The 72,089-nt window shown below is 40.5% G+C and overlaps 3 protein-coding genes across 5 annotated transcripts; all 3 read right to left on the reverse strand.

Annotated features, from left to right (window-relative positions):
- Nucleotides 1-20,152: 20,152 nt before the first annotated feature.
- On the reverse strand, nt 20,153-23,681 carry phlda1 (pleckstrin homology-like domain, family A, member 1). Its single transcript, XM_085437714.1, has 2 exons — nt 22,815-23,681; nt 20,153-21,661 (listed from the first exon to the last, which is right to left on the reverse strand). Exon 1 carries the CDS (start codon nt 23,304-23,306, stop codon nt 22,854-22,856), a length of 453 nt encoding a protein of 150 aa, XP_085293840.1. The 5' UTR covers nt 23,307-23,681; the 3' UTR covers nt 20,153-21,661; nt 22,815-22,853.
- A 1,883-nt stretch (nt 23,682-25,564) lies between these two features.
- Nucleotides 25,565-48,963, reverse strand: nap1l1 (nucleosome assembly protein 1-like 1). Of its 2 annotated transcripts, XM_085437712.1 has the most exons (16): nt 48,834-48,963; nt 44,827-44,865; nt 43,695-43,783; nt 40,853-40,955; nt 38,516-38,657; nt 36,107-36,187; nt 35,611-35,739; nt 35,385-35,456; nt 35,170-35,309; nt 34,559-34,704; nt 34,438-34,457; nt 33,829-33,951; nt 33,669-33,701; nt 33,532-33,582; nt 30,054-30,090; nt 25,565-27,393 (listed from the first exon to the last, which is right to left on the reverse strand). In XM_085437712.1, exons 2-15 carry the CDS (start codon nt 44,841-44,843, stop codon nt 30,085-30,087), a joined length of 1,152 nt encoding a protein of 383 aa, XP_085293838.1. In that variant the 5' UTR covers nt 44,844-44,865; nt 48,834-48,963; the 3' UTR covers nt 25,565-27,393; nt 30,054-30,084. The 2 variants fall into 2 exon arrangements, with proteins under 2 accessions (XP_085293838.1, XP_085293837.1); XM_085437711.1 differs by lacking the exon at nt 30,054-30,090 and having other exon boundaries at nt 48,834-48,962.
- Nucleotides 48,964-50,562: 1,599 nt separating this feature from the next.
- Nucleotides 50,563-58,073, reverse strand: LOC146688769 (uncharacterized). Of its 2 annotated transcripts, XM_085437184.1 has the most exons (8): nt 57,249-58,073; nt 56,345-56,433; nt 53,432-53,635; nt 52,121-53,163; nt 51,935-52,004; nt 51,352-51,526; nt 51,057-51,222; nt 50,563-50,906 (listed from the first exon to the last, which is right to left on the reverse strand). In XM_085437184.1, the coding sequence occupies exons 3-7, from the start codon at nt 53,631-53,633 to the stop codon at nt 51,057-51,059; spliced, it is 1,656 nt and encodes a 551-aa protein (XP_085293310.1). In that variant the 5' UTR covers nt 53,634-53,635; nt 56,345-56,433; nt 57,249-58,073; the 3' UTR covers nt 50,563-50,906. The 2 variants fall into 2 exon arrangements, with proteins under 2 accessions (XP_085293310.1, XP_085293311.1); XM_085437185.1 differs by lacking the exons at nt 50,563-50,906; nt 51,057-51,222 and having other exon boundaries at nt 51,423-51,526; nt 51,948-52,004.
- Between the last annotated feature and the right edge of the window lie 14,016 nt (nt 58,074-72,089).

Here is a 72,089-nt window from a genome sequence, read left to right on the forward strand (position 1 = left end):
GAATGGAATGACTCATTTTCAAAATGGTAGATCTCAAACTCTGGGGGATCACCAACTGGTCACCAATCTTGCTACGGCGATGTAACAAATCTCCCTTAACCACAAACACTTCCTGCCTTCCCTCAACTGTAGTTGACTCTGGAACACATTTAGAGAACAATGGTTTAAGTGTTAGATCCTCTTTCTGAAGCCTAGCAACCTGACTAGCACTGGGGAGAGACTCAGTCTTTAAAGGATCTAAAATGTGTTCAGCTACTCTTGTTCCCTTCACCTTTTCATGTCTTCTCTGTCTCTTGCTCTTTTTTGGTTTAGAACGAGTGCTAGACTCGTCCAATGGGGCATCCTCATTTGCAAAAGGTAATTCATCCCAACCCAAAGCATTAACCTGTAGCTCCTTAGCTTTTGACCTTGTGACCGCTAACAAACTTTCAACGGTTTCAGTCTGACAGGGATGCTTGGCTATTAGCTCTGAGTATTGGGAGATCACGGCCCAACACCACTTGATAAGGCAGCGTTTGCAGCACTCCCACTGAAAGAGTGTAACACTGGCCTTCTACTTCAATTGCAACTTCAGCAACTGGGTATGATACCTTATCACCATGAATACAGCACACATCCACTGTTGCTCCTGAAAAGATCACATCCCTGGGAAGACTGTCTTGTCTAACCAGAGAGCGATTACTTCCTGAATCTAACAGAGCTACACAGGGTTTGTCTTCAACAAATACCCCAATTGATGGCTCACGTTGCTGACATTCAATTTCATTTTTGTGATTCTCACTGACTTCAGTTTGTCTAGCAGAACACATGTAATTTTTACTAACAGACATCTTTGTACACTGAGCTTTAAGATGACCTATCTGACCACACAAATGACATGCTTTATTGGTTTTATTTTTTGTCTCAGATCTGGCAGGATCTGAGTTATACCAGTTCTGTCTTGTGTGCTTAACTTTCAAGTCAGGGCCACCACCTAACTTGTTGAATGGCACGTTGGAATTTGACTTAACTGGTGTGAAGTCTTTTGATGGTCGACGAGCTGCTAAGAAAGCTTCAGCCAGTTCTGCTGCTTCCTTGGAAGTCTTTGGGTTACGTTCCTTAACCCACGTCCGAAGATCAGGATTCAAAACCTTGAGAAACTGTTCCATGATGATGGCATCTCCGATTTGATCCTTTGTCTTTGTTTCAGGATTCATCCACTTGATGTACAACTCCTTTAGGCGGACCTGCAGCTCCCTTGGTGTTTCCTCTGCTCCAAAGGTACTAGAACGAAACCTCATTCGATAGGTGTCAACACTTATTTCATATTTCTGCAAGACAGCACACTTTACTTTTGCATAGTCCATAGTGTCATCAATATCCATGGCTACATAAGCGGAACGTGCTTTACCAGCTAGCAGTGGTGCTAGGTGAAGAGCCCACTCATCTCGCGGCCACTGGCAAGCATGAGCAATTCTTTCAAAGGTGATTAAATAATGTTCAATGTCCTCACCTTCATTGTAAGGTTGCATTTTTGGCCCCTTCCAGCCTGAATGTCTCACCAGTGTTGAAAGCTGTGCCTCACTGCGTTGATGTGCCGGCTCCAAGTCAAGCCTATTTGATTCTTGTGTGCTGGCAGATGGTTCTGGAGTAGGTGCTCTCGAAGAAGCCGATGTAGATGCTTGTACTTCAAGTAACTGATGCTCTAGATTGCCATGCTGCATCTGCTGTTGAAGCTGGGCAAACTGATGCCGGATTTGCCTCCATCTATCATCCTGGCGCTTGTGCTCTTGCTCCAGTTTAGCATCGCGTTCAGCCTGCTGTTGCATCAGAGTTTGCAAAAGTTTGGACAATTCAGCCACATTCTCTTGTCCAGAAATATGGCCACTTATTGCCCCTTGTTGGTCGCTGCCATCTTGTAAATCATCTGCTTCACATTCTGGAACATGCCCTCTCTTTGCTCAGGTAGACATCTTCTCCACTCCTTAATTGGCCTGGAATCCCACTGCTGCTGCCACCAAATGTGGTAAGACTCGACTTAAGCGGTCAAAGAAGTGCAGGAGACTGATGCTGTCCAGTGTAGCAAGTGATTTATTCACCATTCTGTGGCCCAAGAATATTTACAAAGAAACAAATAAGAAACTCAACTCTATAATTAACTCAATTCAAATAAACATAACTGAACTTAAATCAACGGAAATTAAGGTCAAACTGCACACAGCTACACTGACCTGAACCCTTCTTCTGAAACACCTGAGTTCGTCTGCCCTTGGGCGATCTTCAAAATTTACACCCTTTTAAGTTCCTCGGGACCCAAAATGGTCCCCATCCAAAAGGTGATATAGGAATGAATTTTATGAAATTTTTTTTCAGTTTTTTTCACATCAGATCTTTTAAACAACTTCAGACCTATCCACTGATATAAAGTTTTTCATAATTTTTTTAATATTTTTTAGGTTTCTATGGCTTTATTGTCATAAAAACCCCTGTTTTTTGGGGGGTAAAAAACCATAATATGCAATATTTTCAAAAAATGAGTTGCAAATGGAACTACTTGGCATGAGGTTATTAGAGCCTTGGATAGGTAAAGAATTCATAACAGAATTGATTTGGCTGCATTATTATTTTTGGAGCAATAAGAGTTTTTACAATTTACACCCTTTTAAGTTCCTCGGGACCCAAAATGGTCCCCATCCAAAAGGTGATATAGGAATGAATTTTATGAATTTTTTTTCCAGTTTTTTTCACATCAGATCTTTTAAACAACTTCAGACCTATCCACTGATATAAAGTTTTTCATAATTTTTTTAATATTTCTTAGGTTTCTATGGCTTTATTGTCATAAAAACCCCTGTTTTTTGGGGGGTAAAAAACCATAATATGCAATATTTTCAAAAAATGAGTTGCAAATGGAACTACTTGGCATGAGGTTATTAGAGCCTTGGATAGGTAAAGAATTCAGAACAGAATTGATTTGGACCCATTATTATTTTTGGAGCAATAAGAGTTTTTACAATTTACACCCTTTTAAGTTCCTCGGGACCCAAAATGGTCCCCATCCAAAAGGTGATATAGGAATGAATTTTATGAATTTTTTTTTCAGTTTTTTTCACATCAGATCTTTTAAACAACTTCAGACCTATCCACTGATATAAAGTTTTTCATAATTTTTTAAATATTTTTTAGGTTTCTATGGCTTTATTGTCATAAAAACCCCTGTTTTTTGGGGGGTAAAAAAACATAATATGCAATATTTTCAAAAAATGAGTTGCAAATGGAACTACTTGGCATGAGGTTATTAGAGCCTTGGATAGGTAAAGAATTCAGAACAGAATTGATTTGGACCCATTATTATTTTTGGAGCAATAAGAGTTTTTACAATTTACACCCTTTTAAGTTCCTCGGGACCCAAAATGGTCCCCATCCAAAAGGTGATATAGGAATGAATTTTATGATTTTTTTTTTCAGTTTTTTTCACATCAGATCTTTTAAACAACTTCAGACCTATCCACTGATATAAAGTTTTTCATAATTTTTTTAATATTTTTTAGGTTTCTATGGCTTTATTGTCATAAAAACCCCTGTTTTTTGGGGGGTAAAAAACCATAATATGCAATATTTTCAAAAAATGAGTTGCAAATGGAACTACTTGGCATGAGGTTATTAGAGCCTTGGATAGGTAAAGAATTCAGAATAGAATTGATTTGGATGCATTATTATTTTTGGAGCAATAAGAGTTTTTGCATTATACATCCATTGGTATCCCTCGGGACCCAAAAAGGTCCCCATCCAAAAGGTGATATAGCAATGAATTTTATGAATTTTTTTTTCAGTTTTTTTCACATCAGATCTTTTAAACAACTTCAGACCTATCCACTGATATAAAGTTTTTCATAATTTTGTAAATATTTTTTATGTTTTTATGGCTTTATTGTCATAAAGACCTCTGTTTATTTTCTTTGGGGGGTAAAAAACCACAATATGCAATATTTTCAAAAAATGAGTTGCAAATGGAACTACTTGGCATGAGGTTATTAGATCCTTGGATGGGTAAAGAATTCATAACAGAATTGATTTGGCTGCATTATTATTTTTGGAGCAATAAGAGTTTTTGCATTATACATCCATTGGTATCCCTCGGGACCCAAAATGGTCCCCATCCAAAAGGTGATATAGCAATGAATTTTATGAATTTTTTTTTCAGTTTTTTTCACATCAGATCTTTTAAACAACTTCAGACCTATCCACTGATATAAAGTTTTTCATAATTTTCTTAATATTTTTTATGTTTTTATGGCTTTATTGTCATAAAGACCTCTGTTTATTTTCTTTGGGGGGTAAAAAACCATAATATGCAATATTTTCAAAAAATGAGTTGCAAATGGAACTACTTGGCATGAGGTTATTAGAGCCTTGGATAGGTAAAGAATTCAGAATAGAATTGATTTGGATGCATTATTATTTTTGGAGCAATAAGAGTTTTTGCATTATACATCCATTGGTATCCCTCGGGACCCAAAAAGGTCCCCATCCAAAAGGTGATATAGCAATGAATTTTATGAATTTTTTTTTCAGTTTTTTTCACATCAGATCTTTTAAACAACTTCAGACCTATCCACTGATATAAAGTTTTTCATAATTTTGTAAATATTTTTTATGTTTTTATGGCTTTATTGTCATAAAGACCTCTGTTTATTTTCTTTGGGGGGTAAAAAACCATAATATGCAATATTTTCAAAAAATGAGTTGCAAATGGAACTACTTGGCATGAGGTTATTAGAGCCTTGGATGGGTAAAGAATTCATAACAGAATTGATTTGGCTGCATTATTATTTTTGGAGCAATAAGAGTTTTTGCATTATACATCCATTGGTATCCCTCGGGACCCAAAATGGTCCCCATCCAAAAGGTGATATAGCAATGAATTTTATGAATTGTTTTTTCATTTTTTTTCACATCAGATCTTTTAAACAACTTCAGACCTAACCACAGATATAAAGTTTTTCATAATTTTGTAAATATTTTTTATGTTTTTATAGCTTTATTGTCATAAAGACCCCTGTTTATTTTTTTTTTTTTTTTTTGGGGGGAACCCATAATATATATTATAAATATATATATAAAATATAAATATATTCTCAATCACATTCACACCACTCTCTTATATCAGTTCCACTACATCGAGACTATTTTATGGTGGTCAGCTGTTTTATTGTCATGTATTTTGCATAATAAGATAACCATATCCTGCATTCAAAAACACTGAAAATGTCTATGGTGGTGCTGTACCTAATATTGTGCTCATTGGATCCAAAACCTATTTTTCCTTTATTTTGAAGGCTGAGGCTTAGATCCATTAGGTATTCACGAGAAAAAAATTATCACATGTCAGGATTACAGTATATCGAAAATATGTGATTATAAAGGGAGTCAATGGGACCCAAAAGGGTACGAGGGATGCGAAGGGTAACACTTATGTGAATCTCCTTTACTATACACCACACCATAGAGGGGATCAATGAATTTTAAAAATAATCCTAAAATGCACATCATAAGTCAGTTTCATGCAACTAGTCTTTAAAATGACTGATATATTGAAAATCAAAAATCCAAAGTTACCCAAAAGGGTAACTTTTTTGACGAGGAACGCCTAAGGGTTAAATAGTCCCCTTAATCAAACACTTTCTCCTCTGGACTATTCCATTCAGTAGGTAGGTGAGATGAACATGATTATATTCATCCTCTACTACTCCTCTTGACTGGCAACATAAACTCTGGTGTAATCAATACATATCACAACATTAAATCTATTTCTTTATAAACCCTTTAAAATCAACTTTATTAAATTATAAGAATTCTTCCCCTCCTGCCCTTGGTCTCTTCCTGTGACCTCAGATGAACCCAGAAGGTATAAAGCAGGAAGTAGAACTATATTTCCTCCTTTTGCTTCTGGAAGACAGGTAGGTAAAGGTAAGTTCAAACAATACAAATTAACAGTTGAAATAAATAACATGTTAACTTAACAAACTTGTATGAATTGATTTAAACCAAGATGTTATATTATATAATCTGTAAAAGTGCAGAACATAAACCCGGGATAGTAGATGTTTGCCTATTGCAGATTACATGTGAAATATGGTTAAATCAAAACAAGAATGTTAACTAAGAATGTAGACAAATGGTCTTCTCACCCACTTTGTCACAGATCTCCAGTGGTGGACGGTCAAATTAAAAGTGACTGTAGCTCAAATTTATTGGTAAACAGGACAAGCTGACATTTCCAACATAGAATTTGTTGTAAAACATTCCTTCACATTTTACATTCCCACTCAAACAATACAACTCAGCGCAATAAGTGCAATTAATATAAGTTGGTGACAAGACTCTATACCATGTTATAACGTGCTTTAATAAGACTCTAAGACTTAAAAGATTACATCAACTTCAGTAAGGTACTGTTTGTGTTGTATCAGCTTATTCTTATTCATATGAAAATATCAGTATTCATTACCATCATATTTTTTTATTAGAGAATCCATAACAAAAGACAACAAACAGTCACTGGAACAAAAGGAAACTTTGTCCTGGGGCTGTTTTCTTTCACCACATTGTTTAGCCTTGAAATATACACAAGGTAGTATCAAAAGCATCCGTCTCATTACACACACACACATACACACACATTACAAGCCTACCTGTGTGCTGTGAAAAGCCACAGTCAGACTACTTTTGTATCAGCTTGGGTGCTGATTCACAGTGTGCGTCACCGCTTATTCGCATTCCTGGAGACTGAACAATGTCTGTGTTTATCATGACGATATGTAACACACAGGGGGGCCTCCTGCCAGGAAAAGCAATAAAGATTAGCTGTAATTGGAGAGGATTGAGTGGAAAATGTTGTTGCTTTTTAAGGACAAACGGTTGGGTATTCATACAGATTTGGCAAATGTCAAGTCGACTACTGTTGGTACACCCTAAAATTACCCCTAATCTCCTGTGTCTTGTTCTGTGTTTACATCTTTGAAAAACAAAAAACTCACAGTCCCACCAGGAGTCACAAAAAATAAGATGCGATTTAAGCTAACATTAAAATCTCCACAGATTTAACAAAGCTTTACGGTGACATACAGGTCTGAACCACTTTTTGTATCCAAAGTACACTTCTAGCTGCCAACTTTACTAACAAACCTTCCAAGCACAGTACAAAAAGAACATTTGCTTTCCAACAAGGTGACATCTCAGGGAGCACTTGCAAACAGGCTATGTATCGCTGCAAAAAAGTATTTTCAGCGTGTTAGTGGAGCACCACCGCACGGTAGCAAATACTAATGTTACCTGATAGACTCAAGTAGAAGCAGACTGTTTATATTATGATGCAGACCTGGCCAGTGCATGTGCACGCACTTTCTTTACGAAAACTAACTGATAAGGTAGATTATAGACTGATGAAGGTGGACAACTATGGGTATCTGTAATCATATTACGTTTCTCAGTCATGCTATATTGTAATGTATAACTGTATTCAATTTGACAGGTACTTTACTACTTGTCTTGCAAAGTTTCTTCAGTTATCCGCACACCAGGTGGATAAAAAGGAAAAAAAATCAACAAATATGTTTTTTTTCTTCCTGTTGCACCACAGTCAGCTGATTTAAGTTAATGTGCAGATGGAGGAACATGATGGAGCGGTCACAGCTTTGTGGAGTGGCGATACGGGCACGCTTATTTTTATTGCACAAAAGGGTAAGAATGTGATGGTGAAACTGTGTCCAGGATGTAAAAAACATAAACCTGCTATTACAACTTCAGCTCTTTTCAAGCATCTGCATAGATCCCATGCTAAGGCAAAGCTAGATGAGAACCCAGAATCATGCAGGTCTGTACATTTTTCTACAGCAGAGTCATTGTGGTGATTTAGTGTCAGCTTTGTGTGAAAATGTGTGAAAAATAAAAGATTGTACACGTGTCCTTATTAGGATAGGGATTGTGTTGGTGTGGGGGACTGTAGCCTATTTATATTGCTAACTGCTACTTATGTGACAGTGCGTTTCAGGTCATTTTGCACTGTAACAAGAAAGTAATGTAACAAGTAGTGTAACAAATTCCTAATTTACTGCACTAGATAAGGTCTAATACATTACTTTTTTCCTGTAATAACCCAACACTGGTTGTGACCTACTGTTTTCTGACTTAGGATTTGTTGTTGTTTGTGAAGTAAAGCTAAGGTAATATTGCCCAAGCCTTCTACTTTTGAGCCTACTTTAAAAACATGTCTGAATTTAAAAAATAAACACAAAAATAAACAGACAGTTTTGAAAATTAACAGAAATCTCGCTGCAACACAGCCAAGCTAGTAGCCCCCGAAAGACGATGGTGAATTAACCGGTGCACCATTATGAGGACAGTCAAAAGTCATTTCAGTTTGATGGTTGGTTGCATTCATTAAAAACGGGGCTAAATCAAATAGAAAATGAGGCTCAGAGGCACACATAAGACGGGCTGATCTGAAAGATGGTGCATGTTGGCTCTGTGCTCACTGCTCTGCTGCAAAGAAGGAGACCTGCTGATGCCAGACTTATCAAATAATATGAATGAGAGTAATCCCGGTTATGGATGCCTGACGACTACGCTACATGGACTAGTTGGTATCTAACATCAGTGCTCATCTTAGAGCTTTTTCTTCATAACATAGGAGTGTTGTGGCATTTATTGATGACAGCATAGCATGCAGCATAACGCGCACACACACCTTTAACATCTGTTAAAACTGGCACAGATAACGGTATGAGGGGGGTTAAGCAGATTAAAGTGTCTTTTAATCCCATGGTTGGATGCTCACATCTTGCGCACTTTTTGCGAGTGGGAATTCCTCCCACTGAAGTAAACAGCATCACAGCACTCGCACATTTCCTCCTTAGATCTACCACGAGCCACTATTAGTGCTCAAGGTGAAGATATGAAAGTCATATTAGGGAAATCATACCAACTGCTGTGTGTTAGAATAAGATTCTATATAACCAATGCATTAAAGTGCATCTCAAGCACTGAGAGGGATTTTAATGAAGGCAGGACATTGATGGGGCCCAGCTTCACCTTCTTCTTTACCTGATCGTATAGTGTTTGAAACAGAAACATGTCTGTTCACTTGTCTCCAGTTTTGTTTAGAGCAATTTCATGGTTCTTCACGGTGCATGAACCGCAAAAAGTATTTGATTATTTGATTAACAGCTACTGCCAATATCTATAAAAATAAATCCTGCCGTTGTAATCATGAAAACGTTGTATCTTTAGTTGCCAAACTGGTTCTGGCCAACATATATTCCCAGATTAATTTACCTGCAAAGTGCTTTGGGGTCTCAGTTTACATTATTCAGAAACTGCCATTTGGCTACTGGCAGAAGATAATCCCAGTATAACAACAACATTATCTCATGCAAAAAAGGAACTGTGCTTTTCACACAAACAAAGGAGGTACGTCATTGGCTGAGACACAGCTGTGCCTGCTGTTGCAGGCCTATCGCTGACCTTGATGGTGCAAGGAAGGTTGAGTCAGCTCAGCTGCTGGACTGCTGTTATCATAGGCAGACACACCTGTGTGTGTGTGTGTGTGTGTGTGTGTGTGTGTGTGTGTGTGTGTGTGTGTGTGTGTGTGTGTGTGTGTGTGTGTGTTTTTCCCTGTCAAACAGACTGTTGGTGTATATTTGCATACATGAGTCTAAAGCTTACACCAGCTGCATATTCATTCTGATAAAGGAATGGATACTGTCTGTGTGTGTGTGTGTGTGTGTGTGTGTGTGTGTGTGTGCGCACCCAACTGGCCTCCTGCCTACATTAGAGGACATAAATGTCACATAGATACATTTGATCGCTGTTTTGTAGACCTCGTGTTTTCGTTACCACTCAGCTAAAAGGGAAGAAAAACACTATAATTTTCAGAAGGATTTACTTCATTCTTCTCACCCATGTACGCACAGTACTGGACAAAACACACACAAAGACGATGCAAAAAACATATTTTGAGAGTTTTGCTATACTATTAAAAATAAAAGAGCACACTCTATAATATGACACTTGCTGTTCAGCTCTACTCCATTCTACTTCTATCAGTTCAATTCAGTTCTCCTATATAAGCAGCCATTTGCAATAACAGTCACCTCAAGGTGCTTTAGGTAAACCTCAACAGTCAAAGCCCTATAAGTAGTCACTGGGAAACAGTGGGAAGGAAAAACTACCTTTTAACAGGATGAAACCTCCAGCAGAGCCAGGTTCAGGGACAAGAGAGGGAGTGTCATGGCCCCGGGTCTTGAACCCCGAGTTTAAAGTTGTATGGGTTTGTGATTTCTTTTGGGTTTTGTGTGTATCGTGTTTTTCTCTTGCTCTCTGTTATTTGTGCTCTTTTCACTATGTTCCTCCAGTCCTCTCCTCTCAGTGTAAGCTGCTTCTAGTTTTATTTTGATCATCTCTGATCTTGTGTGCCTTGTATTGCATTTAATTTGTTTTCCACTAGTCTTATTACCTTGTGTTTATGTTGTCTGAGTGCCCCCTGCCCTTTGCCCTTCCTCAGTGCTGTGTGTCTACTTATGACGGTTTTTTGTTGTTCAGATCTGCAAACATTTTGGACTTTCTATATTTCAATATGTCAAAAACCTGCCTGTGTGAAAAAAGCAGCCAACAAAAGAAGAAGAGACAGACAAGACCAAACATGTACCAAGTGATTGTATTTTCTTTATTACTGCAATAGTCCTGAAATGACATGATTTCATATCAGTGTGGTTCAATAAATCTTCATTCATGCAGATTTAGGGATGAAAAGTTTTGTAACGCTCTTTTATTTAAACCAGTCTGTATGACGCAGCGCTTACAAAGGATTTAAATATGTGTGGGGAGAAGGTCAACAGGCTAGTTAACTTCAGTTCATTTGATAAATATCACCATGAGACTCTGGTAAGTCAGTGTGTTGACCTAGATGTGTCAGTAAAAATATCTCACTATGTTTCTCGTTTTTTTTTCCCTTCCCCTAACATCCACTCAGTCATGGCCAAGGAGCAGCCCAGGAGCCGAAAAATAAAGCCAGCACCAAAGTGACAAAAGCTGCAGTTCCTCTAGTCACAGCCCATGGCCTCAGCAGCACTTACACGCATATCAGAATCAGAATCAGAAACTTTATTGTCATTGTCATGAGAACAACGAAATTAAGAATGGTCCCCGATCATTGCATCATCCCTAGCAATATCAAAATATAAATAAAACAATAAAATTCAATAAATAAAATAGATAGAATACTTAAAATACTAATAAGATATAACAGTAAAACATTCACATACATTCCCACACACATGCTTCAGGCCGTGCATAGATTAACACAAGAGTGGTGTGATGGACATTTTTTTGTAGTATTCAGATGTGTTATTGCAGTTGGATAACAGCTGTGTTTGAGTCTATTAGTCCTTCACAGTTTTGCTTTCTGTGGATAGTTTCCTTCTTCACATTTTGATTGGGGTGATTATTCTGTACTTTTTCCCCCTTAATTGCATAAGGGCCACACTGATTAACCTAATTCAGGAGCCGGTTGGAATCTGCTTTTTCAACTCACTAAACTGAAATACTGATTTTGTAGCCCTCTTACAAAATGGCTTTGATGAGACAGATCTGTGCTGAAGCTAAACTGCAAGTTCTGTGATTTCTGTAACTCCCAAAGGTCGGTTGGTCATAAAAAATTTGATCTCATAAAGTTCGGTTTTACAGCCAACACATCTCTGTGTCTGTAAACCCTCACTCAGGATTTTATGGAGTTTTTTAGCAGGAAGAAGGACCAAGGTGACATTTCTACTCTTATCACCAACTTTCTTCTCTAATCACTGAGAAAGGAGAGCTGAGCCAGCTGACCAGCTCTGCCTCTGCTGGGTGGTTTGGCAACAGGTGCTGCTGTGTGTGGGAGGTCATGTAGGACTAAAGCCAGCAAGTACGGAGAGGGTTGAAGTGCAGAGACAGGTAGCAAAGCCAAATCTACAGACGCTCCAGACTCAACACATACACAGAGTAAAGAACAGTTTGAATTACACCAACACCACCCAGGGCTGGAGCAAAAAAACACCATCTTTTCCTATTTAAGGACACAGTATTTACTTTTTTTAGAGGGCATGTCAACATCTAACAAGGTGCAATGACTGAAAATGCATTTTGAACAGGCTTGAAAACAGAGCAGCACGAGTTTGAATAGAAAAAGACCCACAGGTGCATTAACGGTCACCTGACTGTGTTGAATTTTAGAAATTACATTTGTCTGAGTCGATAAAGAAAATCTACTTCCTTCTGGCTTTAATTAGTCAATGTGCCGTGTCATTATTCAATTCTAATCTAAAATTCATGCTTTTTTTATTGATCGCATGAAAGGCCACTAAACTGTTGCAAAGCAGCGTGGCTTTTGGGAGTTCCTTTTTGCGACACAGAGAAAAGGTGTATTTGAGTAGCAAACATAAAAGCAGAGATAAAGGCACGGTGTTAAATATTAAAAAATAATAACTCCTTTACACCCTCTGGATTTCCAAAACACTTTGATTTTCAAAAGAAATATTTGGCACCATCACATGCAAGTTACAAAAAAGTGAATCAACAAGAGAATCAAGCTGATGACAGCAACCCAAAAACACCCGCAAAATTAAAAGATGCATTTACTCCATTGTTGTCCTAGCACTTACTTGGCTCGCTCGCCTCAACTTGACTCAGTTTTTAGGGTTTTCCATTAGGTAGTAGTTTTTAGTACTCGGCAGGAGTAGGTACTAGTGGAAAAGGGCTTCAAGTGTTCCTAGTTGAAATTCAAAGAAAGCCATACAGTTTAGAACAAGCTTGGCAGAGGTAGGAAAGGAAAGACTTCAAAGACTCTGGAAGGAAAACTAGTGAGAGAAGTCTCTAAAGACCCCGGAATAACTGCCAAGACAGTAGTGAGTGACTTTGTAGTGTCACAAAGATGTTCACCAGAACCCAGCACGGGAATGGACTGCCAAAAAATCCATTTCTCCAGATGAGACACCTTTGGGGGAGGCTGAAGTATGCCAAGGACAACCTGGAGAGTCCCGTGACGTCCTGTGGGGTGGATCATTTTGTTTCTTTCCGCAAAATAAAATAAAAGTAAAATATAAGCATGTGAAATAAAATCAAGATGTTTGGAAAAGCAGAGCTCAAAACGTCCTGCTCTGTTGAACAGCACTTTTTAAATGAATTTCACATTTTACACGGAAAGCAGGCTAATGATTCTGTCCTCATCTGTAACCAGCTCACAGTTCTAGTTTGGAGCAATCAATGAAACACTGTATTGAGATGTAAAAGCAAAATAATAAATATTCATTTTGTTGCCGCACATATTTTTCACAGCCTGAATATCACAACTCAAACTGGCAGCACTGAAAAGGCAAATATTGCAAAACTGCAGTTTGTCTGAAAATGCTGGACTCAGCTGTTTCCTCTGCTTTGATGAAACTTGCCTTGATAAGTCACATTTTGAAGTTTGGGCATTGAAGAAATATATCTTGGCCATGGTGCATGCTTCTTTTCAGTTTAGCAACTTTGTGAAGCCTCTGTGTTCTGTCCATGGCTTTCTGACGATGCACAGGTTGACCAGGTTGCTGTTCACTGCTGTAATTATGAGGGACAAAGTACACTGCAAAAGCTGAAGTGCTAGTACCGTATATGGGACGTTAAAATAATGCATAGATGCAAAAACTGTTTGTTTGTTTTGGATCAGGAGGTAACCGTGCGACGTTTTAACGGGGATTGATTGCTTTTGGAGCCAACCTCAAGTAGCCACTAGAGCAACAGCTATTTCAAACACTTCAATGTTGGCTTCACTTCTCAGCCCCAAAGGTTGCTGCTTATTTCTCTTTTATCTTAACCTAACATTCTCTAACAGGAAAATCTGTGATATAACTCAAGCAAAGAGGCTATAAGGAATACAAAGCTGTAGCTATCTGATAAAAACCAACTAAACCCCAAACACGTCACAGTGTCTATGAATCACAGAGAAGCCCAGCGATGATTTTATATTCCACGGCACTTTTGCCTGGAGACATGTTTGCATAACTGAAACTCCAGTCTGTGCCCACACATACACACATGGAATGAAATGGGCAAACTGACAAGCTGAAATACTTTCTCAAAGAGCCAGCTTGCCTTGCTCATTATAATTATTTTTTTTTTCTTTCCATTTGGGTCATTTACATAGAAATTATAAAACACACAGTTTATGTACTACTAAACAGATGGTTCAGTATTCCTGGATTCTTTATATGGCTTTACCACACTGCACAGCCGGCTAATAGCTAATCACATGAAGCATAATGGTTTAAAAATGCTCAATAGTTCAAATGAAGGTCTAAAATATGGCAGCATTTATTTTGCGTTCCGACTACAGAATAATGAAACTTAGATTAAACCAACAAAAAAAACAGCAACTTGAGTGGAGCACTCGCTGGTGTGCAGTCCATCAGGAATACAGACAAAAGCTCAAACAAGTTGGCTCTGATTGTAACGTGCAGCATGAACAAAGCACCGTATAGCAGTCTTACACCTATCTATCTTCCACCCACACAGCAGGGAGAAAATAAAACAGCTACTGTGTGAACAATCTGCACTCCGTTCTCTCCGCTGATGAGCTGTTTCCCCGTCTGACGAAGCCCGTGGAGTCGGGCTGACGCCAGATGTCCCAGAATAATGGGCCTTTCTTTGTGTACCTGTTATCGCTTCGCCACTTTGAATAACGAAGCAATCTGAGCGGCTGCTACACGAGCCGTGATACGACGTTGATGTAGCACAATAAGAGTGGCAGCTGAGGATGATTATGGCTTTTAGACAGCGGTTAACAACACTTGTGGACCAAACCTTTTTCTATGATCAAGCAAACAAATATCAGAATAAAAGCAAAACAAACCAGGAAATGTTCAGAGCAAGCGTAAAGCAGTAGAGCATTTGACTCTCAGACTGCTTATGAAGAAAAGCACAATACTGCTCGTGAAATGCTGTCACTTGTAAAAACCATGCCATATTTCTGCACACTGTATAAACAGTGAGTTAAAGTATGCTGTGTGCGTCAGATAACAGAGGCACATTAGCAAAATCAAAATGTTATATGAAGGCGGGGCATAGTTACTACATGAGGAAGAAAACTGGTTTGCTGGTCCAGTGGCAGGATGTGTGGCTCATAAATATTTAATCAGAGGTTGCCTGGTCTGCTGACCTCACCTTTTCATAACTGCTGAGCATAAAGAAAAAAAATCCTTAAAAACTAACAATCGAAGGGAAAAATATACTCTATGTATTAAAGTATGAAGGTGTCAGAGGTGTTTCAGACGCCTGCTGTGCAAAGTCTAACAAACATGATGACTGCATGCAAATCCACACTCCTCAATTTGCAAATGAAATGAGATTATTGTATCCATGTTGCATATCTTTGTATAGCTGCAGCATATCATTTAGCTGAACATTATAGTAACCCCAAGATGGACAGTTCCAGTCTGGCCTGTTAATCTGTTCAGGAAGTTGAGCCAAAATCGGGGAGCAGTCCCAGCAGGCGACAGGGTGCACCCTCGTTTCCCCTGGGAAGAGTGGGCTCAAGGAGCTGGGGCAGCAGAAGCCTCGGATGAGCACAGGCACGGAAACTCCAACAAGCTGCACAGCATCCTAGGCCATCGCGGGCAAGAAAACCCAGAAACTAAAACAAAAAAAGAAGAAGAATGAAAAAAAGAGTCTATTCATAATCCTTTTTTCATCACCGAGGACCCCTCATTTTTGGACGGGGCACAAGAGGCAGCGGTGGAGGTGAGCTGGCACTTAGGCAACTTTTCAGAAGTACTTAAGGTTTTGTGAGGGTACAAAACCCTGTTTACTCTTTCCCTCCTAGGCTCCTGGACGTCTGATTGGCCAACATTTTGTTTTTAGCGTTTACATGTGTTTGAATTTAACATGTACATATGAAAGTTACTGTTGTCTCAGACCCTGAAAGGCAGTGTTAGGCTGAGCCAGTGGAATAGTTAAATTTTGCCGTTTCACTCAAAACTACAGAATTAAAACTGTGCTCCTCCGAGTACAGTCGGAGAATAAAAAAAGCCCACAAAAGAGTATTTCCTGTGTCCTGTCTCATTCCCCATGACCGGGCCACACATGGGAACGGAGATATTTTTTCAAAACTGCACGTGTGGACGGGATATTTTTTTAAAACGAAAAGGGAAAATCTCAGTTTTCAAAAATACCCGTGTACGTGTGAATGTAGCCTCAGTGACTTGTAGCAAAAACAGGTTACATAATCGTTCGCGACACAAACTAAACAGGTACTGAGTCAAACTACCTTCAGCTAGGAACTGCGATTGAAGCCACAACCAATGGGAGTAAAGAAAACCACTGACTGGCATATATTGATTGGCAACCCTCTAAAAGAATCGGAAGAGTGTGTGACAAGTGACTTACTCTTTTTGTGGACAGGAACCAGTGCCACCACTTCCAGTAAGATAATAGCAAATACAGCTAAAGAACATTATGGAGGAAACAAGTTTACTAATAGACGCAAATTCATCTGGTGGTCAGAAACACAGCTCCACAGCTTTTACTCTCCTGGAACTGTGTTTCCTTACAGAGTTGGTGGCAGGAGCAGACAACGCCCGACTGTCTGCTAAAGTAAAACACAGACAATGTAGCAAATTTGTAACAACTTAAGTGGTCACACCAGTTTAGAATACTAAGTTATACTAAGCTAACCTGAACTATAGCTTAGGTTAAATTAAATCGACTTTCTCAACAAGCGTATAAGCTACTGTACATGAGTGATATGCAGTCTGAGGATCAACGACTGCCCGAGGCACTCATATACTGCAGTTCTCACAAAGTCATTTAGCCTAATCATATAATAGTGGATCCAGGGAAGGTTGCTGGTTACCCGGAATATTCTGCAATTTATGGACACATGAATTCACTACTATAAAATCAACAAGGCCTGACAATTTTTATGCACCATTTGAGTGCCAGTATTGTGGCATACATACAAATGGTCTGCTTAAAGATCCCGGGCCAGAGTGTACCTGCTCCAAATGCAATATATAAGACTCAGCTTTGGAAGGGATCTCGTAAAGAATGTACTTTTAAGACTTGAAGCGTTGTAGGCAGAAAATCCACCACAAACTAAATGCAACAGATAAGGACACACAGACACACTAAGTGATGAGTTTATGCTCTTTTTACATGTTTATACTATAGAAGGGAAGGGGATAAAGACTTCTAGGCATGTCTGCCAGCTGAACTTCATCACAGCATCACCTGAAGCAAGCAGGCTCCATTCAAATGTAACATACAAAATCCTGCACTGTCTTCATCCATCTTAACCTGTGCAGGTGGTCGGACATGAAACCAACCTTTAAACATATATATATTTGTCTGTGAACTTCAAGTCTGGGAAATAGACCTGAATATCTTAGACTTGCTGGCTTAGTTTCTACCTTTAAATCCTATTAGCTGTTCTTTTTTTAACATATAAAGACTTTCAACGAGCTAGTTTAGTGTCTTACTCTCTTCATTCTTAAATTGTTATGCTGCATTGTTTATTGCATTGCTTGTGCAACACCTTAAAACTTGTATTATTCATCCAAAAGGGTCTTATGAAATTGCTCACTGTGGAATTAACTTCCATCAGCACCAAAGATGAGCTTCAAGTTTCAGTACAATGTGTGTGATTTTGTTCTGTTTCGTGCCCTTTTGTCACAACTGAAATTATTCATTATTCCCAAATTTGTCTGTGCGGGATACCTGTAGGAAAATACAGAATACAGAGAACTCTGGTGAAGGTATTAAAATGTGACACTGATATACTGATTCAATTTATATCACAGTCAACTTTTAACTTCTGGACTTGACATATAAAGGATAAGCCAGAATCCAGTCGCCCAAAATAGTCTTGTTTTGAATCAGCTTCTTGTTTGGAGATATTGAGTGAGCATCTTGATAAATAGGCTGGATACAGAAGAAACCTTTTTTTTTTTTTTAATTGTCCTTTCCTGTGAGTAGCCCGGTGGTGGAACAATGGCAGCGGAGTATCCCGAAGGGACCCCACAAGTTTGGATTAGATGCTCTTCCTAAATCACTCGCAGCCACATGCACCTATATGTGGCACGATATTCCTCCATCGTGAAAACCAAGTCCCCCACATCATACTCCAGATCAAAGAGAGCTGCTGATGGTGAGGAATGAGTTAGCGCTCATCCTACATGCCAAGACGGAACTACAGAGGCTTCTTAAGTAATGTTTGAAGAGCAGCTGCCGCGGCTAGTTCAGAGGGGCCGGCTGCCATGTTGGACGGTCTCCAACAACAGCAAGAACTGTAATCGTATCCTTGTTGATCCTTTCTCTGCTTTGTAGGACAGTCTGAACACAGAGCTACAAATGAACACAGAAGCTAACCACTTTTGTTAGGTTAAGAAGAAAACATTGACTGTGATGCACTTATTGTTAGCAGTAAAACTCTGGAATTAACGTGTTACTGGATGGAAATGAACAATGCGATCTCTTTAACTAGAAAGATCATTCTGGATACTTGTTAAACTTTATTCTTTCCTTCAGCAAACTGAGTATTTTCAAAACTGTATCCATAAGTAGTGCCAAACACTGAGTTTGTTACCCTTTTCTATCTCTTCTTGTTCAAAGTTGGTGTTCAGAATAATGTGTAAATTGCCAAAAACAACAACGAAAGTACAAGTTCGGCTCAGAAGCAACAGAACCTTTTAACTTAAGTATTTTTGCTGTTCCAAACTTGTCCTGGTATGACCAGTGGGCTAATGTCACAAACTTACTGATAATTACGCAACCATTCTGCCTGTACTGCTGTTGTCACAGCTTGTAGCACTGATCATCAAGGAAATAAAAACATACTTAGCCTTCACCTTAGAGCCTCTGCTCTGTTTGATAAGAACATTAAGTAGAACAGGTAATGAAGGACATGGTTCACACAGAGTAGTCCAGCATTCCTGTGTTGGAGAGAGTGCTGCCTGTCACATGCACCATGTTTAATGAAATTAACTCTGCTTTGAACAGAGGAGGAGCTGGAGCCACGTGCGCTTTTGACATTACACGCTCAGTTTATCTGAGCAACGACAACTGCCAGTGAAACCCAATTCTCTCTGTGGTTTCTACTTTTAGAGCAGGAAACATGGGGTGAGAGGTTCAGGGGTTGTAAAGCACTGAAAGGCTGGAGACGGACAGAGCAGCAGCTAGTTAAACAGGTCACGGAGAAGTCCCTGCAGGGCTGACATTCATCTGCCGCTACAGGAGAAGAAAGCACAGGAGACAACAGACTGAGTTTGGTTTGGTTTTTTCTTGCTTTTTTGTTTTTTTTAATGGAATGTATCTTGTATCGAGGTATGAAAATAGATCTCACGTTGAAATAAGAAATTGAACAGTGGCTACAAAGGGCACAGCTATAACTGTGTGTAATGATGGCAACAGGAAGGAATGTCAGAGAAGCATCACACCAGTTGCATTAGATAAAGGGCAAAGCTGTGACCCTGTGTGGGAGATGACAACAACACGGAGACATGTGCTGGTCTGCCGGTGATACGCTGGCAAGTGGGGATAGCAGAGGGAAACTGCCAGCTAACAGGAAACGACATGAGCCACAGTGAGATAAAATGTTTCCTGACAGCACGATATTCCTCCATCGTGAAAACCAATCAAGGACATTTCTGAGCCCATTACCCAGCATGTCCCTGTAAATGTTGCCATGTACCACACCGTTTCAAAGTATTATCGGTCTGTTTGCTTTCACATGAAAAGTATGTCATGCCTATTAAAACTTTGCAAACGAGTGTTGTGGTTTTACAAACATTTCTCAGAGGCAGAGCTGCTACAGAGACAGAAAGAATCTCAGTGGTCATGATAAATGTCTGTTAGCACAGCGAATGACGGTGCTTTAGCTTTACTTGGATGGCTGGCTAGCTTAAATTCACAAACTCCTATCAAAATACAGCTAACTGGGAAAACAAAACCTATCAGGTCTAAATGCCACAATATTTTGTTGTGCAACATGGACATTAGAGAAACATTTGTACAACTACAATGCTTGTTGATACATTACTTACTGATAGTAAGTATCACAGTGAACAACTCAAAATCTGGACCTGCAGCACTTTTTTCAATTTCTCCGTCTTTAGCAGTGATTTGAACAAATGGTAAAATGGTAAATGGTCTGTATTTGTATAGCGCTTTACTAGTTTTTACTAGTTGATTCTTTCAGTTACAAAGTTTCTAAAAGAATCAAATTCTGATGACCATTAAGTTTTACACGGGCCAAGTAGGTTTAACGTGACACATGAAACCAATTGCAAGTGGAGAAGGTAACATTGCATTTGGGGAGACTATGAATATGGAAATCAAAAGAGCTGGCATTTAAAATAGGTCTTTTTTTATGTATAAATGTCAATAATCTCTGTATGAGTGTCTGTGCAAAGTTTCGTTCAGATCGGCCCGCCCCTGAAGGAGGAGGTAGGGTCCATACAGACATACTACAATCACTATAGTAATACTGTTAACCCAATCATGCTTATGTAGTCACTTAATACGCCAAGTAATAAGGACTTGGATTTCCTATGAACCTGAAATTTCAGAAGTTGGTAAGAAACTTAATATAACTTAAAAGCCACATGAGCTCTCTGCAAAGACTCGCTTGGCCCCTAACAGGACAGTAAAACTCAAAAACAGAAGCTTTACAATCTCTGATTCCACACAACTCTGAGAACGTTGGCACTGTCTGCTGTTTCTTTAAGTTTTCCTTCTCTGTTTCAGCCATGCCAGAAAAGATTTAGCACAACCACTGAACCTGTCTCAGATTGCAGCTCAGATTCTGCAAACTAGTGTTGTAACTCACACACATCCACTTTACTTTGCACTAATAATCTTCTGCTGTTACTAAGCTCTGCTCTGTAACCACTGAAAACCAGCTGAGTGTGATAAGCTAGCATCTTCTTTAGTTTTAAGACTCACATAAAGCAAAGATATCAGACAACTTCTGTATCTATGAATGCAGCAAAAAAACAAAAACAAAATTACGATCGATTTACACCGTAAAACACTCCCATATACTGCCGCTATACAAATGAAGAGCGGAAAATAATGTTTGTATATACTGAGCAGGTATATCAGCTTATAGACTCCCTACAGATCTTCAGTATTGTGAGTTATAACACTGCACAAGCGAAAAAAAATTGTTTTGAAATGAGTCTTTGGTTCAGTTGAAAAATAAAACAATGGACAGTGACACATTCTACTAATAGTGAACTGGTTTGGCTAACCTACGATATCCATCCTAATACATATGCAAGCTTATTTCCAATGGCCTTGTAGGCTATGAACCGCAAAGCCACTCCTTCCTCTTCCATTTATCAACAATGTAACATTTTTATAGAAAATATATATATACACTTCTAATAAATAAGAGATAAACCCATCGCATGGTAGAACACAGCTCTTTTTTTCTCACATGCTTTTTGTCCATGAGTCTTTTGTGAAACAAGTCTCTGTACTGAAAAAGGGCGAGGCGCAGGTCTGTGGAAACCACCGCATGGAAGAGGGGTTCTCCTGGAGAATGGAGGCTCGGTGGGGAAGCGGCAGGGAGAGATGCACCTCGGGTTCAGATTCATCCACCAGCTGAGTTAACCTGCAGATGCAATCAGTTAGTCAGGCTATTGCGCGTGTATGCATTATTTATATCATTATGCTTTTGCATGGAAAAGAAAGAAATAAACACAAATAGCAAAATATACAAAAAGTCATATTTCTGCTGAGTTTTTCTGCTGTCACATAGTCTAACAGTATTAGCATCAGCAAATGCTATAATCTCCAAATAATGTCCTCAGTCTCCTCCTCTGCAGTGCACTTAATTAAGACCACAGAACAGCAAAATCCTGATCTATGGACATTTACTGTGGGGGAAGGATCGCTTTTGAAATCTATTCCTCTTACAAAACCAGTGAATGTGTTTTAACAGCGGTTTGGGTTTAAACTAAAGATAATGCACTCTAATGACTCTTCAGTAAGAGGGTTTGTGCCATATTTGTAATTGATGCGGATTATTTTTCACCGTGAATTGGGAAAAACAAACATCTGTGTTGGTTCAGGCTGGCTTTGAGTGTTTGACTGGACCAAAAGCTGCACGTGCTCCGTCCAGCTGCTCCTACAGAACACTTTAAGACGCATTTGTGGGCTTCACGTCATGTGCGCGCGCACCTTCACGAATACGCCTGCAAAGTCTGCGCATATCTACGCGTAATTTGGCACGCGATGTTTCACTTCAGCTTTACTTAAACTTTAGTGCATGAATCTTTACACCAGTTTAAAGTTAGCTTAAATTTAGATTTAGACAGATGGACTACTATTTTAAATCGCACACGAGTCTTTCGGTTATGTATGGATGAAGTGAATTGTCGGAATTACTTAACTGTAAGTGATTATGTCAGGGGCATCATTTCATTTTACGGTTATCAGAGCGAAAGGTAGGTTTTGGTGAGAAACCCTTTTATAAAATGTCAAACCTGCCGTCGAAGTCTCTTTTCTTGCGAGCGAATTCACCTCCACGAGGGGGGGTACAAGGAGGCCTAAAGCGCGCGGGGGGCTCCTAAACTTTTTTTTTTGTTTCACCAAAATAAATCCTGGTTTCGTGGGATTAGTTGGACCACTGACAGTAAAACACGCGTCCCTGCTCTTGGTTCAAACATCCAGAAGATAAACGCTTTTTAATTTAAAGGGTACCCCCGGGTGGTCCGCGGACCCGGGGGAGCCCCCTCCACCGCTTTCTCCTGTAGCTGTCTTACCGCAAATCGTGCACCAGTGTCTGCGGGACTCGCCGCAGGTCACGCTACGTTCGGAGAGCTGCGCACGGTCTTTTGTCCGGGCATCTGCACCACGAGCAGCTGCTGCTTCTGCCGGGTGGACTTGACGGCCAGGATCGCCTGCCGGTTCTTGTACTGGACCATCTGCAGAGTGATCTCCGCGTTCCAGCCCTCGTCTTGCGGGCACCTGAAGTCGATCTCCTTCCCCTCCGTCATGACCACCGTGAAGTACACGTATTTACCCTTCCGCTCCACGCAGTCCACCGTCTTCATGTTGGCGAAGTGGAGCTCCTTGACTTTGCCCGCGTCCCCGCCGCCGCCGTGATGCTGCTGGTGGTCGTGTTGCTTGGGCGGCAGCAGCAGCACGCCGTCCTCGGTCAGGACGCAGTGTTTCTTCTTCCAGAGCTGCAGCAGCCCGTCGCTCCGTTTCTCCAGCAGACCCTCCTTGAACACTTTCCTCCCGTTTTCCAGCATGTTTACCCGGACGCCTCGGTGCTCCTGCCCTTCGTGGCTGCTTCACGGACTGGACGCGTGTTTTACTCCCAAGCAGGTGAAAGGCATGGGATGCTGCTTGTGACTGCGGCTCCAAGAAGCGCTGGCTGTAGTGAGAAGGCTGCCAGCCTGCCTGTCTGCTTGCGGTGTTTGTGTGTTGTGTGTGTATGAGAGAGAGAGAAGTGGGTTGGGGGCGGGAGGGGTCTGAAGAGGTGCACCGCCCCCCTGAGTAACATCCAGCCTCCTGGGATGAGCACAAAGCAGAGTACTGATAACGTCAGTATTTTCAGTTTAGTATGGAAGAAGAGATTGAAAGTCTGCCAGTATGTGCAGACGCATCAGAGGTGCTTTAAGTTGCACTGCGCAGAGCTGAGATTTCGCCTTCATGCATAAACACTGTAACACCGCCTAGACTGAAACGCAGGCAAATTATTGTAGTCAGTCATTCAGATTCACTGCCCTCCAAGTGAATCACAGTGACAATAAGCACCTGCAGCCTGCTTTACATGCACTCAGTTTTCATTTGCATCACTACTGCTGCCCTTCACTCTCCATTCAATTGACCTTTTGGTTCTTGTGTGGGGTTCTGTGTGCTCATGTTCAGTTTCTATTACAAACCGCACTCCCCGGGGGACATGGTTTCAAATGTTGCACAACTGCGCCATCTGCTGGAACAAGCACTTCATAGGCCACATTCCCAGTGTAGTTTGAAAAGTAATTTCTGGGGCTTGTGTTTTTTTTTTTAATTCAGTGTGTTTTGTTGGTAATCATAATGAGTGGGTTATTTATAACACAAAGAAATCACCTGCTTTTCAAGTATGATGGCTTCATTATAACCAGTCCAGTTCTTTTTTGGTCCCTTAAATGACATTTATAAAACTGCTGTGATATTTGTTATTCAGAATTTCTGACACTCTTGGCCAAATCTGTTTTGACAAAAGACATTTTTTCATGTCAATGAGACTTTAACAGGATAAATGAAGGAAATACAAGTCCCTTTCCCAAAGAACAGGTATATTCAAGGCAGTAAATGAAGCCGACATTAAAGCTTGGTTGGCTCGAAACTTTTTAAATTTTAATAAAAAGAAAACAGAAGTGTTGGTGTTTGGACCCAGTGGTCCCTGTGAGTCCTCCTCTGTTGTTTTAGGATCCCTGGAAGTCTATTTTAAATCTGTTGTTACTGACCTTGGTTTTAAGTTGGACAGTGATTTTAAATTGGACAACCAAATCAGAGCAGTGGTGAAGTCCAGTTTTTATCATTTAAGGCGACTGGCAAGACTAAAATCTTTTCTTTCGAGGCAGCACCTTGAAACAGTGATCCATGCTTTTATTTCTTCCCGCCTGGACTACTGTAACTCACTTTATGTGGGGGTCAGTCAGTCATTGCTCTCACGTCTGCAGCTGGTTCAAAATGCGGCTGCACGACTCCTAACAGGAACTCGAAAGAGAGAGCATATAACCCCTGTGCTGGCCTCTCTGCACTGGCTGCCTGTGTCTTTTAGAGTTAATTTTAAAATTCTTATGTTTGTTTTTAAATGTCTACACAGTCTTGCCCCGCCTTACCTCTCTGAGCTTCTTCATCCCCACATACCCTGTCGGTCTCTCAGGTCAGCTGACCAGCTGCTCCTGGAGGTACCGAGATCCAGGAGGAAGCTCAGAGGGGACAGGGCCTTCTCTATTGTGGCTCCAAAATTATGGAATAATTTGCCCATGCATGTTAGAGAGGCCCCTTCACTGTCCACTTTTAAATCACGTCTTAAAACCCACTTTTATTCCTTGGCTTTTAACCTCAGTGAGACTTAGTTTCTTTTTTAATGCAGTAGTTATTTAATTAATGATTTCACTCTTCTTTTATTTGTTTTTTATTTATATCTCATGTAATTTTATTTTACAGTTCCAATGTACAGCACTTTGTGTCAGCTGTGGTTGTTTTAAAGTGCTTTATAAATAAAGTTGATGATGATGATGATGATGACTCACGTGCATAAGACAGTTTAAATTGGAACGCTTATTTTAAACACAACACTTTGTCAGGACCATTTGTGATATTTTATGATGCACGACTAACAAGTTTAAAAATAAGTGTCAGGGCATGCAAATATACTTTGATGGCAACCTAATAACCATGCTGTAGTTTCCGGGTGATAACAAGCAAAGCATTGTGTTGATGTGACAGATTGAAATATTCTACAAAAAAAAAACTTGATGGGGAGGAGAGAGAGAAAAAGTCAGCCATCACATACATGTTTAACCAATTTATTCATGAACATACACGTACAGTTATTGAGTACATTAGTATTTTGTAGCATAGCATTTTGCCTTGACAACAGCTGCTCAGAAGGACGCCCCCACAGAAATCCAGTCAGTCCATTTCCAATGAACATGATCTGGACACTCCCTGCAAAATGCCAAGTACCCTGGATCTCCACAGTGGACATGATGATGCCCCAATGACAACCAACAGATGGCTGTTCTCACAACCGAGGGGAGAGAAAGGGGGGGAACGCTAAAGGACTGGGGGGAGCAAGGCTGCTGTTACATTTCAGTTCCTCTCCTGGCTTTAAGTATTGCTCCGACAACCTTTTCCAAGGCATTCTGGGTAACAAAGGAAGCAGGTTTGGGTGGGCAGGGTGGTGGGTCATGAGCCAACACAATGGCCTTATCACACTCCCCCATTTCTTTCACAGTGATAAAAATGAACCGTGACCTCAGCTACTGGGCTCAGGTTCACATGCGACATGAATTGGTTACATGATGGGGGTGAACAAACCGAAGAGGGAAAAAGTGAGGTGAGCCCAATCTTGACACTCCACCCCTCCCCTTGTCATCCACCGTGCTACATCTGCCCAACACTGTTCCTATAAAGCTTCCCTGAATGGGACTAGTGTGCCTCCCTCGACAACAACGGTAATGCACTTTAAACCAAATAGCACAACTTGAACTCTGCAGAGCGGGGCTACAGCACCCCCTCTCACATCCCCCCAGGTATGGGGTGGGAGGAGTCAAAGGGCTGCTCACATTGAATAATTGGACAGGACACCACTGGTACACCACACAAGTAACAAAGTGCTATAGAAAAAGACGACAGCCACACTACTGCGAGCCTTCGAGGAGCCTGAAGCGTGAGGTTACTACGCCATCCTGACAAACTGTCTCACCCCACCTTCCAGAGTTTTCTTAAGATAAGGAATGTTCGAGAGTCGGCTGTAGAGAGCCACAGGAGCGAAGAAGTCACTGCAAACGTCAGTTTTGATATCATTTTAACAGTCCGTCCGGAGGAAGAATGGCAGACTCTTTAAGAGGTTCACTAATGGGGCCAGCCAGTCCGTTTACCGGAATGTTTAAGCGGAAAGCAGTGGAGCACAGGTGGCACAGGAATTCCCAAAGAAATTGTGGAGGAGTGGGAAAAAGAAAAGTCAGGTGAGGGGGTGGCAACTGTGGATCCCACAGAATAAACTGGACTGGACACTCAGGTGCAGCTAACACATCCATCCTGTCTGGAAATGCTACAGTGCTTTGTGAGTTCTCTTTTAAGTGCTCAAGTCCCCGCTAAGAGTTTAGAAAACAAAAGCTAAAATAAATCACTGGGACAACCTGGAATTTAGCTTGGAGGAGAGGATATATAGATTGGTGTCGCCGCAATGCCAGTCTAAACCACAGCTGTTGTCTAAGAGCAAATACAACAAAAGACTTCACAAGAACCCAAACTAGTTTAGCAGTGAAGAAACAAGTTCATGCTTTTTGAGGGAGGTTATCTTCCTGCAGTCTAACTATTGTACAGAGAAGGAAGAGAGGGGAAAACAGGTCTAGTAAAATACTATGTATATCGAGCCACACTGCTCCCAGTATATTACCATGAGTTTTTGTAACAAAAATCTTGAAACCTTTTTTTCTCCAAGTTCTCTACCAAGAAAAATACAAAACATTATAAGGCGGTAAGTAACTATTTTTTTATTTTTTTTATTTATATATTTCTTCTTTTGAGAAGCTGTTACAGTGCAGTTGATCCTCGAGGCAGCCGGGTCAGGCTTCACTGCTGCTTGCACTCAGCTGGGGGGGCTGCATCCTTCTGTAAGAAACAGGATGGTGGGTGTTAAGATGAAGGTCGCTCCATACAGACTCATTCAAACGGCACGTACGCAGTCACGCCACTCCACCACTCAAGCAGCTACAAACTCAAACTTCTCACCTCAGCTATTTTTAAATGCAACAGAAATGACAAGGATGTGATGACTGACACATTCACATTAGACAGACAGCAGTATGAAAATACTTTTTGTTAAACAGTATTGATGCAAATAAACATCAGGCCAGGGATTCTTTAGGGTGCTGGTGAGACCATTTGAAAGTGACATGACTTTCAGAGGATCGAGTGCACTCCCGTGGGAAGCTCCAGCAGCAGGTTAGCTTAGCAGTAGGCTGGCTCTGCTAAGCTAACATTTTTTTTCTAATTATCATATGCAACTTGTGACCTTTAAGTGCTTCATATAAATCTTTCCCCATATGTCTTTGTATCAGCATGAGGCAAAATAGTGACAAACCTTAGATGGCCATTTCAAGTTTTTCTTCTGGAGTGTAAGTGTAAGAGCACTCATGATGAAAGCTAAGCTGACCACAGGTGTGAGGGAGATAAAGTGCTTAAATGGATAAAATAAAGCCCGATGTGGATGGCTTGGAGTTTTATAGTGCCCTGAGCGAGCTGTAGGTATTGCAAGTTTCTTTTACACAGCTAGGAGGTTCCTGTCATTTTTACTTTACTGCAGTCGTGACTGGGAAACTTCAGGGGGCTGTGCGCTCATGTCTGAGTAAGGACCACTTCCCCACCCACCAGCCTCTACTGCACAAAAACCATCAGCTGCCAGCATCCCCAACATGCCAGCCTAACATGCTAGTTTCAGCAATATTACGGTTCCTGCTTTAACGCACATTAGTTGGCATCTACCAGGAGCATGTCAATCTTATGCAACTCTTAAAGCACCCTCAGACATCTTTCAGCACTCGCATGTTACTAAGCACTTCAGAAATCAGTGTGAAGGGTTTCCAACATCATAGAATACACTTTGATTCTCTTATTGTCAGCTGTGCCAAAGGATTAAAGGATTATTCTGTTCCATTTATCAGCACATTCATCCAGTAAACACATTTCTACTCGTCTACTTGATGCATTCTGAGCAACCAGGAATGACAGGTAAAGGTAATTCCTCATGAGATAAACAGTTTGCTCATTTTTCTGAGACTTAAATGTTGCCGTTTGAGAACGCCGAAATGTATCTTGGTGCCTTAGGAAATGACAACTTTCAGATCTCTCTGAAACATTAACGACATGATAGATCTCATTTTAAGACGAGCTGGTGGATCTTCTTGATGGGGTGTGTCAACAGGACAATCTGCTGTCCTCAGTTTGACTTATGGTGAGGAAAGAAACTCGCTCAGTAATCTTCAACAAATGCAGACAAATACTGGAGTTTCGAGGCCTCCATCACTGTATGAGATAATCTCATAATGAGTCCTGTGGAGGACAAAATAATAATGATTGTTCACTAAAACAAAAAAAAGAAATCAGACATTTCTGTGTAACTTGTTGATTAGAGGCTGATATACCAACATCCAACCAGCTAACTGCCAGAGATTCAGTGACTGAAAATTTAGCTTCAGAATCTCCGCTGGTTAATTAAATTAACAATGGCTGGGGTATATTTTTTTTAAACCAGCAAAGTTGAATAATGGGACTCCGTATCCACAGTACAAACTTGGGAGAGACCCAAACATCTGCCATAGGAGCCCATTTTCCATTAGCCCTTTCAAAATAACAAATGTCGACACTTTAAACATAAACTCAAGGACTTCAGATCAAATCAATTAGCTGCCAAATAAATGAAACACTGGGGCAACTTAAGGTTTAAAACCACACAGAGGATCATTAAGCCCCCGGCACACTCAGGGTGGGACATCCTTGGACATTACACACTTGCAGAGGTGATGATGGCACGCTGCAGCTGTTCAAGGCTGCTCTTCATGGCCTGATGCCACACATTACTACAGAGTGAGGTCGTTGCTGCCACCGTTCAACACATGTGGCTTTTAATGAGCGACTCAAAGTACACATTCAAAAAACGAATGCCCTGTCTGTAACCAACACCACTGCTGCAGCATCTGAGCTTCTTTCTCCATATACTACCAGAACTCCAGTTTCTAATGGATCGTAACAGGCCCTTTAGAATTAAAAGCACTTTTGGGGACATTTGAGAGCCATTTAACCAGACATTAAGACATCACAGCAGCCCTGTATTGGGGGCATGTAGATGAACAGAGGTCATGAAGGAAAACAAAGGACGTTCATGGACGAACAGACCAATGACATTTAAATGGGAACTCGCACATAAACAAAAAGGACATTTTTGCCAAACAAATCATCACCCTGATGAACTAGCCTGTGTTTGTGCATGGGAAGAGTTCAACATGGTGGGGACAAAACAAAGAAGGTTGGGCTCGCTTCAACATACAGAAATGATACAGGTGCAAATGCAGAGCTCTAATATGGGTTAAACTTCATGAAAGAAAAAATAAAAAAGCCAAACCAGTGAGTTAGGATAGTGTTAACACAGCAGCCGAGGAAGGGTGGAGAGAGACAAAGATGGAAAAGCCATAACCCAAAATCAAAAGGTGTGGGGGTGGAGGGTGGTGGGGGTGTGATGGTGGAAAAGCTGACAATTAATGAGCTGTACCTACCAGGATAGGGTTATTTTTCTACAGTCACCACTTAAACCTAGTGAGGAAAAATTTAAAGAGTAGCTGACAAAATATGCCAAAGTGACAGGTGATGAAGACACATCAATGAATAGGAGGAAAAAAAGAAAAAGCCAAACTCGCAGAATACAGAATGTCAGATGTTTTAGTTGAGCAAAGCAGCAGCAGAGCTCATGCTTGTTTACATGCTGTGGTGTCAAACTCAGCTTCTTCAGTTTGGTGTAATTCAAAGTTACTAGTCTCAGGCCAAATGAGTCAACACGCAAGGTCATGCAGGTAACCCCTCAAAAACCCAACCGTACAAATATGACTACCTACAAAAGGACACTTTGAGTCCATTGATCACAGACGTTCATGCATCTTGCTGCCGTTTCCAGTGCTTTTGTTTACTCAGTTTTTTCCAGCTGCATTACCTTCATCAAGAAGGATGCAGAGAATCTCAGTGAACAAAGAGCCCCGCAGGAGACAACCTGTTATTTTGTGTCTCGGGGGGACTAGGCCAAATCTCATCAGATTTGCACTTCATTTGGTGTGTGCATGCCCACTTCTATTCAAATGGTTAAAGATGGGCACAGAATTTCTGGCCCATTAAAAGCTGCTGACCATGACGGGTGGTTCAAGCAATGTTAAACTGATAAATACTGTATAATGTTGTCTTTACATTCCATGCATTTTCAAGTTTATTTCTAATGCAGTGAATGTTTGCTGACAGGTGATGAAGGACCCCTGGCTCTCAGTCACAATACTTTACAAAGTGGTCTGGCTCATTGAGTAACCTGCTGAGTAACCATAATGTAGTAAAGATACATAGTAGTAATTGGACTGTCACAATAAACACAGCTGGTGTGTTCAGGTTACAGTAAATTTGGAATCCTGGGACGTAGGCAGCCTCGGCAGCTCTGGGTGAGGGGGGAGAAAAGCACCTACTTTAACTTGATTGATGACTTTAATATTGCAGTCATTTGTGACTTAAATTAATGTTTTATATCCAGTCTAAGGTTTAGACCAGGGGTCGGCAACCTTTCTGATGGCGAGTGCCATTTAAAAATTCCTCAGAAGTCAGTGTGCCATATGATTGCATTAAGAATAAATTTAATAACACTCTATGAAGTTACACAATAAAAACAAAAAAAGACACTTTTTATCCATAACAGCAAATGAACTGTACAACAGAAAATACAAACGCTATTTATGGTCTCCTCACAACAACAAGAAAAATAAACTGGGCCAATTTGGCATGTTTGTTAATACAGAGACATGTTAATGTGATCTCTGGTCTCCCACTCAGACACACAGGTCTCCGGGTGTCCAGCGGACAGCTACCTGAGGACACTCATGTGAGAGAAAATCTGCTCACACAGATATGTAGAGCCAAATACTGTCAATAAGGCCTCTGCAATGTTCTGAAGACAGTTAAGCTTGTCAGGTAGTGATGTCCAGCAGGTGAACATGCAGCTCCATGAACACGCACAGCTGTGGATTCCAGCTGCTTCGATGTTGCATTAACTGGCATTACCTCAGCCAGTTAATGCGAGACAAATCCAGCTGCTCATTAAAGATTTCTGGTTTGTTCAGAAAAGAAAACATTGGTCCAAACGCCTGAAAGTCCCAAAAATGCATTGTGTCTCGAGTCTACGGATGTATCCGTGTATCTCCGTGGTGCTGATGCTGTGCTGAGCGGACAGCTCCTGAAGCTTTTGAAGTGTCGGAATGTGGAAAGCTAACAACGTCCCTCTAAGTTATTTTTAGCCAAATACAAGTTGAATCTGGTAGTTGGGGTTGTTAGCTAAGATACCGTCATTAAGAAGCGACACAACTAATGTGTCTATGCGAGCTAATTTGCGATGTGCCCCGCTGGCCCAGCCATTTATTTTTTGATGCACCTTCTCAGATTAATTCACTGCGTGTCGTGCTCAGGGCTGGACTGGGACAAAAACACAGCCCAGGGTTGACTAAAGACCGGCCCACCAGGTATTAAAGCCATAAAGCCTTTGAATGAAAACAAATGCTGCTGTGACAGTGATGTACAGTCTTGTTGGTATATGTATGATTTCTATACATTTTACATCAGATAAACACTTTGGTTGTAAGCTTCAGATAATTATTTAATAACAGCGAGACATTTTAAATGAGAATAAGAAAGTATTTCTTTGTGCCCCCCTTTCCCTGTTAATGCCCTACCTGCCCCCTGGCAAAACTTTCCTAGATCCGCCCCTGCACAGTTACCAGCTGTCAGCTACTTAGAAAAGGATCCTGGTGTTATTTATCTCTCAGAAACAGCTCATAACTTCAACTCATTCATGAGAGAGAATGAGAGAAGAAGCAGCTGAAGCGTAACGACAGAATAAATCCAGCTTTGTGTCTTTTTCATTGTAGCTGAAGTCCGGGACAAACTGCGTCTCTTCTCAGCTCAACACGAAACGCGTAATAATTTCTCTGAATGCAGGACGATTCTGTCTTTTTACGGGACGGTTGGCAACTCTACTAACTAACCTTATGAATAAAATAAAGTTCACTATCAGTAACATCACAGCACCCACCCAGCTGTATAGAAACTCCATCATGCTAGCTAGCATGATGGAGTACGAGTACGAGTTATTGTAACTGACTGTAAAAAGTCAGCACAACAAAAATAAACTGCACCTAAACTTGGTTTATATCCGGCGGCCGCCTCGGGTCTCTCCTCCTCCTGCCTCTCCTTCCCTCATCCACCTGCTGGCCTCCACCAAAAATCTGGCCAGTCCAGCTATGGTCGTGCCATCAGTAAACCCTTCGCGTGCCGTGCCTAGGGTTGCCGACCCCTGGTTTAGACTAAGATTGACGTGGTTTCCAGATGAATTTGTTCATTAGGTGATGAAGTAAAGATAAATGAATGAAGATAAATTGCTTACTGGCAGATAGATTTTGATACGTTTCTGGGCAGTTACCATAAAATGAGGTAAAATCGTGTCCAAATGTGGCAGAAAGCCTATTGGCTAAAATTCTGTACAAACTTGAAGGACTTTTTTTTTCCTTGTGTCCTTTTGTTTCTGGCATACTGTATCTGTGTTACTTTAGCTTTAACAACAACAACATGCAGCATTCAAATTTCAACAACTTGTAAAAGTCAAGCGGAAAATGGAGCGCTGAAAAGACAAAATATCAACTGGATGCATTTTCTGTCTTAACCAGAGAACCAAACCAAGGTCACAACAGAACAGAAGCTGAAGCAAATTAAAGCTGGTGTAAAATGAGATGCATTTGTTGACAGTATGTATTCTGTATGTTGAAATCAGCTGTTCTCCACCTGCAGCTCAGGATCCTCAGGTGACAGAAAATTATGCAGAAAGATTCTGAACGCAGTGACTCGTGAAGCTATCCATCGCCTTAAGTAAGAAAATCCTGAGCCATCAAAGTTGAGAACTGCTGAGTAAGGTCTTTTCTCACAGCACCAGAGATCTTTACAGACATGTTCTCTCACCTTGGGATCATAGTCGGGGTCGTTCTCCTCGTCAGCCTCCTCTTCACCTTCCTGAACACACAGCACAGGGCAACTTCAGTCTACAACTTCCAAAATGTAAGCTTTAGTGGCTTGTGGTAGTTTTTTGGTGGTTTTACCTCATCATCTGCCTCCTCTCCCTCTTCATCATACTGTAAAAGAAAAACATTTGTTAAGAGCCAGGATCATGCCAAATTAAAATGCTTATCTAAGTTGAATTAATTCTTACAACTCAATCACTTTGTAACCCCACCCAAGATATCAAATGCCCACACTCACATCATCGTCATCATCCTCTATGGCCTCTCCTGTGAAATACAGCACCGCTCGGGGTACGATACGTTCGCGGATGAAGTGGCCAATTTCAAAGTCAGCAGCCAGAATGGCTTCCGAATCCTCATCCTGAAATCAGACAGTTTATTCATGCATTTCCTGAACAAAGTGAGAAAGCAACCAGAGCTGCCCCTGATTCAGCATTTCTATACAAATGGCATCTGAAGTGCGTTTCCTCCTTGGAGGGAAGAATGGGTACAAAACTGATTACAAATCCTCTGGCCTGTCAGGCACTAAGGTTTGCCTTTAAGATGTGCCAAGATGCAGCTGGAGTTAGTGTGTGATAAAATTTGAATTTTGTCAAAATCAAAAGTTGAGAAAACAGTTTGTTGCCAAACTGTAGTGGCTTTGCTTCTAGTATTACTCAATATTAAGATTCACAGACCAGCCCCTCTGGCAACCTTGACTGTAGTTACTTATCTGGGTCACCAAATCATGTTTTTAAGTCACTACATGATGTTTGAGGTTAATGGAAGTGTGCGTCTCATATAAAGAAGTTCAAGTTAATATCAAAAGACATCCCAGGTGAAATGGTGTGTAAAAGCACCAACTTACCAACTCGCCATTTTCTGGGACTGCAAAGAAAGCACAGATCAAAATGAAACAATGCAAACAAACTCAGACTGGAGCAAACTCTGTATAGCAACGGTCAACTTCTCTGCCATGTCACTCTTACCCTCTGGTGGGGTGAAGAAGTTGAAAAAGGAGTCGTTGGGGACCGTTTTGGTGACCGTCCTGACCGTGCCACGGCCCTTGTGCTTTTGTTTCTTTTTGATTGTTTTCAATGTGACGTTCTTGCCCTTTGTCCATTCAATCGTGCAGCTGTTGTCAAAAACAAGGAGCAATGGAAACAAGGTCAGGAGGCAGCATTTGAAGTGTCAAATCTAAAAAACATCTGGGATGTACGAATTATCCAGTAAGGACTTTCAATTATCCTCTGCCTCTCTGGTTGGAGAGCAATACTGGTGGCCACCAGTGCTCACCCACAACCTCCAAGTTAATACGAGTTTGGTATACATTTGATTTATAAATTGTGACCTCGAGGTCACAGAGTTCAGACTCATCTCAGATATTTGGTCGGTGCACCTATGGTATGACTTTCAAAGTCCTATGTCAGTTCACAAGCTGCCACGTTGCCCACTCAACAGCACCACTCCATCAGCCTGTGACAGCTGAGGTGCAAAACTGAAGAAATGATAAGCTCTTTGGCAGCATTTCATTATGTGCATCAAAAGTTGCTTAGAAAACAAAAACCTGAAAAGAAAAAAAAGAATCGCCGACACTCACCCTGTGCAGCTCATGATCTCTGGCCCATCGAAGGAGAAGGGGTCGTTCTCATCGGGCTCTGACCTCATCTTGTAGGTTTTTGTCAACACTGTGTTTGTGAAGAAGTCGTTTGGCTCAAACTGGAACTCTAATGTGAAGCTCTGGTGAACACAAGAGGCTGATGAGCAAACAGTCAGACTGGTTTTAGCCATTTAAAGTATGAGAAGCACACTTACCATTGGCTGTCCTGGATCTGAGAATTTTACTTTAATGTCTTGTAAATGCTTAAGGATGGGTTCATCATGTTCCTGAGGGGAGGGAAGAAGTGGTTTAGAAGCAAACACAGAAAACCACACGAGCCAGCCTATACAGCTATTGGCCAGGAGGTGGAAGCAAACCCTGATTATTGAATTAGAGAAGTAGTCGCTGTCTGTGACCCATTTTCTGTGTGCGTAAACATACCTGCAGCATGTCACTGAGCAGATCCACATTTTTGAAAACCGTTAACCAGAATTCAGGAATGCCTTTGGGGTCTTCTTTTTCCTCATCCTTCTTCTCTTCCTCCAACTTGGCCTTCTCCTTCATCTCATCCTGGTTAAAAGAGGTTTTCTTTTAAGTATTTGTATGTGTGTTTGGTGAATAAACAAACCAAAACATTTTATGCCCCGTCCACATATACAACCACACAGCACTGAACAGTAATGACCAAAAGGGGATGTTAAAAAAAAAAAAAAAACAAAAAAAAAAAAAAACCTAGCTTCACATGCAGCACCATAGTACAGATTTAATCCACTCTGAAAAGCAGTTGTCTGAAATCAGTGATGGTTGGATGCTGTGCTGTCACTTTGGGAAGACAATTTGGTCCACGTATGAAATGTGAAAGCAGAAAAATGCAGAAAGCCAAGTATTTGTACAGTAAGCATGCAGGTGTATTTGTCATTTGTCCCTGCTTACGTACCGTCAGCTCTTCCTCTTCATCCGCTTTCCATTCACATTCCTCATCTGTGGGCTCATAAGCTGCTTTCACTATGTCACTTCTCTGTGAGGAAACGAGAGAACCATCTGAATTACATATTTACACATGCATTTATTTTATACTGCAAGTTATACCACAGCAAATCAGTTCTTACAAAATAAACAAATCCTGCATTCTGTGAGTTGTATGAGAACAAGCGATCTCTGGATTCAAATGGCAAAGTAGTCATTTCAAACAGTGTTACTTTACAGGAAAAGGTGCCTTTAACACTGCATTAGTGACATCAGAAACACCCAGAACAGCAGCTTGAAAGCAGTCCTCACTGCAAAGGTGAAGGATCGTGCTAGGGCTGCCCAATTAATCGAATTTTAATCACGATTACGATCTGGGCTTTTAACGATCATTAAAAATGACTGAGCCGATTATTAGCCCCTCCCTCATTTATCCGCGACACCTTAAAGGCCGGTCCGTGAAAATATTGTCGGGCATAAACCGTCCGTGGCGCAAAAAAGGTTGGAGACCGCTGATTAAGAGGACCCGAGGGAAGCTCGGAAAGCTAAGCAGAAGTTATTTGGAGAGTGACTGCCGTTGGTTGAAAAGAGTTAAAAAAAAAAAAAAAAAAAAAATCTTCAGTGGTGTTGCACACTATTTTATATATTTTTTTAAAGTCATTGTTAACCCTTTAAAGCTGGTCAGAGCAGCACGCTCCGTTTTGCGTAACTATTTTTAAATCCCTGTAGAATCTGAACCGTGTAAGCTAGCGCAATAATTTGTTTTGCATATGAAACCGGAGGAGTTGTACTTGCATCTGATGCCATCAGCTTGTCCTCGGTCACAGTTTCGTTCCACATATAGCTTTGCAAAAATTGCATAAAAAGCTCTTGCAGGAACAAAAACATAATATTCCAGAAACACGCTTTGCCGTTCCTATCAGCTGTTCGTAACACTTCCCACAGTGAAATGATGCACCTGCTGTTTTCTTTGCAAATTTGCATCATAGGATTGTTTTTTGTTTTTCCTGCAGTATATAAAAATTGCTGTATCTCCAAAATAAAACTATGAAGACACTCAAAGTAAATTTCCCGTGGTGGGAAACTATTTTTTGCAACTTTATTGTATTTAAAGTTTTGAGGGATAAACCTCTTAAATTTCTCCAAGTAGAAATATATGTAAACAAAACAAAAGCGATTTTCAATTTTTTTGTAGTTTATTGCACTTTTTTGCAATTTATGTAATTACTATGGACTTAATGAATACATATTATTAAAATATGGGCTATAACAGTTGTATTGATGTATAGCAACTTGAAATGCTCCCACAAATGGCACTACAGCATGTAAAAAAAATAAATAAAAATAATATAAGCTCTGGTGGACTTGGTTCTATAGTAGGTCTTAAAGGGTTAAATAAATATCGTCAAATAATCGTGATCTCAATTTCAGTGAAAATAATCGTGATTATCATTTTTGCCATAATCGAGCAGCCCTAGATCGTGCACTTATGTTACACGCAGTACAACAGTGTGATCCAAATCCATAAAGGGGCTTTTTACAACCTCTTCTTTCATCACCTTCTGATGCAACACAAAGCAAACCTTTCAACACAAGTCAGCTTAAAGCATTTACTTGACTATCAGTTAACATTTAAGAGGAACTATTTTTATAGTTGAGAAAACAACTCATTTCATTTCCCAGAAAAATTCTGGTCCCAGATTATCAAAGGTTTGCAGCATATCTGAGAAAAGCTGCTTTCTTGGCTCCACCACAGATGGAAGAATGATGAAAGAGCTATGGTTACTATAGATACACTGACACACATGGAGTGTGCTCAAACAGCAGACCAGAGCCATACGTTTTCTATGCAAGCTCCAAGTTCCCTGAGCTGCTTCTAAATCCTGATGTAGCTTCACAGATTCAAGAAAGTGTGCACTCGAGACAAATGATGCTCAAGGAGAAAGCGTCAAACACATCAGTATCAATGCAGGTCTAAACCTACTCATGTCCAGTTACAACGTGAGAGCTGCAAGTCTTGTTCAAATCGAGCGCTTTGGCCCTCAGGAAGCGCTCAGCAGATTCTTGTATTTAATCAATGTTTAGGTAAATGTATATGCAACCTGTAGGCTTATGAGAGTTTCTTCTGAAGAGCAGAATTTGTGATTCAACCGTTCTTCAAAAAAACAAAAATAAATAAATACATTCTAAAAAGAGTTTTTAAATTGTCATTTATGTCCTAAGTCTCTGTAAAGGAAAGAGCCATACAAAATTAGGCTTCTTACTGTGAGTGACTAAAGAGTGGCTGCATCACACTGGAACACATAATACGCAGTAAGTTTTACTTTGTGGTGACAAACCATGACTTCTTTACAAAGTATACACAAGACCAAAAACATACTTTGTCGAAGAGGGGCTGGTAGAGGGCAGCATACTTTCTTTCCAGCTCATGTACTTCCTCGTAGAACTTCGCTTCAATGTGGGCACATTTGACCTGCAGGTTCTTGAGAGCATTGACACGTCTCTTTACGACCTTTGGTAAACTGAGGGAGGACACATGAACAGAAGACATGAGGACAATCCTGGTTATTGAAAAGTAATATTTAAACTCCAAATAAAAAATGTAAGTATAAATATATATATACTTGATTGTCATTCGTTTTCTAGCCCTTACAAAAAAAATTTAAGTCACAGGGGGGAAAAAGTGATTGAGGCAAAGAGCGGCCCCCTCTTCAGAAGTTAATCTGCAGAGAGCTTTAGAGAATGGCAACAAAGTGCAGACATACTCTCCCCAGAGGATCCATAGTGAGTCAGGATGGCCTTTCAAGAAAACATTTTAAAAACAGTAAAAAAAAACTATGCTGAGAACTGCTTTTATTCAGATTTGCTTCATTTAACACCAGCGTCGGTTTCTTTTGCAGATTTACTTGGTGGACACTTGGGGAACTTGTGGCCTGGGTCTTGCTGTAGATGAGAGAGGGGTTCCTCCTCATGTCTTACAAGGTCACTTCCATGTTTGCTTTTAATGACAGACAGTTTATATTTTTAAAACGCAAACTGAAATGAATATGAAACCATTTCATCACATCCATGCTTCTCATTTCCAACTCATCGCAGACTTATTTTGTAGGATGCTACCGATTCCATTCAGCTAGCTTTCAATATAGTGCATTTATCTGATGGTGGAATAAATTCTCCTGTAATGCAAATCTGCTCTTTCTGCTTGTTCTTTCACATCAGACCCCATGTTTCTGCTTTTGAAGGTGCACATCTCTGCGGTCCCATTTGGACACCCTGCAACTTTAACATCCTAATTACATCTTTAGAATCTGTTGAATGATCAGTTAACCAGACTCAGAAGTGCAGAGAGACTGCACCCAGTCAAGTTTCTCTGCAGTGTGGTAAATTAGAGATGCCTGCACTAGTCTGGCAGGGGAATGCGTGTTTGAGTCCCAAGTGCTGGGATGCAACCGGTGAGTTTGGTGGTGACTGCCAAACACTTGACATGTTGATTAAAGAGCTGCTTGCTGATGGTTTTGCTGAAGAGAGGAGCAGTGGGTGGCTCAGCCCTGTAGCCAAGATGCACAGCGACGCCCACAACCTAGCATCTCAGAAGCCCCAACCACTGACTGAACTGTCGCTGTTTCAGCAAGCATCCTTCAGTGTGGTTTTTGTTAAAAGTATCTCCTCCACTTGGATTGTTTTCGTTTTAACTATGACTCACGTCAGCTGCGATTACATTTCCTGGACTCAGGCAACAAATTGATCCATGTTAACTCAAGTGACTACACAAAATAAAGTCTTTGTGCAGCTATTCGCCCACTAAAGCAGCCCTCATTATTTACAACTGATGCCAGTACTATGCCCTGAAATGCGGTGCCCCACTGTCCTTTTTCCACAACATCATTGTATGCATTTATTTTAAAGGCTCTCTGGTATGCTGTTTTATGAAGGACACCAGGTGCTCACAGCCACTTACACTGAGAAAGCAGAGCTAGACTTTGGATTTTGCATTTTAAAACGAACAGACAATTTTGTCTTGTTTGAACTTCTGTTTAATGTTTCACTGCCTACAGTCTGGAAGTGGTCTGTAAGACATTAAATAGGTTTTCCTATTACCATACATCTCACCTTTATGTGCCTCAGCATACCCAATTTAAAACCAGCTGTCCTTACAAAGTGATGTTTGAAACTCAACATGCGTTCTTCCTTCATCGCATCCGAGACGATAATAGCTGACCTCGCCAGGGGCTGAGGCTTCCCACTTCAATGTAAGAAGCCCACCTGCTTCACACTGAAACCCGGTTGTATTTCTTGAGCCATGTAGTGTCACACCGGTAGATGCTCATCAACTCATGACTCGCTGGTTTTGACTGCACCGTTGGTGTTGACCTCAACTTCAAAGTCATTTGCATTTCTACTCAACAAGGTGTCGTCACCATTTCAGATACTCATCAGTATGCTGAAGCATGTAGATTGTAGGTGGATGTTTTTGATTGTCTATTTGCAAGGAAGTGATTGCTGTAACTGATGGAAAGCCCACAGCAACAGTTGCCAACAGCCAGACTTTAAAAAAAAAAAAAAAAAAAAAAAAAAGCAGGATCTACTGAACAAAATTTAGTGAATACCACTCTTGCATAAAAACCTTAATATAAAAACAAAAACAAAGTCTGTACATTATTCTCAATTCAGAGCTGCCTGTGTGCTGCTCAGGCAAGACAAATGAGCCATCCCTCACCTCTCCATGTACCCTGATGGTGAGCCATTCAAACCATCCAGCCTCTCCTGCAGCGCAGCCAGGATCTGTGGATTCTGCATCATCTGGACAGTCAGCTGACGAGCTGAAGAGAAACATACAGTGAAAAGAAATCTATGAGCAGAACTTGAGCATCATCTCAGAACTGATGTTGAGCGGGATTCACTTAAAACTACACTCAAATATACTGATTTATAATTGAAACCCAAATCAGGAGCTGCACAATAACAATTTCACGATTGTTTTTGTAACCATTCCATCACTGCTCGGTGGAGTGCTCTTAAGTACTTTGCTTGTTGTATGCTTTAAAGTGTGGAAACAGAGGTTGATGTCTGGTTATGTGCATTATGAATGTTGCATATACATATATGCTCAGCAGTCAAAGAGTGCTCTTTGTGCAGCCAGACAGGTGACAGATGGTACAACCCAAGTGTCCGACACATTGCTCACACCTATCAAAGCTCAGTCAGATTGCTGCTGGCAGGTGAGAAGATTAAAAAGACTGGAAGTCACTTTTCTCTGCTGGCACATCCTGGACATTTTCCTTGTGTTACAAGCCAAAAATCAGCGAGCTGTCTGGGATGCTGCACCGAGTCAAATAAATAAGCTTCTCTGAATTTAGACAAAATCAGCTCCTTAAGCAGATGCTTTAATGTAGAATTCTGTAGTAGACCAAAAACACAAGAAGGGGGCTGTTATGAAGTGACAAAACAAATGTTGCTCCCCTTGTGACAAGGGGTCACCACAGCAGGCAGCGCCACATGTTTTTATTTGGTATAGTTTAACCCTGGATAACCTTTCTGAAGAAACCTGAAAGTGGATTTGTGTCTCTGACTGAAACTGAACCACTGAGCTGTGTGTAAACCACCACATTAGATTGTTTTAGAGAAGCATCACTACACCTTTACAAACTGATCCCCCTGTAGTCTTCAACTGTTACATTTGAGGTTTTAAAGCTATACACACTTAAACCGGGTCACTGAGGGGGATTTGAATTATGTTAAAACCCATTTGCAGCACTGTCAGAATTAAGTTAACTAGCAGCTGTAGCACATTCCTCAAGTTATGTAAATGCAGGGGCAAGTTGAGCAACTATAACTGCCCATGTTGTTAAACTGACACCAAAAAAAAACAAAAAACAAAACCTCAAGTCAAAGTCTATCGGCTCAGCTTACTGGAACGACTGTAGGTAGGGCTGCTCGATATAACGATATATATCGGATGACGATATAAAAACATCTATCGTTTCATTTTACGCTATCGTTTGTTTCGTGGTGTTGCAAAATAAACTGTTTACGGTAATGTTTTTTCATGGTTCTGATGTCCCTGTAGTGGCTATATTCATTTCTTAAAGTTCTCTCTTTCTCTTATATTTAATATAACCACACTACAGACGGACAAGCGCCTGTTTTTATGCATCGCCGATGCAACAACGACGGTAACACCATCGCGTGTCCGCTTGTTTATTTTCCACATAAACCTTTCACAATAAAGCTCAAGATCCTGTTGAGACTTTTCAAAATAAACTGAATCACGTGAAAGATGCAGAATGTTTACGGATGAGAAGTAAAAAAGAGCCGCCAGGTGCTAAAAAATAAACCTTAGACTCAAACGTTAGAACAGGCTTCTCCCCGCAGTACGCCGTGTAATAAATACTCAAAGAAAACGGCGTCGTTACAACTCATGTCTAAAAATGTATCGTTTCATGCATCGGCTAAAACACTCGACTCCAGCTACGCGCAGCTGGAAACACTTCACGCAAGTCGAGCTGCCCGAGATTCACAGAATTTACAGAAAATGTTACATTTGTGTGATTTATATCGTTATCGGACGACAGATGTTTTATATCGGGAGATGAGATTTTGGTCATATCGCACAACTGTAGTAGTAATTGAATTTCAACCAAGGTGCCGCTACTACACAACCAGCAATAAAAACTTGTTTTTAATCATTACCAAATCTACCAACCACAGGAACTGCTCTATAGTGCATCCACACACTACAGAAACTGTACTACACCACAGTACCTGTGCAACTGAAGCTACAGCATTACTGAAACCCTACAATAAAGCAGAGGAGTATCTGCAGGGCGTGGGGTGCTTCATGTAATTAATAGATTTACATTCAGCTCAAACATCAGTTAAAAATCTCAAATGTTCAGAGCTTGTGATTCCCAAGTTACAGGTGTTCCACAACAGCCCTCATGTGTGAAATCTCAAAAGATTTCTTAATGAGGGTCTACACTGCATGTTAACGCCAGCAGGCTGCAACCATGTATTACTCATGCATTTATAATCCTCCCCCAGCTTCTAGGTCTTGTGTACAGACTTCCTTAAAGTGTGGCCGCTGTGACAGATCAGACGTAGGCAGCCAGAATCAGTCTTCTTTCAAGTCTGGCTTTTAAAACACTGCTCAAACTAGCTATAAAAAGATAGGCCCAAGCAGCAATCTATATCTAGCCACAATAAGCCGGGAGTAGGCCAATATGTGAGGAGTCGTCAGAACCATTGAGGATCAAAGAATACATAAACAGCATCGAGATCCCAAAATAAAACGGATCAGTGCTCCCAGCTCTCAACTGTTAAGTCTATTATGCTGTATTCAAGTTTATGTGCCACTTTGTTCACCCACTGATACTGAGTGTTTGAATTGCCATCTTCTCAATGTTATCACTTGGCTATTGATATTCCTTTGGCACTGGCTAAATAGCTTTTTTTGAGGGGGGGCACATGTGACCCCACATTCCCCCACTTCTACATTTCACCTAAACCACAGAATATGCGCAATTCAACTCTAGACTGTAAGTATACTGAGACTGCCTTACCTTTGCTGTTTTCATCTTCTCCCGTCTCCTCCTCTTCCACTTCCTCAACATCCTCCATATCTGCTGGGTCCATCTCAGCCTGATCTTTGCTGCTCAAGGAGAGAGGGGAAGGACAGAGGGTGGAAATGTTAGCCAAAACAAAGCAGTACTTATGAAGGAACATTTAAGATTGGCCAAACACTCCTGCCATCTTTTGGCTGATCACTGACCACTATGCCAGCCACATGTGGCAGTAATAGCATGACTAACAATGAAGAGCCAACTGCCATGCTGACACACCTTGCCCAAGATCATCCTGATACTGAGTGAGGGCCAGCAGTGATGCGGTGCAGCTCGAAAAATTCACTAGTAAACAAAACTGGAGTCTGCCTTTACCCATGATGCTGCTCAAAGCAGTGAAACATGATGCCCAACTTCAAGATGCAGCACTATCACAGTACAATACCGAACATAACACAGCTTCACTAGCCCGTCTCATCCTTCCATCAGGCTGCAGACTATTGTGAAAAATCAATGCCCAAGAGTGGAAGAATTTAAGAGTCAAAGAGACAGCTTCCATCCGATTGGGCCATTGTTACAGAGCCATACATGTTTTAAAGGTGGCCTGTAAAACACTCATTTAAAGGGGGAAAAAAAGTAACCCTAGGTGTTGGAGAGGTGTGTGGAGGAGCTCCTACTGCACTGCACCCTTAGATTTAACCTGAGGGGCACTTTCTGAATCTGAAAACTCAGTACCAGAAACTGCAGTTCCTCCAATGACCACATGAAGCTGGCTCCAAAAACAAGTCCAACTACTGTAGGCTTCATGTTAAAAAGTCCCATTTCATATCATAATGAGTGTGCAACTATAAATCACTGCCTCTTTTGCAACAACGACACAGGAATTTTAGAATAAAAGGCTGGGGTGTGGATGCTTTGACAGGTGTCCCACCTGCAGCAAACCCTTTGTCAGGCTTTACCGCAACTAATCTGGACCTCTCCATGGTTCTGCTTTTGGTATATTCAAGGTTTACCTTATAAGCACAAAAAATGTCACCTTCAACTTAGAAAAGAAAAACAAAAAAACAAAAAACGAGTTGACAGAGAGGCCCAATGTTTAATTTTAGTTATCAACACCACATAATGTACTTACTTGTCGATGTCTGCCATATTAACCGAGTCTCAAGTGATGCTAGAAAGAAAGAACAGAACCAGTTAGCTTAGAAATCCTGGATTACATGTTATTGTTACCAGAGGGGTGCACTACACAGGCTTTTTGCAAAATTGTTCAGCCTAAAGGCAAAGCTGCATCTATCCTAACCAGGTTAGGAGATGGCAACTTATTAACACAACCTGCTCAAAATGACTAGTTTCAGTTTAAAAACTGGCTGCAAGAGCCAGAGTAAATCATTTAATGACAATAGAAATTTCATACGCACAAAGGTGTAGTGCAATTTGTATAAGTACCAGAGGGCACCGAAGACACATGCATGAGGTTACGCATGATTGAGCTAGAGCACACTTTATGTTATGCAACTTCTGTTCTCACAGTGGAAAGTTCAGGAGTAATGACCACAACCAAAATGCGGCTCTTATCAGTAGTTCATCCGTCTGTTGAGCCTCATCTCTACCTTTACACATCTTTTTCTAGTAAGCAGTTAAAGGGTGAATACCACCACTCTGAACAATTTTATGTAATATACTTAAAAACAAAAAGCCTGGCATGTCCACTAATATTAAGAACTTGCAGAAAGGAAAGGTATCTGCGGGGGCATTGAGGATATTAATGTGCATTCATGTTTTTAATTAGTACACTAAGATTTCTGTTGAACACCATTTACAACCAACTTCTAAGCTAATATAAAGATACTGGTTTAAATTTAACAGTCCTTCATTGTGTTGTTAAACAGCTACTGGAATGTTACTGAGCACCTCCACAGTAAAAAAAATAAATAGAAAAATTTCTGCAATAAGCGCCCCACAATGTTAGAGAACGCTAATAATAAACCACAAAAACTCGAGTTACTTCATATCAAGTCCCTTTCCCTTCTTATTACCACAAAACTAAAATGATATAGTTTTTATTGTATAATTTTAAAAATGTAAAACTGCAGCCTCACCATTTTGATGCAAATGAAACTAAACTGGCTGTATAAGTAATGCTACTCCTGAAAATAGTGCACACACAGCACTACCCTCCACTCCAGAGGAAATGCATGAAAAATGCATATAAAAGGAACCCTAGGCTGCAGTCAACACAGCACTGACAGCATCTCACGAAAGATCAAAGCAGAGCCTTATGAGGCATTCACACACTGATTAAAAACAAAAGACTGAAAATGACTTTAGTGCATATGAATGTCATCTTTCCCTCATTAGTCCTTTGCCGATCAGTACAGCAGTCTGTTTAGCACTGTGGCTACTATTACCTGCTATGATCGATATTCAAATAAACTTTACTAATCTCTAATAACACGCCCATCCCCAAATAATTAAGTAAATAAATAATTAACTTCTTTTTCCAAAGAATTTTTATTAAACACTCAGGATTTGTCTAAATCCATCACATGCTTATTTTAAGAGTCCCATCCCAGTCTACATGGGATCAACCCTGGCTGTTAGTCAGTCACCCCCTTGCCACTCAGCCAAGGCCACCTTCCCCTGAGAGACTGATTAGGGTGGCGGGTCCTTGATGCAATTCAGTTGCCTCTCCCTACAGACATATTCCAACTCCACCAGCTGGGAGTGTAGCTGCTTGACAGCAGTCCCTTTTCTACTCCTGTAGCCTGGTACAGTTTGGTTTAGCACTACAGGAACCAGTTCTCCACCAGCTCTAGGATGCGACTTGCATGCAATTGCTGCTAAAACCCATAAAGGATGGACCCGAGACTCACTGAAGAGGCAGCTGAGTGCCATGGAGGAACACATGAGCCAAAGTATTTTTTTCCCCATTAAGAAAAAAAAAACAATTATTCAATTTTTTAAAAGTCTAATGGACTTTGACTACCACTACTTTATCATGACAATGTTACAAGACACATTTTATATGAATCATCACTGACCTAGCAACACATGAATGACACGACGGCATTTCAGCAGAGTGCAGATGATGGTAAAAGGTCCATAATCCTTTTCCTGACTGCCATGTTCTTGCTGCTGTCCCAACTCATTAACTACATTCAACTGTCATCCCAGGGGCAAATCTGTCCCTTGTTAGCCTGTAACACTAGCAGCTGCAGGGCTTCAAGAACTAAAGCCCAGGAGCTTATAATCTATTACACTTAACTTTTGACAAATTAGAATCGAAACCAAAAATCTATGTAGGTCTTTCAACAGAGCAAGGAAATTATTTCAACAAAGCAGCATATCATAACTGTTTATCTCAGGTGGGCTATATTCAGCCGATACACCAAGATTATTCAGCTGCAGAGCTGATGTGACACTTTTAGTTTGGAAAAGTCACATGACAGATCAATGTGTTTCTCCCCTCTTGCAGAGGATAACTGATTTAGGGAGAAGCCTGCCTTGTTGGCTGGTTTGTGACTTTAATTACATCCCATTTCTCAAATGAAACCTGCAGTCTGCCACTTTTGGAATAGCAAGAAACGTTTTTAGGCTTTCACTTTTTAAGTTTACACTGACAAATGAATAACTCTGAAAGTGTCTAGGAATAATAAAAGCACATGTGCTTTGTTACTCTAGGATGACACCCACCATCCCTACCACCTCTCTATTTCTCCAAATTATTGATAAGTACTGGAGAAAGCTCTTAGGACAAAAAAAGAAAAGAAAAAAACTTCCACTGTGCAGAATGAGATGACAGTGTTTTTAGTTGGGGTAGTTGACTTATAATGCACGAAACAAAGACTTGGGTATATTACGCACAGGATAATACCAGCCTGGAGCATTTTCTATCAAATTGCCGAGGCCAACCTGCGTCAATATCAACAGCATGCCTCATTGTTTAAGTCCCTAAAATACCTCAACTTGTTTTTTCATTGTGAAAAGTGATAACAACATCAGCGCTTCCAGAGCTATATGTGGCGATTCATTTGAACAAAAAAGATTTAAGCTGCTCCCACTTTGTATGGTGTGTAATTGCCATTAAAAAAGAAAAAAAAGACAACTTAAACCCACCTACGTCTTCCCTAGAGAAGACTAATTGCAACACGGAGCAGCTAATTGATTACATTCTCCTAAAAACATCAAACTGGCCCAAAGACAGACCCTTACTCAAGATAGCCATTTCTTCTATCCCTGCCCAGCGACCACGTGTTGCATGCTGAAGTCATGTCGACCCATTCATGACTAACAAAAAGCCCCGGGTGGATGCCTGCCTGCTGAAACCACATTTCGGCTTCATTTGGCAGCCAACCTGTTGAAACGTTTACTCATTTTACCCACATAAAACAAGCCGGACTCCGGCTAGTGTACAGACCAACTTTAGCCGGCCTGCCTCAGTCTAGTATCAAAGAGCTCTTGTGTGTGCGCTGCTAGTTAAAGCTAGCTTGCGTGCTGCTAGCTCGATGCGCACTACTCGGGGAGAGCAAGTGGGAGGAACAGCTTCGACAGACACGGTGCTGTAACTAGAAAATATGGGCCAGTTAGGAAGTGGTGTCAACGCTCCAGCACCACGTTTTAACCAGCTTCCCCTTATGTAATAGAACCGACTATCCAATTCAACCAAACGCCGCGTGCCGTTATCAGTAAAGCTCAGTCTCCTGAACAGTCCCCCGTCCCCCTCCATCTCCACCCACCCATCCTCCACAAAAATAAAAATAAGGTCAAGTCCAAAATTACAAGAAAGGAGACACGTGTCAACAAATGTCGAAAAACGCCGACAAGTGCCGGACTTAGCCAGCGTTTTGTCCTCTCTGCGAATGCAATGACTGGTCAAACAGTCCGGTGGAAGCGGACGAACATAAACGCTGTTTTATTGGGTTTTTTTTTTCCCAAATCGCGTGTAACGTTAACACACATCATGGTGGAGCCAGTCTCAATGGCTGCTGCCACTGTCTGACTTGACTAGCATTAGCAAAAGCAGCGCTGTCACCCTCTTGCCACCGTTCGCTCATACAGTGGGACTGAAATTCAACTTCGGGGACGACGACCAAGTTTGGGGCGTTAGCGCCGAAGCCATTCCCAACTCCCGTCTCTTACCTTCGCTGTCTAGCCGGAGGCTGGTTTGGTTAGCGGCGCTACGCAGTGAAGCGGTCTCGGGGAAGAAAGAGACTCCGCTCCGATGGCGGTAAAAGGGAGAGAGATCCCGCCGCCTGCGCTCATATACATCCGACGTCATCACGTAAACCGGCAATCACCGAGGCAACGCTGTGCATGGGAGGGGCGGCGGTGAGGTTGCCCCTAGGGGGGGAAAGCAGAGGATGAGGAAACATCGTTCCAGTCCTCCTTATAGTCTTCTAATCATCTGGTTGCTGCTCTTCATCACCTCATTCATTCATTATCGTCACAACTCTCTCTTAATCAGCGTCTTAAACTTCTTCACCGTGTCATTTCCAGTCATTATCTTATACCACGATTGTCATGATCGCAGCTACCAGCTCCATTGCCTTCATCGTGCAAGCAGTCGTCTTCATCATCACTGCCTGGGGAACTGATTACACTCATCATCAAATCAAATCAAAATTTATTTATATAGCACATATTAAAAACAACAGTGTTGACCATAGTGCTTCACTGTCAATAAAAACATGAGACAGTTAAAACAAACAATAGAAGAGGACAACAAACAATAGGTAACAACGCAACAAGCTAAAACAGCCAACTAGACAGAATCAAAAGCCAAAGTAAAAAAATAAGTTTTAAGACGTAATTTAAAAGACTGGATAGACTCGGCAGTGCGAATATGAACGGGGAGGTTATTCCAGAGTCTGGGTGCCACGGACGTCATGGACGTTGTGACGCTCGTCCTTTTGCCATAATCTTTATTCTCAGTTTCCCCAGCAAGATTCGTGCTCCCCCTGTTATTAGCATCAAAATCACCATGTCTTCACCAGCATCCCCAGCCACTTTGACTACAACAAACCACACTTTGGGACCTTTTGTTGGCGGTATCTATTTTAGTCATAAAAACTCTCAGACTTCAATGCTAATGTGTGTTTCAGCTGTTCTAGCTATGTTTTAGCTTTTCTGTGAAGCACTTTGTGGTTTTTATCTTGAAAGGTGTTATGCAAATAAAATGTTGCTTACTTTTTACTTTACTTACATGGTGACCCAACAACGTACTCACACTTTATGGTGGTTTGCTTAAAAATGAACTGTGTGTACACCGCTGTTACACTGAACAATAGCACACCCAAAAAAGTTTTTTTTATAGATTGAGGACTTAAAATCTGAGATAGGTAATGGTTAGCAATGGTTAGCACTCTTGCCTGGCAGCAAGTAGGTGCTGGGTTCAAATCCACCATCTGGCCAGGGCCTTCCTGTGTGGAGTTTGCATGTTCCCCTTTGTCTGTGTGAGTTCTCCCTCTGGGTGCTCTGGTTCCTCCCACAGTCTACACTGTTAGACATTTTATTGTATTTTTACAGTAACTTACTGGCAACACTATTGCCAGTAAGTTACTGTAATTACTGATCTACAGTATCTTTACTGTTGTGATGTTTTACAGTTCAACCACTTTACTGTAAACATATATTACAGTATAACAGCTTTACTGTAAACGTGGTTTACAGTTAGAAAGACTTACCGTGATTACGTTTTATAGTATCACTGTACTGCAAATGTGGTTTATGGTATAACACTGTAATTGTGTACAGTATAATTTGTTTAGACTGTAATTGTGTTTTACAGCATATAAAATAATATTAACATTCATATTCAATATAAGAACATTTACAAAAAACAATATAATTCAATAAAGTAGTCTCAGAATAGTGAATTAAACCAACATTTATTGTTGATATTTTTTTTTAACAAGAAAAACATTTTTCAACTGAATAAAAACAATGCCAATAACCAAAATAAATAGAAGCGTACATGAAAACTACACAGTCCTTCACCTTTCTGTCTGATTTTTTTAAGGAAAACAGTTTTTCATTCCACTAAAAACAGGACAAACCCACCAGCATGAACATTAAATAAACTATTACAATTGTAAAACAAAACTCATTTACAAAATGTAATAATTATCAGTGGGTCCCAGGAAATAGAATGTGACATGGGATTTAGATTTCCGTTACCAGGATGGTCGGGTTCAGCGTAGTCTACATCACCACCTGTCAAAGACACATAATCAATATTCATGTTTGCTCAGGTTATTCACTTGTTCACATCTGTCTGAGATCATTCATACTGTTGTATGGATGTGTGTACAGTATGTATATAATTATCAGCTATGTAAAAGATATTATCATCTCTGTTCTTACCTAGTTGGAAGTCCTCCATTCAAACTCAGAGAGCCGCTGGAGGAAGGTGGTGATCCGAGGGCAGATGCTTGTAACTTTCCTCTTTACGACACGACCTGTCTTGCGGCTTGTACCAAGTTTTGCAGGGCATTTTGTTCCCATGTCTGGATTGATCCTCACAAAGAACCTTTTAACAGAAAAAAGGCTGCTTTAATTTCAAAATTAAAACATACGTTACAGCAATCACCTATATGTTTCTGCAACTGTAGTCAAGCTATCACATATATTTCATTCTTAAATGGTGTAAAGTATTTACCTCTGTATCATCTCCAGTGTGATGGACGCTGACTCCTGATACTCAAGGTTGAAAACGTAGTATGACGCAAAGAAGACAGCAAGGGTGCTGGCAAAGTCATGCATCTGCTCAGGCTCATAAAATACCTTGCCCTCCAAACTGATCATCCAGCGGCTTGCAGACATGAAATTATTCCCTAAAAACAGACAAGAGTCCAATAAGACAATGTGCTCACCCTTACAAATAAGGTTTCCACAAGAATGCTGGATAGCAGGCCTCACACTGTACAAAAATAGAATGCACACGGTTTGCTGCTATTTCTCTTATTATTTATTATCTAATGAAAATTATGATCAATTACAGGAAAAAACTGCCTTATGTCTTTGCATTTTGGCCTGTGCTGAAGTGTTAGGCTGTTTTTTCCTGTTGGTCATTGTGTATAATAAATAATAAGAGAAACAGCAGCAAACTGTGTGTATTCTATTTTTATACAATATAAAACAGACAAACCCCTGTTAAGTAAGTTGTTGTGGGTACAAATACCACAATAATTACATAGATTTTTTACAAAAATATTACAACAGGATTGAAACTATTTACTTACCAAGCGCTATTACCCTTGGTGTGATGGGTAAGGTCATCTCTCTCTCAACAGACATCTTGGTGGAAAAAGCCTTTAAAACACAAAATGAACTGATTTGAATGATGATACCCAAAATCATTGAAATATTTTCCTTTGTTTATGTTGACAGTATTGAGAGTGCATGTGTAAAATTTTAAATATAATTACGTCAGCCAAGATGAAGATTGAGTCCTCTTTTTCTTGGAAGTACTTCATCAGAAGGAGGATGGCTGCTGTGGCGATCTGGTTGTGGTTCAGCTTTGCACTGTCGCACTCACGTAGCAGATGTTCAATCTCCTTGTTCCACTGAAGTCTCTGGCTTTGAAAGAAGTTCAAAATTCTCCTTCCTTTCGTAAGAAGGGCTTCACTGAGACGTGTCTCTACCTCAATATCTGTGAGTGTGTGGAAGTGAGTGCAGAGGCCTCTTTTAGTAAAAAGAAATGGCCAATGCTCTTGAACCTCACATAAGGTGGGGGCAGGCCAAGAATTAAGCATGTGCCTCTGGTAAATATAAGTCAAAGACATATAAGTATTTACATCTGTTGTTTCAATTGCTTGAGGACCTGCTGATCTGAAGACAGTTGACATAGTCTGTCTTTTTGTCTCCAAAGTTTCACTCGTTTCTCCTTCTGGTAGGGTTGTGGGTTGCCAGTTGATGCAACCATAGCTATCAAGTTCAGATCTCCCCCTTTTGATGGCAACATCACCCTCATTGTTTTCCCTGGTAGACCTTTTCCTTGGCTGCCGGATTCTGCTGCTGACATTGTCTCTATTTACATGTTCAACTCTTGTTTTAAGCTGTTTGAGTAGGGAATAATAACCACAGCCTAATTGCTCACCTTCTGCAGTCTTATCTGCAAAGGTAGCGGGATACTTAGATACAATAGCTCTAGCTACCTCCCCACAAGCAGCTCTGTTAGGGTTGGGGCAGTGTACTCGCATTCCTTCTACAACAGTCCTAATCATTATTCTCCTGTCTTCTGGGTGAGCCATTCCACCAGTTGCCAAGGCCTGTGAAAGTCTTGTTGGCATCTTCTCCCAGGGAACTGAAAAATTGCTGATCCAGGAGGTGTTGCTTACATTTGGTTGTGTGGAAGGGAGTTGACCTGATGCTTGTGCAGAACAGAGTGAATTACCCTGTAGTGGCATTTGCACAGTTGTTGAGCAGGTGGTTTCAGGTTCCTTTGGGTTGTTTGAAGAGCCAGACTCCACTTGGTCGTCGATATTCACACACACACATAAACACAGCAGAACAATTCCACATTAACTATGTACAGATGGGTTTTTTGGAGTATTTATTGAGTAATACTCTTATATAAGACACAAAAGCAAGAGTGTTGGAGAAATAATACCAATGGCAATGAAAGCTAGTTTTAGTTTTGAAAGCTATAACAATTTCAAAATAACTCTCAAAATAACTAATTTACAACTATTTTCAAGATAGGACTGCAACCATTTATGACATTAATGCATTCTCACCTTTTCTGAATACTTGAACAAGTCTTCGACTTTGAATTGGTGTCAAGAAAGGCTTGATATCATCAGGCTCAACAAACAGGAGATCTTCTCTGTTTCTAACACCAATAATGTCTGTCAGGTGCTCAATAACTGCCCTCTTTGTCTCTTCATGCAGGTCAGGTAATGCCAGGTTAATTTCATGATGTAGGCTGCCACTGTCCATATCTGCAATGAATTAAGAGGATGATATTGAATGATGCAAAGATACAACGGTTAAACCTGAAGCGATATACACTGGCAGAGGGTAGTAATCAAACAAACTGTCTGCTTGAACACATATGAATCTTTTTTCAGAATTGTGTAGACAGTGAAGTCCAAGGTTGATCAGTATCACAGATTGAAGGATGTCCAAAACAAAGTGTACTTGTTTGTGACTGATGAGGATCACTGAGATTTTTCCAAAGATGTGGCCACATTCATCATGACCCATAGCAACAACAAGCCCTTTGCAATATTTTGTTCCTTTGTAAACTACTGCTGATACCTCTGACGTTGTTTCTTTCATCAAGCCAGCTGTCCTGACAGACTCCTGAATTAGACCATTGTACAACTGCTCATCATATTCACTAGTTTCACCAACTGCTTGAACTGCTGGAGCAAACAATGGTCCACTGCTGAGGTACGCCTGAAGCAGCTGGTGCCTTTCTGCCAGTGTTTTACAAAGGTGAACAAAGTTGTGCAGTTTCCGGGCGCATTCCTTGAAATACGAATGCTTACTCTCGAACCGGAGAGTCCACAAGCGAATAAGAGGCCCAAAGTGCAAAAAGAGGTCACTATAGTGCAGTAAATAGTGATGCTTGGGCTTGAGTGGGTGATTAGGGAAAATTGTGTGTCTTGAATGAACATACTCCTCTGTTATTATCTTAAGGTATGCAATCTGGTCATGATGGATCTTGGGAGCACATATGAGCTCAACCATTTCCTTGAGCTGTAGATACAGTTGCCAGACCTGACTGTCCTCAGGATTTTTTATCCTGTCACCAACCAACAATGGCAACAGTCGCAACAGACACCAGTTCTGTGCTGCAGAACCAGAAAGTTTTTTGCCACACTCCTTAACCTCACATGGTTTACTGAGACTATCATTCCCTGAGTATTTAAACTGTGTGATCGACCTGTTTAGTTGTGCATAAGTGAAATGCTTTTCCTGTTTCACTAAATGACTGATGTACAATGCCAAGTCATTAGAGACTACACCTTCAAATAAATCATGACCCAAACATGGGGGAAGCCCAGTACAGACATGAAAATATTTCAGAGAATTGAAAGGTGAGTCAAACTTTACCCCCTGTACCATGTCTTGGTCAGTGGTGGATAGCTGTTGTACACTCTCCTTGTGACCAGTGATGGTTCTTTTTGGACCAAGCTTTAGTGGTGTCTTTTCAAAGTCTGTCCTTTCAATCAAGCAGTATCTACAAAAATGCGTACTACAACTGAAGTTTTCAGTGAAACCACCTAAGCAGTGTGAACCAAGATTATCTCCACAAATGGAAATCAAGGCCGCTTTGAGGGTATTTCCATCATCTGTCTCAATCCCTGTATCTTCTAGATCTTTAAGGTCTGTGATAATACTTGAGAAAACTTTCTCCTGACCAAATGTCTTGAAGTCCCTTTCTCTGCACAGCATCACCAACTGCATGGGATCAACTGAAGAGCGATTGTGTGGCTGGACCTCACCAAGACTCATGTAAACCCCCAAAACTTTATGTTTTTTCTTCCCTGACCCAAGAGGATTCACAACCTCAAATCCATCCTGGTAAAGGATGATGGACAATGAAGAAGGATTGTCTTTTAACAGAGCATTTTCTTTCACATTTCTTCCATCTGCCACATCCTCTACAACCATGTTGGAAGAGGTATGATTTTTGGATTGGTGATATTGCTCTTTAACACTTGACTGTCTAAGGAGTGATTTTAATGTCTCTTTGATGGAAATGTACTGGCAAAAGCATTCCTTTCCAGCAGCATCACTTCCCAGATAAATCTGGGTGGGTTCAACATAGTCAAAATACTGCTTGTAAAATGTTCTCCTTGTTTTGTCAGATCTGAGTATTCCTTTGTTGTATATTGTGAAGACATCCTCTTTAGAGAGATTTTGAATAATCATTTCTATCTCAGTTTGTGGTATGTCTAGCTCAGAAAGCTTGCCCTTCAACTTGTCAAAAACATCTGCCATAGAAGTGCTATGGACATGCAGAAATCCATCAAGAATACATTGTATTGTGCTCGCTGGCAACAGCATCTTGGCTTGCATTTTCAGGTAGAAAAGAGCCAAATTATGTAAAAATGTCTCTTGTTGATTATCACACTCCTCTAGATGATCACATGGAGTTGGAGTCAGAGTCTCCTCAGAAGGCTGAGTACAGTCTATATTTTCGGGGAGAGTTGACACCTGAGTTGTTATCACCGGCTTATGTTTCCTGGATAAATGTGTGGCAAAAGATGAGCGCACTCTGAAATGTTTGTGGCAGTCATCATAAGGACAGACAACTTTCTTGCCATCTTTAATATGAAATCTCAAATGAGTGCATAATGCTGAAAAATTCTCTGCCACATAGAAACATGCCTCAACTCCACAAGCAAGATTTCCTTTAAAATGGGTGTGTTTAGTCTGAGCCCTGCGATAGCGGTGGTTCCTGTGCATATGGGATCTGAATGCAGAAAATGTTCGATAGGAAGAAGGACATTGCTCTATTCCACATGTGAATCGATAATTAGCTGTGTGCTGATGTTTCTTCGTATGATAACAAAATTGTCTTAATTCTGAACAAAAAACACCACAAAATTTACACCTGTACATGGCTGCATGTGTCTGAATTTGAATTTCCAAAAAAATGTTGTCTACCTTTATTCTCACTAAATATGTCTTTTTACCTGCTGTTTTGTCTTGTCTGTCAAAGAACTGAGGCTACATCACACTGTCAGCGCGGCCAGCAAGGGCAGGAGGACAGCAATGCACCACACTGGGCGGGAAAAGACAGAGAGACAACTGTTAATTTAATGTTGCATTTATTTAACCCTTGAAAAATATATTTACATAAGTAAAAAAAAGAAAAAAAACACACAACCCATCTTTTCCAGAATAATTCAACTAATTCCCTTTTGACCAACCTAACACAGACGTTACATGGTTTTCATATGAAAAAGACCCTGGAAGACGTTGTATTAAAGGAAAAAAAACATGCTCCCCTTCCCACTTAAAAAAATAATAAATATTAAACTTAGGTTGGAGTTCCTCGCGCCACCAACCTAACGTTATATTAACTTTTTAATGTTGTGCACTGCAGCTCACACAAAATTAAATAAAGCAGGCTAACCTACATGAGCAAGCTCAAAACTGGATAAGATTGTTTTAGCAGTCTCTAAATTTCCAAAAAAAAAAAGTTGTCTTACATTATTCTCATTAAATGTGTATTTTTACCTGCTGCTTTAGCTGAAGCTAAATGTCCCACTGTTAGCATGGCCAGCTTCTCAAAAGTCATAGAACAGAAGCGCAGGAGGACAATGCACCACACTCGGCGGGAAAAAGACAAAGACTGTCGTTGCGCCTGTGTTCCTCGCCCCTCCCCGTGGAAAATATATATCTAAATATTTATTTGAATAAGAAAAGAAAAAAACACACACAACCTATTTTTTCCAGAATAATTCAGCTAATGTGCTATTTCGACCAAGCTAACACCGAATTTAAGCCCCCCCTCCCCCCCACACACACAAAAAATATATATGCTCTTAAAAATTAATAAACGAGTATGTTAGGTAGGAGAGTCCTTTGCATTACCTTATGACGTCCCGTTTGCAGTTTCCACACAGAGGTCCAACAATAACGAGGTGCAAAATCTTTTGTCCTCTCGAGCATATCATAACGAAGAGTTAGCAAAGTTGGCCTGTCTTTCCTCTCCTGTCAATCACTGGATCACAGGTCATGTCAGTCAGGATATGGAGTGGTGGTTGGTAGAGATAGGTTGGTGGGCGGGGCCAGCATGCATTCAGTGTGTGTTTCACTAAGTTGGGTTGACTAGTTCCCAGAAGAGTTCTGTACATGTAAATGAGCAATTCAGTTACTGCTCGACTGAGAAGCCTCCACCAAATTATTACAATATTCTCCACTGACTGAAGTTCGCCTTTGGCAACGCAGTGGCAAGCACACATTTGCAGCAGCTGTGCATGTGCATACAACTGCATGCAGCAGATTAGATGATCAGAATTCTTGAACCTTACACACAGGCAAGTCCCCTAAAAAGTCAAAACCATAATACTTTCACTGGTATCATACTGACAAATGGCATAGGTTGGAGGAAAATCTGGAAATGGTTGGCAGTGAAAGAGTTAAAATGTAATGCACTATTGCAACCAACCACTGAAAGAGTAAAAATACACAAACAGTATGATGAACCATTCAAATCACATAATACAGTAGCACTACTGCTAATGTGTTAACGGTAGGTATAACTACTACCGCAATTTTAAAAAATACAGTAAGTAAATGTAAAAAACCTTAATATACCCATAATGCAAAGCAAATTACAGTAATTAACTGTAGAAATGTTTTCAGGTAAGTTACTGGGCATTTTGTGGTATTTTACTGTGAAAAATACAGCAAAGGTTAACAGTGTAAAGGCATGCAGTTAGTGGGGTTAGGTCCAGTGGTGATTCTGTCCATCAATGTCCCACCATATAAGCGAAAATTTATCAGGTGGTTTTTGAGGGAAAGTGTATGCCTACACACATTTGAGTGATGACATATCTCAAAACAGAGACAGCCGGATAGAAAACCTCTTCCTAGTGACCCGGAATGAAGCCAGAAGCAAAGACTGGAAGGATTTCACTGTGATTCATCCATCAGGCAGCACCGGACTCAGTGTTACTAACACCAGGCACACTGCTTGGCTTCTACCCTCCTCTGAGCAATACCTGGCACCAGCCCAGAGGTCGGATCTCTCTCATTCCACACTTTCCCAGAAGACAAAGCCTTCCCACATGTGTCTTTGATGGCACAAAACTCAAAAGTGAATATTTCCCTGAGTCATGCCAGCCAGAAGCACAGGAACAGAAAGCAGATAAAAACAGTGAGAGGAATTGTTTTCCAGCTTTCACATTATAGGTCCACGTGAGAGCTGCCAGGTAAACCCCACTTTGAAACACGTGTATTTTTATTGTCAAAACCTACCAAAAGCCTTTTCCCCCCCAAGGACACCTATATCCATTTCTGTTATATTAATTCATTTTTATTTCTAGTGTTACTTTTTTCTTGCAAGTTTTGTGCTTTGCTTGTGTTTTCTGTTTCTTCTCTCTTTTCAGTGACTTCCTTCATCTTTTGAAAAGTCACTTACATTATGCATCTTCTGCGCTTTTCCTTCCTGTCTCTGTGTCTGTCCCTGTGTCTCTGTTTTTGTCCTCTTGTGTGTCCTTCTATTTTTCTGCCCTGCCGACTGCTTTCCCCCCAGTTTGTTGTCTTGTGTTTCTGAGTTACTGCTGAAGACTTTTCTTTTTCCTGTTTTGTGCAGTGTCTTAAGTTACTAGTTTTATACAAACAGTTCACACCAGGGGCCTTAAAGTTGCTCCCTGAATGGAATGTAATCACCATTAATGTTAGCAATTACTTCTGCCAGAGAGGTTGTGTTTTTGGTAGTGTTTGTGTGCATGTGTTTCATTCTGTCTGCAAATGTGGGATTTCAAAAAGTTCTAAATTAATTCTGGTAAACTTTGTAGAGTGGGGTGATGTTAAAACTCCATTAAAATTTGCTTTACATCCACCAAGGCCTTCAAGGGCAGCGTAACTATTCATTGGTCAAAAATTGACAAAAAGCCTTAAACTTAGAAACTATGAGTGTTTGACTTCTTATCTCTCCTTCAAGGTCAGCAGATTAATCCGAAGGTCAAAATGATTCTATACAAATTAGATGTAAAGCTATTTAATTCTTACTCCCATAGTTTGTAATTACAACATATAGGCATAAGGCATATAGGGAATATAGTGGGAATTTAAATATCACATTACTTTGGACCTCTTACCTCTACTTCAAGGTCAAATAAAGTCAAACTTTCATGAAATGCCTTTTATTTTTAAAACATTAGACATGATTTACATCCAAATATCATGTCACCTTTGACCTCTGACCTCACTTTTACATTTCTGGCTTCCTGTCATGTTGATCCCAAAATGTGTCATATCTTTAAAGAGAACCTTGACTAGAGAATGAGCTGCTTAGAAATATACTGTAGTATCATTTTATGGGTAAGGGTTAACCCTAACCCTAGGGACAGTTATTCATGTCCAGTTATTTACAAATCAATATTAAGTTCCTACTCCTACATAATGTTTATATACGAAATATTCTACTATTGCCTTAAAAGTAAATAAAGCCGAGCGAGTGAGCTTTGAGCTTTGATGTCAAAAAAATGGTCATCATTAAAAACTGTAGTCAACCAACCAACAGGGGCTGACCCGCTGGCTACCCATGATGTCTTATTCCATTGCACTGTTAGCAGCATTTCTATAAACAATAATTACATTTCATTATATTTTTATTCATCCATTTTATGTTGTACAGGAATGATTATTCACTAACATTTGAATATATCACCACATGCTCTTTTAGCTGGAGTGTGGATATGGGACTCCAGACTGCAAATCTGCTCCAACAAATGGGAGCTTCGCCTGCTGCAAAGAAACTGCCCTGTTCTTGTCATCGTTTTTCACACCACTGACTGTTATCTGGTGACATATCCACCAGTCAATAAGACCCAAACCATTTTTTAGCATTTTTTCCCAGTCAGTAGGAATATAGTATTGTGAAAAAGCCAGCCATCATTTCTTCATATCCTGCTTCCAACGAGACTTTATTTTTATGTCATTAGCAGCCTGATGCAAAAACACATAATTTGTTCCCATTTCTTCAGTTAAATCTTTTTTTTTAAGACTAAAAATAACAGAATTTGACAGGCATAAAATAGCATTGTAGCACCAACAAGATGATTCCCAAAGAGCTTCTTGATAAAAACTTGACATATCTCATCATGGGTGTGCAGTAGTGGACAAAAGAAGAAGTGGCAGGCCTAAGATTCTACAGCATCTGAGAGTCATGGCATTAAGAATCGGGAAAAATCTCAGCAAAGAATATATATAAACAAGAGGTCTTAGCAGAGAGTGTCTACAGATGTGGTGAAGGGTCTGTCTGCATTTCAGTCAGTGATTTTGAGGGGATCTTTTAAAATTGACAGAATTATTAATGCAGAAAAATACAATCAGATTTTGAGCCACCATGCAGATCCAGACAGTACAAAGTAAACCCATAGACCACTGACCCCACCACATGCTGTTGAGAATCATTCCTCTAGAAAAAGTAAAAACAGGCAAACAGGCTGAACTGCACACCTGAGCAAGTCAAGTCAGCATCAGACACGAGTTAGAGGCAACCACATTTTTACTCTCTAGCTTTTAATTGTGACTGAGTTTTGTTTTGTTCTTTGTGTGTGTTTGATCTATTTTTTTACTATGTACAGCACTTTGGCCAACCTGTGTTCTTTTTAAATGTGCTGATTGATTGATTGATTGATTGATTGATTGATTGATTGATTGATTGATTGATTGATTGATTGATTGATTGATTGATTGATTGATTGAACCATAAGATAGCTGTGGTTGATCTGCCCCCAAAAAAGTATTATTCCAAAGTATAACATGTACCTTGACCAGAGATGGGGCACAGTAGCATCTTTATGCATGGGATGGTCCAGCTTAAGACTTTAATTTGTGGCATTTCTGAATTTGAATGCATGTTTTTCCAGTAAAAGCACCAGCAGATGAACCTGACTGTACTATTTGAAATGTTGAAGCCTTAAGTTTGGCATTTTTGTCTGTTTCTCCCAGCAGTCTTTCCAAACAACCCATATTCGTTCAGACCTTTTCTAGTTTAACTGGGGCCCTCAGAATCTGAGAGGTAGCTCTTAGGTATTTTGCAGTTTTTCTAAGCATTGCACAATCTTACCTTGGGTTGGATTTGCAAGAATGTCCACTTCTGGAAAGATTATTGCCCTGTATTTAGACACACCTGAATACACCAGCTGCTACTTTTCTTCTTAAAGTGAGGATGTGCTTAATTTTTCTAATGTTATTTTAGTAAGGACTATATATACACTGTAACCTTGGGATGCATTGCACACAAACAGATGCTAACATAGTTCGTGAAACTAACAGTTATTGAGTTGATTTTATTCACTGAGAAAACTTCATTAAGTTAACCAGACAAGCATAAAAAGATGCCGTGGCAAATCAGGGCTAACGAGACAAGGGAAACAAAACCAGATACATTAACATGAGACACGGACTTTCAAAGTAAAACAGGAAACATAACCCAGAGACGTGGACTTGACAAGGGGACACAGCAGACAGGGGAGACAGAGCAACTAAGAAACACAGACAGAAACCAGAACATTAATAAAGAAACCAAAAGACTAGAAACAATAAATAATGGCAGAATCAAAGTACAATAGTAAAGAAAACTCAAAACTCTGGGTCAGCGACCCAGGTCTCCTAACGACTGGTGACCGAGGCTACCAACAACTGCAAGGAGGCTTTGCAAGCAATTTCACCCTAGCAACCGCCAATAAACGTCACTGACGGGTATCTATGCCTGTGTGATAGGGCCCAAGTTAAAACCTGGGTAATTTATTTTTAACAATTCATTTTAAAAGTTACTTAATAACTACAGATATACTATACATCTCTGAAACTTGTGAGTGTTTTATAGGGGCTGAAGCTATTCAACTCTTGAGCCAGATAAGAGTGCTGTTCTTGCTAGAAGTAATTATATTACTGCTTGTTGGAGAGGAATAACGTCACAATTTTTGCACACTGTCAACACGTTATTCTTCATTTGATGCATAATTAGCTGCCGAAGCTTGCAGGCGTGCCTCCTCTCAGTCACACGGTGTCCTTCCTCTGTTAGTAATACTGTGGGGAATTGGTGGAAATTTAATTTTCAACTTGAGTGCATTTGCAGTAACTAACTGGTGTGCACTCCCCTCCTCACACAGTCAGCTCACTGTCAGTGTGTGTACACAAAGCAGGACTCTTCATAGACATAACACTTGATAGCTCTGTTGAATTGTCATTAACAATATGATAGTGGATCTAAAAAAAGAGAAGAACTGACTGAAGTACTGCTGCTGTGGCATTTCTCACAACTTCAGAGACCTGCCTAATTAATATGGTGTGTTTCTTAACCTAGTCCACTTAGAAAACTCTAAAGAACTGCTCTCTTAATAGGCCTGACTCACTCTTCTACGCTGCTTTGCTTCCCAGCATGTGTCTTGTCACATGTGCTGGCCCAGATAGGCAGTTTACAGCTCAAATGCTGCTTATTTACTATGGCCTCTTAGAAGTGACACAGTGATGCTTTTTGAAGTTTCTCCCTGTATTTTTGTCTTTCATTCTATTGCTAATGCATTGCTCTACAGAATTTTGTACAAAAAAGTATTGGACTATAGTTGGTTATAAGAAAAAATTAAGCTCTCTTTAATTATGTGAGAAAGAATAGTTAGTTTGACAAGTTGGCCTGTGATGTGAACCGTTTCCTCCCATGAATTAATTGCTATTGGCTGAAAGCAGTGACCCACACCAAAATGGTCTGCTCCCTGAGCAAAGGGCATCTAACAAGGTGACCCTGACTCCAGGCTTCGCTTTGTGTTCATTTTCCCTTCACTACTACTCACCATGACATTTTTCTGGTGGCTGTGGAGGTCAGTCATGCATGACACAAGATGATTTCCTAATGAAAATAACCAATAGAAGCTGGGTAAAACATAAAGGCATTGATTAGTATTTGGTGCAAAACTGGTCATCCACCACATGATTAGAACTCCATCCACTAACTGAACTATTCGTACAGCACAAATTAAGATGTATCAGACCAGGCTGGTACATTTGTCCAGTCTTCCATTATCTGGTGTTGCTGACTTTATAGCAACTGTACCTTCAGTTTCCTGTTCATATCTGACAGGAGTGGCACCTGCTGCTGTTGCCTACCTCCTTAAGGGTTAAATGTGTTGTACATCCAGGTAGGCTCATTGGCATCAATTGACTGTAATGAGTGTAGCCTTTCTGTCAACATAAATGTGTCTCACCATTCCTCTTTCACCTCCACCACCAAGAAAGAGAACCACCACTCAGTGGATATTAATCTGTAAGCCTTAAGTCCACTAAATGCATGCTGATTGGCTGTTTAAATATTTGCTGCCACAAGTAATTAATAAACTGTCTGGTGCAAGCATATTTCATTTAAAACATTTTTAACTCATTGCAATTATCTGAGATCTGTAGTTACTTTAAATGATTAGTTCAAGTACAAAACTTCTGCATTAGATTACCCAAACAGCACAGAGACCGTTTAACTGTGCTTACACTCATTCTCATGGACACAGGTGTATAAAAATCAAGCAAACTGTTTAGCAAATATCTGTGAAAGAACGGGTCGCTGTCAGGAACTCAGTGAATTCCAGTGTTATAGGATGCCACCTGTGCAACAAGTCCATTCATGACTTCTTTTGGACTCCCAAATTTGTGGGAACAGTGTGGGGCTGGCCCCTTCCTCTTCCAATATGTTCCTAATACACATCAGTGTAAAAAGCAAATGTCCTTAAAGACATGGATAAGAGAGTTTGGTGTGATGTGGAAGAACTTGACTGGTCTGCACAGAGTCCTTGTCCTAAATCCGATACAGAATAACTTTGGGGATGAATTAGAGCAGAGACTGTAAGCCAGGCTTTTTTTGTCCTCATAACTTCATTATTTAAAGTTTCTGGATGCCTTCTTGACCTCATTAATAGGCTTCTGGATGAATGGTCAAAGATTCCCACAAACACACTCCTAAACCTTGTGGAAAGCTTTCCCAGAATACTAGAACCTGTTATAGCTACAAAGGGTGGCTGGCATCATGCTAAACATTATGGATTAACAATGGGACTCAAATTCTGCCACAAGCACACTTAAAATATAGAACTTGGGCTATTACTCGAATCTAGAGGAAGATAGTACAAAAGCACTGTCATAGCCTGGCTGTAGTGCAGCTTTATAATATATTTATTAATGCTAATTAGATGACATCATTATCAGAGGCAGAATTTGTAATTGTGTCCAAAGTGCAGCCTGATATTAACCTCTCAGACTAAACATTGTTCCCAAATGCTAACTGTGAAGGCTTCATCAGGAGGAGAAATGCCATCAACTTCTCAAGGTCACCTGGTAGAGCAGCGCAGGAACGCACCCCATGGCCATCAGACTGCAAATTGCCACGAAAAGTCTCCTGTCCGCATAGCAAGGCTTCCTAATGGGCTGTTTAATGAGACCATCAAATGCAAATGGGACCTTAGTTGTGAGTCTTGAGCACCCAGGCAAAGCATTCTGCTTGAGAGTGTGTGGGGGTGAATATTCCACCTCTGCAATTTTCCATTCAGCTAGTAGACATAACACTTGGCTCCAGAGTGATTACTGTGGGAAGCACAGACTGGTGTTATTGCACAATGATAAGCACTGCTGTCACAGTAATCATAAAGGAAGACTCAAATCCCAGCTGATCAATAGCTAGCATCTTTCTCAGTAGCCTATTTGCGAGAGTGTGTGTGTGTTGACTCTCATTTGTAATATTTAGCAGTGCTAATTCTTGACACAGTAATCCACCATCTGCTCACAGTCTGTTTAGAGTCAGCCTTCTATTTTTCTTACCTGGGGAAAAAATGCCTCATCGAGTCTGTATAGATAACCTCCCCACTGGAAGCTTTGCCAGGCCAGAAGCGCTTGTTCACTTCCATCATGTATGAAGACACAGACATGTATATTAATTTATTATGTTAATTATTTTTATGTTCATTATATCACTGTATATAGTGAGAGATGGCAACAACTGCTGTTCATAAAAATCAAACAAATAAAATAAAAGTTTGATTTTATTAATCTGCTGAGATGATGGTCTGTACTTGTCATGATGCCTTAGACCATGGGGGCCCCGGCAGTACCCATCTAGTACTGAAGGTTGCCTCTTGGTGTACTGGCATGCTAACACTTGCTTATTAGCTCTATTAACCCAATGTTCAATTCCATTAAATAACATTTTATCTATACAGCACCAAATCACAACAACAATTGGCTCAATGACCTTTATATTGTAAGGTAGACCCTAAAATAATACATACAGAGAAAAACCCAACAATCATATGACCCCCTATGAGCAAGCACTTTGGCGACAGTGGGAATGAAAAACTCCCTTTTAACAGGAAGAAACCTCCGGCAGAACCAGGCTCAGGGAGGGGCGGGGCCATCTGCTGTGATTGGTTGGGGGGAGAGAAGGAAGACAGGATAAAGACATGCCGTGGAAGCATACACGTGTACAGATGATAAAGCTCAGAAGATCTCTTGACGTTAGGTAAATGGGTAAAATAACACAATAACAGCTATATCCATTAAATATCGAAGCAATATTATCTTAACCTGACTTGTTATCAGCATTGCTGCTAATAATGACCTCTTATTACTTATTTAGGTCGCTCTAAATGAACAGCAGCTAATGGTTAAAACACAACTCTACTTTACAAATAACTGTGGGCAAATAAACTGATATAAAATATATGCATTTCCAACATTTCTCCACAGTTTGTAACTATAAGCCAAAAATTGACTTTGTATGCCATGTTTCTGTCTGTATATCGACGTCTTGGCAAGTAGTGAACAAAAATGAGGTATTTGAATTAGGTTTGTACCCAGAAAACAACCTTAACTGCATGTTAATTATTGTTACCATGGCATCAAGGTAAGCTAAGTCCAACATGTTTTAGTGCATTTTCACAATTATAATTTCAGGACGTTTCAGGATACAAACCCTGACACAGGGTTATGCACAGGTCAGTCTTGGTAAACAGAACTTATTTTTAGATGTTGTAATTCTCAGTTTCAATGGTTCTTGGTCTGCAGGATGGAACTGATGACACCACTGTCATCGAGTGCAAAGATGTCACTCGACGTCTTCATGGATGCTGTAAGGAGAGATGGCCTTCGACGAGGCATATTTAAATATTAATGGCAATTAAAAGCTCCCTTTTCCCCAGCTTTCAACGTCCTCTCTTTCCCACAGCAATGATAGATATTACTGGCCTGGTGAAAACCTGTTATTTGCTGAATGAACAAGCAGGAGGTAATGAAGATGGTGCTATGTTATCAGCCTATATCAGCAGCCCTATAGTTCATTAATGGATGCTAAAAAAACAAAAAAAACAAATGGACTCTTGGAAAAATGAAATAGATTTTCTATATAATATCTGGACAAAGTATCTGCAAACTTATTCAGATGGATACCAAAAACCACAAGGCACAGCCAAGCTGACTGAACACTTATCTCATTAAGATGAGTGACAAGCATCCACCACAAGAATTCCACCCACTAAGGGCAGGAAAGGTTGAATTGTAGGACATGCAGATTTTTTATTATATTAAGGTTTGCCTTGAAAACTACATATTGAAATATGTAGATATGGCCAAAGTTGAACTTTTAAAAGCTTCATAGACAATAAATTAACTTCATTTTATTCTTAGTAATTAACTTTATTTGGTTCATTAATGGAGATTAAGACTCAACCTTACAAGTTTAACAATGGAATTGTGCCTGAACTAAAAAACCAACAAAGAAACTTACACACAGATCAGAGTGTGACCACAGGGTGCAGAGGCTCACCTAAAAGGCAACGAGCACATCTCCCCCAAATCCAAAATCTCAACAATAGCAGGGTGGTATCACAGTCTAAAACCTAAAAACGACATAATTTGGTAGTGTTATAATAAGCCAAGAGGTCACCAAAGTCAGAGATAGTTCATCTCAGGACTTCACTAAGTTCTAGAGCTATTAGGACTAGTGATAAAGTGAGTGACAAACTCACTCACTATGTTGGGGTGGGGGTGGATGAATGGGTCAACAAAACATTGAACTTCAACAGAGAAGGTGTTTGGTCTCCCATTTAATCATGAAAGCCTGTAACCTTAACCACATCGTGGTAAATATGACAACACGTGTTCAGTATCTTAACCCAAACCTTGACTGATCCTTCATTTTCTTCCATTTATTTAGGGTTATAAATTGAACAGGTGGAACATATGCCAGCTATCATGAGGCGAAAGGCAGGGTAAACCCTCAACAGGTCAGGAGTCTGTGACAAGCAGGCAACCAGTCACACGTTTATATCTATGGTCAATTTAAACTCCAATTAACCAAACTTTGATCTTTCCTTCATCAGTAACCAGGTTGCTTTTGTGCCTACAGTACTGTGCAAAACTGGACCCATCCCTCATTTTTTGATATTTTGCTAGGAAATGGGAAATACAGGGAGTGCAGAATTATTAGGCAAATGAGTATTTTGTCCACATCATCCTCTTCATGCATGTTGTCTTACTCCAAGCTGTATAGACTCGAAAGCCTACTACCAATTAAGCATATTAGGTGATGTGCGTCTCTGTAATGAGAAGGGGTGTGGTCTAATGACATCAACACCCTATATCAGGTGTGCATAATTATTAGGCAACGTCCTTTCCTTTGGCAAAATGGGTCAAAAGAAGGACTTGACAGGCTCAGAAAAGTCAAAAATAGTGAGATATCTTGCAGAGGGATGCAGCAGTCTCAAAATTGCAAAGCTTCTGAAGCGTGATCATCGAACAATCAAGCGTTTCATTCAAAATAGTCAACAGGGTCGCAAGAAGCGTGTGGAAAAACCAAGGCGCAAAATAACTGCCCATGAACTGAGAAAAGTCAAGCGTGCAGCTGCCAAGATGCCACTTGCCACCAGTTTGGCCATATTTCAGAGCTGCAACATCACTGGAGTGCCCAAAAGCACAAGGTGTGCAATACTCAGAGACATGGCCAAGGTAAGAAAGGCTGAAAGACGACCACCACTGAACAAGACACACAAGCTGAAACGTCAAGACTGGGCCAAGAAATATCTCAAGACTGGTTTTTCTAAGGTTTTATGGACTGATGAAATGAGAGTGAGTCTTGATGGGCCAGATGGATGGGCCCGTGGCTGGATTGGTAAAGGGCAGAGAGCTCCAGTCCCACTCAGACGCCAGCAAGGTGGAGGTGGAGTACTGGTTTGGGCTGGTATCATCAAAGATGAGCTTGTGGGGCCTTTTCGGGTTGAGGATGGAGTCAAGCTCAACTCCCAGTCCTACTGCCAGTTTCTGGAAGACACCTTCTTCAAGCAGTGGTACAGGAAGAAGTCTGCATCCTTCAAGAAAAACATGATTTTCATGCAGGACAATGCTCCATCACACGCGTCCAAGTACTCCACAGCGTGGCTGCAAGAAAGGGTATAAAAGAAGAAAAACTAATGACATGGCCTCCTTGTTCACCTGATCTGAACCCCATTGAGAACCTGTGGTCCATCATCAAATGTGAGATTTACAAGGAGGGAAAACAGTACACCTCTCTGAACAGTGTCTGGGAGGCTGTGGTTGCTGCTGCACGCAATGTTGATGGTGAACAGATCAAAACACTGACAGGATCCATGGATGGCAGGCTTTTGAGTGTCCTTGCAAAGAAAGGTGCTATATTGGTCGCTGATTTGTTTTTGTTTTGTTTTTGAATGTCAGAAATGTATATTTGTGAATGTGGAGATGTTATATTGGTGTCACTGGTAAAAATAAATCATTCAAATGGGTATATATTTGTTTTTTGTTAAGTTGCCTAATAATTATGCACAGTAATAGTCACCTGCACACACAGATATCCCCCTAAAATAGCTAAAACTACAAACAAACTAAAAACTACTTCCAAAAACATTCAGCTTTGATATTAATGAGTTTTTTGGGTTCATTGAGAACATGGTTGTTGTTCAATAATAACATTATTCCTCAAAAATACAACTTGCCTAATAATTCTGCACTCCCTGTAGGTGGACCTATTTATTGAAACATGTTCAAACATACATGCAAACACAGATTATCAAGCAGAAACTTCATTTAGCAGTTACTTTTCTCGGCTCCCCTAATCACAAACAGGTGGGTCTGCATGTTTCATCTGGCTGCACTTACCCTTCATGGCACAACCCCAAAGTCAACATTTGGTTTGACCACCTTTATTCTTCAACACAGCCTGAACTCTCTTAAGCAAGTAACGTGTAATTCTGTCTTGACTTTACAAAACTCTTCTTTGGATGTTGGCTTTGGTTCTGTTACCTCACAAGATGATCCAATCCTGTTTCAGTAATGTTGAGCCCCGGTCTCTGGGGTGGCCAATCCATGACCGATGTTCCATTATCCAAGTATGTGTTTACTCCATTGCCAGTGTGTTTGGAATCATTGTCAAGCCATGGACAAACAGACACTTTCCAGATGGTATTCCACAGTGGATCAAAATCTGACTGTACTCTGTGTTCCCAACTCTATTTAGAAAGGCAGCCCCAAACCATGATAGAGCCTCTACCATGCTTTACACACAGCTGTAGACTCTAACTGTTGTACCTCTCTTCAGACCTCCTCTGTACATATTGATGATAATTTAAACCAAAAAGTTACATTTGGATTGATCACTTTCTGTTACCACTGATTTTTAGTCCAGTTGCCTTTCTTAACAATTGCTTCTTGACAGCTACTTGACCACTGAGACCATCACTGATGTGGCTTTAGCAAAAAGCAGATGGATGAGTGGAAGGGCCAGAATCATCTCTTAGGTCCTGTGTCAGGTCTTTGCTGTTTTTTTCCTATTTCTCTCAGATATTGTTCTTCTGCTATAGATGTTTTATTACAGCTATCTGTTCTTCACACTGAAGACCGTGTTGACATACATTAGGTTTTCAAATAAATACTATTTAGTGGCTGTCAGACTGTGGTATCGTTGGCATATTTTATAGATACAATGAAAGAAATGGGAAACATTAGAAATTCTATTTATTTATTTATTTATTGGCAGGCTGCTAGTAACAATGTTCCTAAAGATAGTAGACAGAACATTGGTCCATCCCTTGATTAAGGTGCCCTTTTAAATACTTGAATCAAGGTGGAGGGGTGGTCTTAAACCAAGTAAAGAAGGTGTTTAGCTTCTCAGTGAGTTTGAGGCTGCTTTGGAGGATGCATGGCTTTGGCCTTTGCAGTTGGTGAATGCTTGGATGCCACTCCACACTTGGTGGGGGTTGTTATCAGTGAAGAACCCCCCTGTCCTCCTCCTGTAGGCTTCCTTTGCCTGTTTAATGCCCTCCTCAGGTTGGTTCTGGAAGTGCTATACAGAGAAGTACAGTGTTTTTGCAAATAAATGTGGCATGACTCAAAACTTGCACAGTAATGTGCTAGATGAATTATAGCCACATCATTCTCCAATAGTCTTATTTTGCAGGTACGGACACACAGTCGTTCATGATTACCTAATTCTGATTGATGCACAGAGGTATGAGAGTTATAAAGTGAGTGAAAACACTGAGTAGAGCCTTAAACTAGCCCATTAACAACTTAGTTCTGTTTTTTTTCTCTTCTTTGGTCAACCAGGCTGCCCACATCTTTACAAGACAGTTTTAATTCCTCTACAAATGCTCCTATAGGACAACCTTAGTCCTCACCTTGCTCATACTGCATCAATAAGACAAAGCCGAACCCTGGGGATGAGTTTTACCTTCTCACTCACTGCTCTGCCCCTTCTCCAAATGGCTCTGCTGACAGGACTTGTGATGGGTATAATCCACTGATCTCTTGACAGACTGGATCCTGGCCTGCTCTCCCCATCTACCACCACAGAGCACAATGGGAATTTCAGTTTGATCTGCCAGCCGAGATTTTCATCACAAACCAGCGCTATAAAAACCACCTTGACTTGTGGCAGCAGCTCAATCACTACTTGTTAGATTTTCTGTCTCGGCTTCTACTTGTCCCGTGGTGATTTACACCTGGGCTTAAGCTCACATTATGAGGAACGTGGCACATCCCTCAGAGGATGGCAGGTTAAAGTTATGATGCTGCATCAGAATCAAGCATTATCATGAAATATCACATCTTGAGTTCAACACATGCGGCGGCACACACCGCAGCTGAATTGGAAGATCTGGTGGTGACATCTGGGTATCCTGTAAACACACACATAGTCAGCAAATAAGAAGAAAAATAGATCGAGCTTGGCAGGAGATATAGAAGAGAGAGAAGCAACTGGCAGGTGCATGCCATCCGGAGCTTACACAAGAAGCTTGATAAATACTTAACTAGCTTGTAGCACATGGCATAAACCCCTGTTGGGTAACAATCAGTGAATAAGGCACGGGAGGCTGACAGCATGGTGCAGGTCAGGGACGAGGAAGAGGGGGTAATGTTCTGAGAGGTTACATCTACTGTGTCACATCCTCTGCCTGTTTGTGTCTGTGCAGACAAACAAACCTAACAGGTACAGAAACTAAATAAGAAAAGCCACATGTAATGATCATGTAATGTCCACTTAAAACCAAATTCCCAAAAGTATCTATCTATCTATCTATCTATCTATCTATCTATCTATCTATCTATCTATCTATCTATCTATCTATCTATCTATCTATCTATCTATCTATCTATCTATCTATCTATCTATCTATCTATCTATCTATCTATCTGATCATGAGGCCTGTTGGA

Source organism: Copadichromis virginalis, linkage group LG17 (assembly GCF_057382275.1).
Source record: "Copadichromis virginalis isolate Kocher_CV1m ecotype Utaka linkage group LG17, C_Virginalis_male_GT1.1, whole genome shotgun sequence".
NCBI classification, from domain to species: domain Eukaryota; kingdom Metazoa; phylum Chordata; class Actinopteri; order Cichliformes; family Cichlidae; genus Copadichromis; species Copadichromis virginalis.

What these genes read in the sequence shown, in the direction of transcription:
- phlda1 (XM_085437714.1), bottom strand. Translation starts at nt 23,306, where the DNA reads ATGCTGGAAAACGGGAGGAAAGTGTTCAAGGAGGGTCTGCTGGAGAAA.
- nap1l1 (XM_085437711.1), bottom strand. An exon ending in CAGATCCAGGACAGCCAATG is followed by an intron (nt 35,310 to 35,384) that starts GTAAGTGTGCTT and finishes TGTGTTCACCAG; the next exon opens with AGCTTCACATTAGAGTTCCA. An exon ending in ACCCCGACTATGATCCCAAG is followed by an intron (nt 27,394 to 33,531) that starts GTGAGAGAACAT and finishes TGTTTCTTACAG; the next exon opens with AAGGATGCAGCCCCCCCAGC.
- LOC146688769 (XM_085437184.1), bottom strand. Translation starts at nt 53,633, where the DNA reads ATGGACAGTGGCAGCCTACATCATGAAATTAACCTGGCATTACCTGAC. An exon ending in CAATCTTCATCTTGGCTGAC is followed by an intron (nt 52,005 to 52,120) that starts GTAATTATATTT and finishes TGTGTTTTAAAG; the next exon opens with GCTTTTTCCACCAAGATGTC. An exon ending in ACCAAGGGTAATAGCGCTTG is followed by an intron (nt 51,527 to 51,934) that starts GTAAGTAAATAG and finishes GTCTGTTTTTAG; the next exon opens with GGAATAATTTCATGTCTGCA.